Source organism: Talpa europaea (assembly GCF_964194135.1).
Source record: "Talpa europaea genome assembly, chromosome: 2".
Classification (NCBI taxonomy): Eukaryota; Metazoa; Chordata; class Mammalia; order Eulipotyphla; family Talpidae; genus Talpa; species Talpa europaea.
The window spans coordinates 29,963,779-30,035,867 of NC_140068.1; the positions used below are offsets into that span (position 1 = coordinate 29,963,779).

Sequence of the window (72,089 nt, forward strand, 5' to 3'; positions counted from 1 at the left end):
TCCTTACTCACTGGTGTCAATAGCCTCTCCTCATTTCTTCATTAGAAGCATTGAAATCAAATGTGTTTCTTGGGTAACATCTTGGACAATTCAAGTACTTCCCATGATAAACATGCCTGATGGATCTAGCTTTAGGCTCTGGGTTTTCTCTTCCCTTAAAGAACAATTTCTCAAAATGCATTCCTATGCATAATTTCAACAGATTCTCATTGGAGATAGCTAATGAAAGATTGTTATTATTATGTTAATACAAAAAATAAAACTGCACAGGCTATCCTGATGGGGGAGGATGGTCCCTCTAACTTGGGACCCTCTGTTCTTGCCTCTTTCCACATGGGTATTGCAATGATGGCTTCACATTTGGAATACACTGCATTGTTTGACATTGATCTAAGCCATCTGTGACAGTGGTTGTCTCCAGGGCAGGGAGCTGGGTGACTAAGGGACCCATGGGAGACAAAGAGGGAAAGAGCAGAACTTTTCACTGTGCATACCCTTTTGAACTTTTTTGAATTTTATTTTTTTAAAGATTTATTTATTTATGCATACAAGAACTGGGGTACAGGCCAGAGGTGCGGGGGGGTGGTGGTGAGAGGATTCACCAGAGATAGAGTGGGGACCAGAACAGGCAGATTGAATGAAATACACTGCCGAGGGGAGCAGCGGGTGAGTCAGGAGGTCTGCTGTGCCATGTGGGTAGCTCACTGGCCGGGGATCGAACTTGTGCTGCAGTGGCTGCGGATAGCTTCATAGTGCTGCAACTTAACCCCTTGCGCCACCCAGGAGGCCCACTTTTTTGAATTTTAAACCATGTAAATTTATTGCCTATTCACAAAATTTAAATTTAAAAAATTTAAAGAACTGTAGAACTTTCTAGAACACTGAGGAAACATGCAAAAGATGACTGAGGAACTTTAAAAGAGGCCATGTGAACATTTATAGAAAATGGTTAAGGCATGAAAAAATACACAGAAAGAGAAAAATTTTCTATTCCTTTAAGATTGACTATATTCCCTTTATCTCACCTTTCCTCCCATCATTCCCACCCTTACTATAGAAGCTTACTCAGAGAACAGCCGGTTGAAAGTCATATAGTCTTGTCTTTTTATTTTGGTTTTATTTTTTTAAGTACCAGAGTGTGAGATTTTTTTAATAAGTTAACAAAAATTAGCTTGACCAAAATCTTTATAAAGTGTTTCAGTTTTAGAAACACACCTTTTATTCATCTCTATGTTGATGGTTGGTATATATAAGAAGGCAGTAATTGTTGAAGAAGCAAGCCAGGAATGAGAAAGGGAGAAGTCAGAGAGGACAGAAGGATTACAAAGGAGAGCTAAAGAATGCTATCCTGCCCTCCCTATCATTCTCATCATCAAAGTCTTTTTAAGAGGTCATCAAAATGTGGTGACTGAAAATTCTGGATGCTATTAGAAGGCCATTTCAAGGAGATGGGAAACGAGAGCTGGGGTTTCTGAGCATTTTCCTTCAGAGATCACTATCTTAGAAGACAACACAGCAGTCCCAAGACAAAGTTCTGAAATGAGCAACAGGGTTTGTATCATGAATCATTTTTTATTTATGACAAATTCCTTGAGGTTGATCAGTAAAATATCCTTTATGCATATTGCTAGGATTTCAAAATCCTGACACTTCAACAGCTCATTTGTCTTAGAGTAAAAAGCGGCTCCCAGAGACAGGGTTTGTTTGTCCTTGGAAATAAGGACAAACACGAGCTGGCAACCCATGATCTTTATTTTCATCAGCTGGCTCTTCCGCGGGTCTACCCATCAGCAAGGAGAAGAGTGAAATCAATAAAAATCATCTCCCTCATTGCCAGAGGCCAATGTAAGATTGTTTCTTGGCTCTGAAGCAAGTATCTGTCAGTCAAGGTCGGAGAGGTTTCTGCTGCATTTATCTGGGAAATCTCTTTCACAGGGAATGTGGGAAGCCTTTAAGATGACGAAAGTGAGGCTCTAAGAGGGCAATGCTTTGCTCCAGGCATCCTTACCTATGTGGTTCATCCAACTCAGAGGTCATGAACTGAGACCCCAGAACCAAGAGGAAACAGACCATAGCTCAGAGGCAAAGCCACACACACCATTGCCATAGGATCCCTTTGTCAAGGAAGTCAAGCACCTCAGCTACAAGGCACCATTTTGTAAGAAGGTAAAACTTATTGAAGAATATTTATATCACCATAAGGAAATTAACATCAAAGGGAGGGAGTTTCTCTCAGGATCAAGTCCACACTATAGCAAGACTTACCTGTCCTTTATGATCTGGCCTTTATTTCCTCATTAGTTTCATTATCTCTTCTTCATCCAACACATTTAGTTCCAGTCATACAAACTACTTGAATTGTTAACCAAATGTGCTTTTTCAGAAGTTATTCCCTCTGCCTGGAATCCCCCGACCATCCTCATCAGCTGACAACATCTAGCGATTTGTCTACTTAGATGGCATCCTCTCTCAAAAGCCTTCCTCGACATCCTCTCCCACCCTTGCTTTAAAATGTAGGTGTGGTAAGACCAAGAGATCAGAAAACAATTGCCATTGAAAACATAGTTTGCTCCTTGAAATTCCCAAGAGGGCATGTGTCACTATGCAGGGCGCACAGGGAGATGCCGGGGTTGGTCAGAAGGTAGAGGAAAAGGGGAAATGTGGCATAGGCCTTTACTGGGATTCCTGTGGGGCAAAAAAGTGTGAGATAGAGTAAACTGGATTGGGATTGATGAGTCTGAACAATTTCAGCAGACTCTAGAATAGGAGGGATGTCTGGAAGACTGAGGCAGGTGAATAGTGGTCCTGAGTGCAAGAGCTGGAAAGAAGAGGTGGTGCGGGTGTGCAAACTTACTCAGTTTGCCTATCAAAGGCACACTTGCAGGCAAGTCCTTTACTATCTCTAGGAATTGGCTGGCCTTGGGAGGAGCAGTGTCTCTGGGGTCAGCAAGGCACCCAACATAGCAGAAACCCATGGCTAATGTATCCGGCCACTACTAGAAGTGGTTAAGTGCTCCCCTTATACTCACCTTAGGAAAGACTGACCACTATTGTAACTGACTATCTCACTGCATTGACTACCACCTTAGACCCCTCCACTTCTGCCCCAGATTATCAGCTCATTGAGGACAGGAGCTGTGTCTTTCTTCGTTTTTGGCAGTAGTAGCGAACTACACAGAGATCAACTTGATAGTCTTTAGGGTCAAGCCTAGGTGACAGGCCTGCTGCAGGACTGTGTGTCATGTCATCCTCCAGCAGCCTTCTTCATCACATAGTTCTAATCTTGATTCTCTTCTTTCCTTAGGAACTCCTCACTTGGATCATGAAAGATCCTCTTTCTGGGTCAAGAAATCAGACTAGAGGCAAAAACAAAGTTCTGTTGTTTTCAGGCTCTTGATCTGCTTCTCCAAAATTAAAAAACCAGCTAACAAAGGCAAAATCAAAAAATAAATTTTCATTCATTTATTTTGTTCCAAAAGATAAGACTTTGTAGAATTAATGTCAAGGGACCTCATGACATTTCCTGGCAGAATTTCTGGGTGAAGCTTTCAGCCAGTCAGTTTAATCCAAATTAGTAGGAGCTTCAAAAAAGACTTTTAGACGACCCACAGCTGGAAAGAGGTTTTGTCATGAACTCAGCCAAATGCATAAGGATATATAAAAAGGGGGTAAGGGGAAATTGGGATTTTTGGCCAACATTTTTTAATAAATGAAAAAATAATGAAACCCTAGATTTAATTAAAATTTTCCCCATCTTCTGGCTTACCCTGTAATTTTTATGTTGCTGCCCAAATGCTATTATGTAGTTACTTAAATAAGAGAAAGGAAAGGGAAGTATTTTTAATTTTAAAGGATAAGAGGAAAAAATTGAGTTTTTTTCCACATCCTGAGCTCAAACAATAGTGGACTGTGTATTTCTTTAGCAGGTATTCCTGAGAGACCCTGTGCCCACTTCATATGCTCCTCACATTCAGGATGTCTGAACCTAAATGCATCTTCTTTCTATCATCTTCTATTCCAGTCTGGGCCATGCCCTTCACCCTGACATCCCTTATGCTTCATCGCTATACTCAACCAGGACCTGCTCATTTCATCTATTAAATATTCACCAATCAACCCCTACTACCACTACTCTAGTTGGATCCTTACAGCTTGAACTGGATGACTCGAACTGACCACGATTCTAGCTTCAAGTCTATCCCCCACCATTCCAGGACACCCCACCAGAGTCACCGTCAGGTCAAGCCTGATAGTATCTTCCACTGAAAACCCTGCAGGAGATCATCTTCTTCCACTAAGATGAGGAAGAGGGAGTGGCTAGCCCTCCTGCCGTTCTCTCTAGCCTTACTATGTTGATTCCTGGTTCATATTTCACACCTTAGAGATTCTGAAATGCATGGCAATCCCATACATACCATACTCTTTCAATAGCTTTGCATCACCAGTCACCAGCAGGCAAAACTTAGAAGATGTATGACAGGAAAAGCAGAGTTATGCACACAAAATGTACAGGGAACAGTAGCCACCATTAAATAAAATAGAAAATCTGTGCTTTTAAAAACACTTTTTGGGATCTAGAGGAAAATGTAAAGAGAAGGAAAATATTTAGAGATAATAAATTGGTTGGAATATTGCTTTTCCTGCCTCAACATCAACAATAAAGAATATCAGGTTAACCTGTGGTCCAAATTGCCACACAATCCCCTTTTTGGTGCTGGTTTTGGAAAATCTTCCCAGTCTGACACACAAGCTGCTAATCACCAATCATCTCTGAGTACAAAACCGACAATTACAAGACTTAAGTGTTTGACAAAGGACAAAACACTGCACTATTGAGAGCTAATTTTGAAGCCATGTGCTGAGCCTTTTTAAGAAGGCTTGGTAAAGGATTGCCAGGGAAAACAGAACAAATGTAGAGAAAATTTCCAAAACTCAAAAATTCCAGAGGCCTGTGGATGAGAAGGAACATGGAAAGTCTGTCAAATAACCTTGAGTATCAGCTGGAGGCTGAATGGCTTTTGCAATAAAAGGTAAAAGACCATCGTCATATCAAATTGCCCAGAAAGCTAAACATGTGACATAGATTAGCTTCAAGGTCTAGAGTGGAGCTGGAGTCAGTTGATCAGACTGTAGCAGCAAAACTGTAACCTGAGAAAGTGTCTACAGCAGTGACGCACAACCAATAGCTCTGAGATCAGAAGTAATCAATCTTCCAGAAGCAGGCAAGACAACATTCCATGTAATGTAGTATACTTTACCGCAAAATGACTAGGTCAAATTTTGGCAGGAGTCAAAAGTCTGGCATCAAATGCATCAAAAACATGGTCAGTCCTTTACTTTACATCCTGTCTATAGTTGTGGATGTGCTGCCATGTCTGGACAATGATGGAGCTGGGCTACAGTGATAGCAGTCTGGGAGGTACAGGCTCAATCAACAGCTTTATTCTGGTTAATCTCATCAGGAATGACCTAGACAGGTCGATCAGCAGCCACAATCTGTTTCCGCTGTTTGAAATCTCTAGGAAATCTTTAATCTGCTGATCTATAGTTTTCCAAGTAACAAACCAAACCATAAGTTCTTAGCAAGTATAAGGGCTGGTAAAAATATAACAAAGCTCAGCAAGGAGGGTATCAGTTCAAGCTATGAGAACAGCCAGGAGTTCTGCCCACTGACAAGGTCAATCGCACTCATTTCTCAGTTCTACATACCTGGCACTGAGGTTCAGCAGCCATAGCAGCCTACTTAGGGCCAGTGGGATTCAGCTTAGCCAAGCCATCAATGAGAGGCAGCAGGTATTTAGAGGAACCCACTAAATGCAACTTAAATGCATTTTTTTTAAAGATTTATTTATGTATTTATACAAGCACTGGGTACAGTCAGAAGCAGAATTCACCAGAGCCAGAGCAGGGAACAGAGCAGGCAGACGGATGAAGTACACTGCTGAGGGGAGCAGCAGGTGGCAGGAGAGGTCTGCACGCCATGTGGGACCCGCCTGGTGGCCGGGGATCGAACCGGCACTGCAAAGGCTGTGTGCAGCCTTGCAACCCAGGGCTCACCGCTGCGCCACTGGGGAGGCCCCCAAATGCATTTTTAAACCCCCTAAATGCAACCTTTATGAACCAGGGATGCCATTGAATCATTGCTTTTGTTTCAACCAGTTGACTGGGGGGATAATGTTTTCTCCAAAAGAACAGCTCCGCTTATTCAAGTAAATTCTTACTACTGGGTAAGCCAGTTGCATTCTTGCATATGCCAATTCCATCAGACAAGTGAGACGTATTGGGCCCTTCTTATCTTGATAGTCATCAATCTGTTTGATCTACCCCAAAAGAGTTTGTAGCTTGCTTTCAAGGCAGCTCACACACCCCCAAAAGACTGTCTAAGATGCAGAGTTCATTTCCTCCTTAGAAAGATATACAGAAATATGTCTTCTATGGGGAATTGTCTCCCAATGGGTATAAATTGTAGAAAACTGAAATGACACACACACACAAATGTTTAGCTGTTTATGCTGGAAATAGACTTGTGGAGAAATATTGTCATTTGTGATTTACATAAAAAGACATCAGGAATATTTACAGAATTCCAAAGCTCCCCAATAACACCAGTTCTGACACCACCTTAGATAAAATACTGAGGCAGCCCATCAAAGCCCAGCTCCACTATAAGTACCATTTATATTCTTTTTCTTTTAAAGATTTATTTATTCATATAAGCACTAGGGTACAGGCCAGAGGCTCGGGAGGGTAAGAGTTCACCAGAGACAGAGCAAGGAGCAGAACAGGCAGAAGGACCAAAGTACACTGCTGAGGGAAGCAGTGAGCGAGACAGGAGAGTTCTGCCTCGCCATGTGGGACTCTCCCCGGCCGGGCGGCCAGGAATTGAACTGGCGCTGCAGAGGCTGCGGACAGCTTCACAGAGCTGCGCTCAACCCGCTGCGCCACCAGGGAGGCCCCATTTATATTTTCAGTTTTAAATTTCTCCTTAGCTTTTTTTTTCTCTTTTGTTTTTTTGTTTTCCATTTGACTAACTTCACACATAAGCCAAGCTAATCTTCACTGCTGGATGTTAGACAAAATAGAGTTCTTCCGATAAGCCTCAGGAGAGTCATGAAGGTTTGATTGAGAGATTATAAAGACATAGAAGTCAAAGCAGATTCCTTTTAGGCAATTCAGTTTGGCATCATTACAATAAGATCACATTAGTAAGAACATGCAAATTCTAAAACAAAACTATACTAAGCACATCCTGATATTCCAAGAAATAGGGCTAAGTTATATAATGTGGAGCTGAGGTTGGCTTATCTTAACATTCATCTATTAAACCCCATTTTGTTTCATGACCCAGTCTTTTTTAAAAAAATATATTTTTTAACTTTTTTACATCATTGATCATTTTTTAAAGATTTTTTTTTTAAATGAAAGCTTTCTCTTTTTTAAGATTTATTTATTTATTTTTACAAGAACCGGGGGACAGGCCAGATGCGCGGGAGGGAGGGTAAGTGGATTCACCAGAGACAGAGTGGGGAACAGAACAGGCAGACTGACAAAATACACTGCTGAGGGGAGCAGCAGGCGAGACAGAAGAGGACTGCTGCGACATGTGGGACCCTCGCCGGCCGGCCAGGATCAAACCAGCGCTGCAGAAGCTGTGGACAGCTTCAAGGAGCTGCGCTCAACCACCTGCACCACCAGGGGAGGCCCTTATTGTTCATTTTTAAACAATATTTGCTTCCCCCCACCCCCTCAGGTGTAGTCCTCATAGAGTTTCCTTCACCAATGCACTGGTGCACCATCACCTCAGTACCCTGTGCTCCTCCCTCCCTCCCTTTGATCCCTCTCCCTCCTCCTCCTGCAGGGGACCCAGTCTTCTTAAAAGACTGCCATGACAATTTAACTTCCATTCCCCTAAGAGCAAGTCTACAAAGGCTAATGAAGGGATAAGAACCAAATTCAAGGTTGGCTTCAGTTATGTCTAAACGTCAATTTGCTTCTCCCTCCCAGGGAAACGTATGAACATCCTGGGGCAGACTGCTATTAAAGAAGTAAGGTCAGGTTCCCTAGCAAGTTTTTCACCCCAAAGAATAGACATAAATGTGCTATCTCTACGATTCTATGGCTAGATAGAATCACAGCTATGTTTATCATTCCATTATAGTTCTTTACACTCTAGAGCTTATGTTCTCAGACCACAGTTTTCAAGATTTCAGTGTTTCAGTAAAGTACAAACATGATCAGCCTAGCATTGTTGTGTCCATGTGCATGTTCTGGATTAAAGCACTTTTTTTCCTTTGGATTACAGACCACATTACTTGATAAATATCAGAAAAATGGGAGTGGGTTAGTTGGAAGTGAAAGTAGACTTCACTTACTCTATGAATACAAGCCTTCTAAGAAAAAAAGATTCTTGCAAGTGTTTAGTTTCCTAAATAATTTTATAATGGAGCAAAACCATGCTCTTATAAAAAAGCCAAGGTGTAATTTATTCCCTTTTGGTCAAACAGGAAAATCAACAATAAGGTCATCAATTTCTCCAGCAACATCCACCCATTTCCACCCCTTTGCTCCATTAAAGCTTATTTATTTATACCCTGGTTTAACTACAAAGAATTTTTTTTCTTATTAGAGCCATTAACATCAGCTTAATTCTACTGAGCCTTTTCAATGGAGATTTATTAAAATGGTGTAGAAACATCATTTCTCAAAAAAATTCTTCAATTTTCAACACATTTTACTCCATAATTCTTTGGCTTAACAATACTTGACAATATTTCCAGCATAAGATATCAGCGGTTCTCTAGCCTCAAACAACTAAGGCCTTAGATTAAGAACCAGAATTGCTTATATTGGCACCTAGATACACAATCTTAACACTAATTCCCTGATGGTAAAAAAAAGTCAGATCCCTGCTTCTTTAATTGTACTGGGAATAAAACATATTATCCTCAAAAGTTGTTTCTATGTCTCAAAGTTTTAAAGCACATTTTTCATCCAATTATATAAACAGTCACAACACGTGTGGCATGTTAACTCATACTCCACTTCTCCCTACCAAACAAACCTGAAATAAGATTCTCTTCAGCTGTAATCACCATTCTTCTTAAAGATAGAGGGAATCTCCAATTTTGAGTTTTCTCCATAAGGAAATAAGGGCATCACCGACTTATTTCCCAGAGTTTAAAGAGCATGAGAATTTTTTATTGCGCAATCTTTAAAGAATTAGTCTTAAGGAAGTTAACAGCAAGTTGATCCAAACCTGGCAGGAAGTGGCTGAGAAATTTGCAACAGATTTTAAACTTTTTTGTATCTGCTGGATCATTTTGGCCCAACACACCAAAGACAACATACTCCACTATTCCTTACCAACTATCACAGCTAATCCACACCAGAATGGATAGGAAAGAGGTTACTTCTGATGAAACACCACCAAGGTAACTGTCTGGATTTTATGGCTATTTAATATATACCAGACACGAAATTATAGATCTTGTCATATTATAAAAATTAAATAGACCAGCCCACAGACCACCCAGGGTTCACTCACAGATTATACCATGAATTCATCTATAAGACTAGCCTATGTGCAGGCATTTTGTTTGGTGACGTTTCTGCTGGGAAGTCATTAGAAATACATATAATAGTAAAGTGATCCTGGAAATGTCCTTCTGTAACTTATGCAAAAAAATAGTAAGATCCTGATGCCAGAAAATAAAGTTTCTTCTTAGAATAAGAGGACATGCAACTTCTACTCTACAATCAAATTTGGCTGAAAATGAATAGATTTTTTTGTACTTCTGAGCACCAACATTAACTACATAAATCCTCTGAGCTCAGTGATTTTAGGGAAACTGAACTTACTGATAAATATAAGTCTCACAATAATTACTAAGACTTAAAGATTAGATGACTTCAATTAATGGTAATAAATAATTAAGAATATTTTTAAATAATTGAATATTTTTAAAAGTTGGGTAATTTTAAAACACAAAATGGCTAAAATTAAAGTTGCAACTTTTCCACAACTATTTGAACTGCTATTTGTGACAACAAAAAAATGGGCTTAAGCTAAAATTTCATATTCCATATTTAGTCAGCTACAAAGTTTCAAACTCACCCTCATTTAACCTCAAAAAATTTTAAATAAGATGGTTTATAACAGAAATACTGAAAATAAATCATCCTTGAATATTTGTAGATTTTCCCTAGTGTACCACAAATCACATCCAGAAACCCAAACAAAACAATCACTGAAATGTTTGAGACCTGCTGCTGAAATTCAGAGCTGCAGGACAAGAAGGAGAACTAAGTGGAAGGCTGCTCTCTCCCTGCTTGGTCTTCTGGAGGGCCTAAAGCATGCATGCACTCACATTGTGAGTCCATAAAGTCAGCAATAGCACTAAAATAATCATAACAACATAAATAAATAGGTTTTGGTTAGAGGCAGAGGATTAGTTTACTGCTGCCCTGCGGAGGTACATTTGACCACCGAGAGCAGGAAAGCCATTAGCATTCTGAATTAATGGGTACAGTGGTTTTCAAACAAGATATTTTCATGATGGACACAATGTGAACTCAGCAAAGTTTCTCCTTCAAGAAAAATATAGCTTCTATTTCAAAGAACTCTGATTAGGCTTAATACCATTAGGGAACCATCAAGGATTTGTGTTGTTGTTACTGCTTTTAACTATCAGTTACTCTCTAAACCAAAAATTGTGGGTAGTTAACTTGACCGACAGTCAAGGTTTAGGAATGCAGGAGCAAATCCAAGGTACAGACAAGCTACAGATGTGGACAGGCCTCAAGAAATATGGAATCTTTTTAGGTTGTCAGGTCCTAGCCTTTCTCATCATCACCACTATCACTATTATTACTTGTCCAGAATATTTAAATAATTAATTTCTACTATCACATCCCTCCTATTTGAATAGCACTGAAAAATTACACAATTTTAGGAACCCTCAGTAAACTTTATTACAGGCAATGTATATCAGTTACAATCAAAAAAACAAAAAGACACTGTATAAGGGGGAAAAAAAAGCAAATTAACAAATCTACCTAACAAATTCTCAACCACTACTACCCACCCATAGCTACCTGGCAGACATTTGTTTAAAAAGTAATCATTTCCTTTGTAAATTAATTACCAAAAATATAAATGCTTTCAATTTCCATACTTGAAATTATAAACATAAATTAAAAGGTTCAAAAGACCATATAGGACAAAACAGTCTATAAAACAAAGCTAATTTTCAATTTACTTTGTAGCATTTATTTTGTTATATAAAATTATCAAAAACTGTGCAAGTTTTCTCTATCACACATGAAAGTTCATATCCAAATGTCTTTTCCACCAAACATTTATTCTTTCTTCATTATCAAAATCTTCACTTTGACTCATGGCTGGATTTTTCTTCTTTGGCAATTCTTTTTGTTACCCCACTGAAATATTTCTCACGGAAGGAATTATGACCTTGGTATGGCAACAAGTGATCACTTATCAGGTGTGAATACTGGTCCCGGTTCTGGTTGATTGGAAAATACAGAAAATAAAGGTGTTTTGAGTTATTTTTTAAATTAACTTGCAACCAAGTAGTCATTTACTTTAAGTAAAATCTTGCTTTCTGATGTACGTCTGAATTAGAAATATACCACACCATTTTGTATCTGTATCATGTTTGAGCATCCAAAGTATTTTCACCTCATTTGATCCACACAATCCTCTGCACAGAAGAAAACAAATACCTTTATTGGGAAAATGGACTGAGAAAAGATCAAAATAATCATCCCATGTCAGGACTACTTTTGATTCCTTCCTCAACACAAACTGAAATCCCCTATGAACATAAAAGCTACCAAACAAGGAAGTCCACTCCAAAGGTATATTCATCGAATCTTTGCATTTGCATAAGGTCATACAGATCAATGAAACTGGGAATTCATATTCCTTTAATAAAACAAACTGTTCCTGGCAGCTTTAAGTAACCACAGTAGATGAAGACACAGGCTACACAAGTGTCTTTCACACTTGTAGACTTCAGAGATAGGTAAGGGTCAGTGCTCAGATTGATATTTAGTTACTGGAAATATGAATCTGGGTTGAAATGTCCTATCTGAACTTAAACTAAGGGATAAGAAACTAACAGAAAACAATGAAACATCAGTGTCTCATCAAATTTCACCAATCATCTCAAACTATGAAAATAAAAAAACAAATCAGAAATAAAATCTTATTTTCATGCATTTTTACAAGTTGATATTAAATTACGTATGAATTAATGTGATTTTTAGAATAGGTATGGAAACATTAGAAAGTGTTTTCTTAATGCTGATTTTAGTTCAAAATGGTAGGTATAAATGCACCCAAAATATGATACTTAAAACAGTGTTATATTTTTTCTTATTCCCATGTGAGATCTTTATTCTTTTCCTTTATCATTAATAGGATTCCCTCAAACATTAATAAAAACCAAATTGCTCTCTCACATCAATAAATACCTAAGGCTTAACCTTATTCAAAAATTGACATTATATATATATATATTACATCATTGATCTTTTCTAAAAATACTCAAAAACACAGATATCAAACATGCACAGGCTGCCTGATTCATCAAAGATAAAAAAATTTTGTGGCACTAAGTATACTACAGTTCCAAATTCCTTTAAGTACATGAAAAGATGTCAATGGTTACTAATTTCAGTCTGTGGACAATCAATAAAAAAGATATTCTACCTGGTCAACCTGTAAGTATGTAACTAAAGTTAGTACTTACTGGGTATGTATTATGGACCCAAATCTATGCTAAATGCTTTATAAGAACTATCTAATATAAACTCATCAGTGCTAAAAGTACACTATAATCACAATTTTACAGATGAGGAACAGGCTCAAGATAACATAGCTGGTTTGTGATAGTTAAGATTTAAACATAGAGGGCCCCCTGGTGGCACAGCGGTTGAGCACTGGGTTGCGAATCTGCCCGCAGCCTCTGCAGCGCCGGTTCAATCCCCGGCCACCGGAGGAGGGTCCCACATGGCGCACAGACCTCTCCTGCCACCCGCTGCTCCCCTCAGCAGTGTACTTCGGTCCTTCTGCCTGCTCTGCTCCCTGCTCTGGCTCTGGTGAATTCTCTCACCCTCCTGCGCTTCTGACTGTACCCAGTGCTTGTATAAATAAATAAATGAATAAATAAATAAATCTTAAAAAAAAAAGATTTAAACATAGATCTATTTGACTTCCTTTACCCCTACATATTCTTATCAACAACACAATGAAACTTTCTCCAGAAGAACTGTGTCTCCAACTGAAGAAGCAGAGGTAGTTCTGGGAATAAATAGTTGATAGGCTAAGATTTTGATAGCAGAAAGGAACAGAACTCAATCAGAAGTACTATTAACTTAGTTTTAATAACTAAGAGAATGAAAAAATTTCAAAGCAGGAGGGGACAGAAAGAGTCACAGGGATGCATGAGGGACACTATAACCCCAGGAGTACATTCTACTTCAAAGGAGGACTCAAGTCTGATCCACATCTCAACACTCTACCTGGGACAGCAGCAACACAGAACAATGTTCCAGCATTTAACCTTGGCTTGTGCATTTTAACTTCTATCAAGCCTGACAGATGAGTTGTATGAAAAGAAGGGACAGGCCAGCATCTATTTCTCTAGGTGTTCTAAATTCTGTCTTTATAGTAAATAAGACTGTTAAATAACTTGTCCATTTCCTGATCTAATTTGCTTAATGTTAGCAAATGCCTTTACTTGGCTATATACCTTTTTATTATTTTTAAAATTTAATTAGCACTGATTCATAATATATAGGTTTCAGGTGTACATACTTGGTTATATTTTAAAGCTATGTCCAGATTCTGTCATTTCTCCTGCTTCTTTGCTTCTCCTCAAAGCTCACGGAATCATTTTCAAACTAGACCTCAAGATAAGAAACACAGGTCAAATCCCATCTCTTTCTTGTCTCACAACTGTCCAGTCCTAAAATCTTAAGATTCCGCATAGTAATTATTTCAAATCCACTTCTTTTCACTCATAACTCCAGGACTTTAGCTTAAGTCTCCTCATTTCTCCTTTTTCCCTAAATGGGCAGTCACTCTCCCTTCAGTAGTTTCCTCTCCAGTCTATTCTCATGGAGACCAAATTCAACTGATGGTAATACAAATCTAAAATGTCAATGTTTGGCTGAAATCCAAATGAGTTCAAACTTTCCCCAATTCTGGGGCTGTTCCCTTAATGTCTGGGAGTTAGAGTCAACTAGACATCCATTTACTCAATGACGTCTCACTTTGCTGTAGAAGCGGGAAGAGAACATAGCCTGGCAAGGAAGTTGTGCCCAGCTCTGCCCTTCTGTCCTCTCTTCTCTCTGAGATCCCCCCAGGCAATGTGAGCTCACCTCTACATTGCGAAGTGTGTAGGCAATGTCCTGGAGTTGCAGTAGTGAAGAAGACAAGATAGAGCAGAAATGTGTGCTTCCAGCAGGTAAGCTCAGGAGGTAGAGGCATGGTGAGGCGGCAGGGGACTGACGCAGGTTCCGCTGCCAGTGTACCTGGCGAGCCTGAGCGGCCAAGGTCTGCAGCTCACCAGGGAAAGCAGGAGACAAAAGCCAAAGCAAAACGGAAGCTAGGCTTCCTCAAAGACCAGAGAAAAAACTTAACAAAACAGCTTTTATTTAATAGGAAGGATATTAGTAGGGCAAACTGGGGATAAAGAACAGAGAATGAATATAAAGATCAGAGTCAGACACTGAGAATGAACAGCAGGAAACTGGGAAACTCAAAAAGTAATGATTAAAACCTCTAGTAATTACTGGTTAGCAAGAAAATATCTATTACCTACAACAACCTTTATCTGAATAGTGTCTACCCCCAAATTCTCTTAGAATACAGTGAAAGTAAAATTAGCCACTATCAGACCATGTTCAGTGGCACAGGCACCCAGCGGCAAAGTAAAACACACTACTGGAAAAGTTGGGAAACATCATTAACCTTAGAAATAAAACCTCTAAAAATAAAAAAAAATTAAAAAAAAATTATCTCCCAGGAAATAGAGAAGAATCAGTGTAAGATACATGTTTGGGTTCTATGCTGGAATGCCTCCTTCCCTAAGATTGATTGCCCCCTAATTGTGAAATAAGATATCCATTAACAAAAACTCTTGGAGAATCCAAAGCTCCAAATCTCTTGTGCAGTCAGGGATGTGGTAAGAGTCATTACTATGCCTAACAACATTAGTCCTATTTCAGAATAAGCCACACAGACACTCCAGTATCTTCGGCTACCATAAAAAGGTCCACATGAAACATTCAGTAAACCCATGGTCAGTGACAGGCTATCACAACACATCATACATGTAATACCTTAAACCTATGAATTCACATTTAAAATATACCTACGGAACGTATTATTTACAGTATTCATAATGTGTTAGCCCAATGCTGAAGAAAATGGCAAACTCAAAAAAATTTGTTTTGCTTTCCTTTCTACCTCTTGTTCACCCTATCTCTAGTTAAGCTTACCAGGGCTCACTCTTGAGATGATGATATTCAACTCTACATATTTTTCATCACCTTTCATGGCTCTTCTCAATTCACATTCCCTGCTCATTTCAACCAAGAGTATCTGCAGATTTTTTTTTTTTTTCCAACTCAGTATCTCAAAGGCCAAAGTGTCTACTTAAAAGGAAAAAAAGAGTATCCTCAAGCAACACAACCCTTGATCTCCCTCTCTAACTCAAACTTGCCAGGGTCTGACTTTTAGTTTCTCTTAACACTTCCAAGTCTGCCTACCATTATCAGTCTTGATATAATCTACATAACATAACTCTTGAGTTCTGTGAATTTTTAGTAAGCAAGAAGTGCTTAATGCAAAGTAAAAACAAAGAATTTGTCAATGCCAAAAGAGAAGAAACTATGGCAATGTGAGATTACAGATCATCTCTCCTAAATTCCGTACTGGTTAAATTTGGGAACACAGTAATAGTAAAGGAGATTTGAAAACCCATCAAGATTGCTGGTTGATCATTTTTTTCACAACCAGAACTAAGAGTTTCTGTAGGTAAAATCATGGTAGCCACAGATGGCTAATAATGGAAATAAACAGGTTTCAAACTTATCACTTAACCTTGTAGGAAAACAGCAATTTTAAATATTGTAAGAAATATGCAAGTTCTGATTCAAACAACATATATGTTACATATATACACATACAACCATGTGTTTTACATGAGTGAATTATTTAACTTTCTGCATCTTTTCACAGACTGCTATCTAAATTTTACAGATATGGCAAGGGAGACTGACTGAAAGAGTTTTAATAATATAACAAGGATCACACAGCTAATAAGTAGCACTGCCAGAATTGTACCCTAGAGCAAAAGTCAAAGTTCATGTTTTTTCCATCACACTTTTTTTTTTCCCTAGAAATGACATCATACCAATAGCTAAAGAGTTAATTTCCCACAAATAGAGTTTGACATTTAGAGAACATTCCTCACTGAACAGCAACATTATGGTAGCACACATTTCAGATCTACACTTCCAGACAGAACCCCTTTAACCACTGTTCCACCCAGCCAATTTCCTGTCCTATCAGTACTACTAATTCTAAACATAAACCACTCGAGGAATTTTAAGCACAGTAGCCAAAGAAACCAGAGGAAGCCTGACAAAAATCAGCAGTGTACTTTTATGTCTACACTGCCCTCTGCTGGTTGGAGCAGAGCTGACCACACATCTGACAGGAGCTCTCTGTTAACTCAGCTGTTTGTGAGTCCTGCTTGCTGAAGACACCTGGAGTTACACAGATGTTACCAACATAACCAGGAGGGCCACTTTCCTTCAGGAAGCATCAACATTCATTCACACCATTTCACTTTTTAAAGAATGATATGGAAATATACAAACGCATGTTCATCTTGGTGACTCTAAAAATCTATCATCTTCATCTATGTTCAACCTAGAATTACAAATTATTCTCTAGAATTAGAAAAAGTAGATAAAATGAGGTCCTGAATCTAGTTAATTCTTAATTGATGTTAACATCAAAAAGAGCAATCAAAAGAACAAAAAAGACATTAAAAGGAAAATACTTCAACCACTTATATTTTAATCTAAAGGGGAACAAATTTTCAAGAAAGGAAACAAAACTGTTTTCTGGTAACATTTGAAAAATGACACTTTAAATGGAACTAATGACATTCTAGATTATACTGTGAGAATACACATATGGATGGGAGATTCTTAAAAAGCTTAATAAACAACTCAGACTGACCTTAAGAAACTAGAGATTCCTCATTGAAAGCGTCACTTAGGTAAAACTAGCTCTCTAATACTGCCTCCTCCCAGACATCTGCCATTCTTTTTTAAAATTTCCTCCTGATTAAGTAGATGAAAGACACTATGATGATTCAGCTGTTGTATTGTGATTGTTTTAAGTTGCTTCTTATGAGAAATGAGAAATGAGGTCCAGGTATAATATAATTAAAATGTTCCTCCAGCACAAATTTTGAATAATAATGTTAGGGAAATGATGTTACGTGTTTTAACACAAGAACACTTGCAGGTTTTTTTTAAAAGATTTATTTTTATTTTATTTACACAAGAACCAGGGTATAGACCAGATGAGCGGGAGGGTGAGAGGATTCACCAGAGACAGACAGAGCAGGGAACAGAACAGGCAGAGCGACTGAAATACACTGCTGAGGGGAGCAGCTTTCTAGACAGGAGAGGTCTGCTGTGCCATGTAGGCTGCTCTGCGGCTGGCGAGAATCCAACCAGCACTGCAGAGGCTGCGGACAGCCTCATAGCGCTGTGTTCAATCGCCTGCGCTATCAGGGAGGCCCATATTCAATATATTTTTAACCAAAAAAATTTTCAGTTACCCATAACTATCTGTTCCTACTCTTCCTTCAAATGGATGACTTAAATACTGTTAAATTTGGCTGTTTTGACGCTAGAAGGGCCCAAAATAATCATTGAAAAATTACAATTCATTCCATAAATATTTACTGACTGGTGCAAAATTTAGTGACTGGTGTGAATTTAGTGACAGAGACAGACCTTAAACAATATATACCCAAACATATATTTATAAATTGTGATTAATATTTGGATGAAAAGGGTACGAAAGAACATAAGGGGTGAAGAGAATGAACAAAAAAGGCTACCCTATAAAAGGTAACATTTATCTGAAAGACCTAAAAGGATGAATGATACTTACAGAAATAGAGGGGAAGAAAACATGCTAAGGAACACAATGAGAGAAGAAATAAAATGTATATGTGCTGCCGAAGCGAGCACAAGAGAAGAAATAAAATGTGAGATGCCTATGTGACTAGAAAAAAAAACATGTGCAGTCTGAAAACTGAAAGATCAGTGTGGCTAAGGTTTGGTAAACCAAAAGGAAGGGGCCCAAGATGAAACCGGTGAGATGGTCAGGGATAAATCAAAATTTCCACAGAAAGATGACTTGAAAGCAAGGGAGTTTCATTACCTACTTACATCCTGTGAGACACTCCAGTTACCATGTAGGATAGTTAATAGCGGGAGAAACTGCAGAAGCAGGGAAATTAGCTAGGAGACTACTGCAGTAGCTCAGGGTAGAAGCACTGTACCACACATGGCCTTCAGCAAAGGCAGGAAGGGTAAAAATGTATGCAAGAAAACTATGTATGATCCACTCAGTTACCCCAAGCCAGTCTTCTGAAAGTTATCCTAATTCCTCTCTCCCTCAAATCAATTATCCAGTTACCAAGTGCTGCCATGTCTACCTCCCCACAAAAATTCTCAATTTCAGGATTTCCTCTGCAATCTACAATTCCTCCTTAGTTTATAGGCTCTTTACATGACCATGCCAGGAACCTCAACATTGGTATGTCGGACATCTTTCCAAATAACTTGCCTGCATATTAAAGCCAGGGTGACCTTCATAAAACACAAACTTCTGCCACTTTCCTTACTCATGTACTTGCCATCACCAATACAATAAACTGGAGAAGATGTTCAACATTAAGCATCCCTTGGGTTTTCCAGTTCCTCTTTAATTATTCCTCCCCCCAATACTTAGTATCCAGCCATGCTGAAATACATAAGGTTCCTCCACACGCATCACAACACCTCTCATGCCTCTAGAGCTTTGCTTAAAACATTGGCCTCCTCTCTTTACTTAACACTGTCTCGGTGTTCACATGGTACTTCCAAAAGATCATTATAGAAACCAACATGTCATGCTGGAATGAACTGGGTGACCATTTTTCCCGCTGCACATACATATTCTCTAAGTATTGGAACTATGCTTACTACTCAGTTTAGCCTCAATGCCTTAAACACATGGCTCCATAAACACAGGCCATGGCTTTCCCCTCAAAGGTCATATAGTCAAGTTAGGGAAGGAAAACATAAAATATGCAAAGTAAATGAATGTAAAAATCATTAAAAGACAGATTTTTTTCTTATTTCTCATAACACCTTTCCACAATTTCACCTATCCTCAAGACCTTACATTAAGGTGTTTATGCACTCTCAGCAAAATTTACATTCTTCTTTACAAAGAAAACTGGAGTCATCAGGTATAAAATTTCTTCAACTGCTTGGTCCCACCCCACTACTTACTTTGAGTTGGATCCCCCTTAATTCTTTAACCAAATCACTGACACCACTCCCTACCCACATTCTAACTAAAATCAAAGTTCTCTCTCATAGTGTCCTTTCATGGTCAACCTACTTTTAGAGAACTCCCAAACTTCAGTGAAAATATCGATGGATAAATCACCAATTTGTAAAAATTGCTGTTTAGAGATATCCCTTAGGTATTATTTTTGGGATGAAGTTGCTGAACTTATAACCATGCAGAAAAAACCAAATGGCTTCTATTTTAATTATAGGTCAGATTTAAGTTGTCCTTTTATTCACTGACAGTTCCTGATAATGAGATAATGATTTCTTTTACCTCACTAGTATTAACCTGAAGTCATTTGTATTCTCAAAATGACAGTGGTTTATACAAAAGAGCAGTTTCAATGCAAACGCTTGAATACAAATGGCTTATGAAACTTATTCTACGATAAGTGAAAACCAATGATGCTGTCATCATAGTGAAAGCCACCAAATTGGTGATATATTTCATTTTGCCAAGAATGACTGCTGAATTCATAAAATAGATTAAAACTGTGATAATACATTTTTAAATAAGGTGAGAGGAAGAAAGCAAAGAGATGGAAGAGAAAAACAGTGGGTAGATTTTCTTTCTTGTAATTAGCAGGGAGTGAAATATAAATGATAGTGCTGTGTATAATGGGTCTCGGTTCAGCTTCAGGGTAATTACCCATATCCGGCTTTTGTTTAAAAAGCCTGCTCCCCTTATCAAAGCTTCCCACTGTTCTACATCTGGTACTGGACAGTAGCTATAGAAACCACTTGTGCTAACGTTATACAACTATAAACAGCACTAGACCATTTCCAAACCAAGGACAAGCAGGTCAAAAGTCTGGCATCCAATAATATTAAGAGAAACTTCGAGCACAATGGAAACAAGGTCGGCAATCTCAACCCTAAATCAGGTATTTATATATAATTTGCACTTTTTAAAAAAAATCTCATTACTCTGCAAAATATTAAACCTGAAGTCTACTGAAGTCCTTAATATTTATTAAAATCTTCATATCTAGAATCCTGAAAATGAGTGCCATTTAACACCTGAACTTGGACAACTGGCACTCAGCACATAACCTCTTTCTTACTGTAAAAGCACCACAGGGAGGGGGCCTCCCTGGTGGTGCAAGGGGTTAAGACGCAACACTATGAAGCTATCTGCAGCCACTGCAGCATGAGTTCAATCCTCAGGCAGGGAGGTGACCCATATGACGCAGCAGACCTCTCCTGTCTCACCCCCGAGCTGTGTATTTCAGTCAATGTGCCTGTTCTGTTCCCCACTCTGTATCTGGTGAATCCTCTTACACCTGCACCTCTGGCCTGCACCCCAGCTTGTATATGCATAAATAAATCTTTTTAAAAAAACACAATGGATATTCATACTATCATGCCTATACAGAACTGTGAGCATTTTCTAATGTTCTCTAAACCTAAAATCTTTATCTTTACAAAATTCAAAACTTAACCTCATATGTTAAAAGCACACATCGTCTATACACCAGATAAAAATGTAATGACTTGTTACTATATCTAATATGTCACCCAAACTAAGAAGTACCTTATTCACCTTCTTAAACTGTAAAGGATGAATACCAGACCAAAAGATGCACTAGCACACACATACGTACGCTATCTCACTTCAGTATGCAGACAATTCTCGCAGGTGATCTTTTTAAATGGTCACAATCCATTAAAAGAAAAATTAATTAAAAAAACACATGCTTTAGAGATGAATTCCATAGTGATACTATGACAAAGGGAAGCAAAAAGTCACCATAAAAGTGATTTTTGTAGTGATTACACCTGTAGGGGGAGGTGTTTATGATCAGAAATGCTACAAAAGGTGGCGCTTCTGGGATGCTATATTACTCTATAATCTTGACCTTGATGCGGTTACAAAAATGTTCACTTGTAATTATCTATTACACTGTACAGTTATGTTTGGGGCAAAAAAAGTACATGTTAAAATTTCGGGGTTGAATTCCTGGTGGATCATGTGGTTGAAAGAAGTCACAAGTTCCTGTTTTAATTTGAAAAACACTATAAAGATAATTCTAAATAACTATGTGGTAAATAAAAATACCTCCAAAAAAGCAAAGTAGAAAATTTGTCATGCAAAAATTACAAAAGCTCCAAAAGATTATGCTGATTCCTTACATAAATTTTCCATTCTCTAAACCTTAACTCCCAGATCATACTTTCTATTTTGCAACTGACCTTTGCCTAAAGTTCTATAACATCAATATATTAAAGATTGTTTTACTGTGACAGCTTGAAAATACGAGCATTAGGACTAGAGCATAAGACAAATTTTTTTCCCCCGCAAATAAAATAGTCACATCCAAGTAGGACCAAAAGTAAAAGTTGTCTTAAATAATTGCCTTTCTGAAGCTGGTAGAGGATAAACTTGACTTTTCTTCGTCTACCAGAAACAATAATTTAAAACTATCGAAAAATCCAGTTTGTTTAGCAAAACCATTTAGTGGCACAACTGTTAAAAAAAAAAAAAGTGAAACGATAACCCTCTAAGACTTAAACACAAGGAAAAAGTACCATTAACAACCAAAGCAATTTATTCAGAACTAAATAGATGCATGATCCTTAAAATTGAATTCACGCAACATGATAGACAGCATTATCATCAGCTTGTTTTCTCAAACATATCAAGTTAAAAAATAATTCATGATAATGTGAATCATTTCCTTCTGACTAGGTATGCAACATAATTTTTTAAAGAGGTCCTTTTTCCCTCTCTCTGCCTCTGCCCCTCCCTCAAACATACACACACACACACACTTTTATGGTAATGAATTACCCTGTTATATTTTTCACACCAATAAATAAAGTAGCATCTATTTCCCATTGGATGTTATATGACTGAAATATTTCAAATCTGTTGTTGAGTCTTTCACTGTTCTAATCAAAAGGAAAACATCCACTTTCTGGCAAGAGATAGGCAAGGATCAAAATATTTCAGAAAAAAGGTCAACCAGAATCACCCTAATTCAAACAGCTATTAAAAAAAAAAAAAAAAAAAAAAACACCACGAGGGCCTCCCCAGTGGCGCAGGGGCTGAGCGCTGGGTTGCGAAGCTGCCCACAGCCTCTGCAGCGCTGGTTGGATCCCCGGTTGCTCCCCGGCCACCGGAGGAGGGTCCTACATGGTACGCAGACCTCTCCTGCCAAGCCTGCTGCTCCCCTCAGCAGCGTACTTCGGTCCTTCTGCCTGCTCTGCTCCCCAATCTGGCTCTGGTGAATTCTCTCACCCTCCAGCACTTCTGACTGTACCCAGTGCATGTATAAACAAAACAAACAAACAAACAAACAAATAAATAAATAAATAAAACATGCCTCAAAAAAAAAAAATAAATAAATAAAATCCTTTCTAAGGGTCTCCCTGGTGGCACTGGCAGGTGAGCACTGTACCCAGTGCTTGTATAAATAAATAAATAAATCTTTAAAAAAAAAAAAAAAAAAAACCACGAATTCACAAATTCTGAGAAAGGATAACACGTAATGTAAATAGTCACAACCAAGTCAGCAAAACAGCAGTTTATGATAAGCACAATACTATCATTTTAATATGTAAACTACTTATCACAAAGACTAATTTGTTGCACTTCATTATGTCATCTATATGCCATTTTGTTGAACAAGTTATCTCAGTCTCATCTCTTCCTTATTTAAAATATACTGTTATAATGTTAATGATTCTTACTCCCTTCATAGCTTCAAAATCTTTCAGTTCTTCAGTCAAATCGCTCAATTTTGCCACCTTCCTTTCTGATAAATGAAGACTTCATCAGCTTCATATGTTACTGGACTCTCATTCAACCCAAAATAAAATGTTTACAGCCTTTCATCTCCTGCCACTATGACCTCCAAACAGTCCCTATTTTAAATCATCTCAATTATACTGGCTAGCTGCAAAAGTTGACAACTGATTTATACATATATCTTCAAATTAATTTCCATGTAATACCCAGAATTAAAGTTACCTATCCTTTGGTACTTCTGGCATGGTAACATGTCAGAGAAACAAGCCACAAAACAAACAGGGCACATGGTGGCCCATTTAGTGCAATGGCAATTAAATTTTTTTTTTTTATAATTATGCAAGTACTAAAGAGTAGTCTATAAAAATGCACAAACGTTTAAAAGGGGTTTCAAGGAGTTTCTGAAAATGGCGACTTTGGATACTCTTTCATTTGTCCGGTATTAGTAGAATAATTAGTAGAGCACTAGAGAGAGTATAATGTTTTATGTGGCTTCCATTGAAAACGTAACTATTACACTAATATTCTGATCTGTTCTGCACAACTCTGAAGATCAGCGTTTTTATCCAATGACTTTTATATGAGAAAAGTGTTTTACAGGAATAACCACTGTGACCACGACTATATATAGCAGCATGGAAAGGAAAAATGAGTTCTGGTAAAACAAGTCACATTCTACCCTAGCCCTACAAGAAACAAAGAAATACTATTTTTAGAAACTAGTAACATGCCACTCGAGAGTATTTCCCTTTGAATCCTGGCATATTTTAAAGGTAGCAATGTGTTTTAGTTAAGAGGAAAAAGATGTAGAAAAAGGACACAGAATCTCAAGTACAAGAGGAGTTTTGTTCTCAACTTGACCACTTCCTATTTAAACAAACTGGGCCAGACCCAGGCCACTTCCTCATCTCTAAAATGGGCAAAAATAATAAGGTTAAATGGATATGAGAGCTTTGTAAATAATATAAAAGTGTTATCATTCACTTCAATTTCCATCTACGTCAACAGAGAGTAATGACAAAATTTGGCTCTTGTGCATCTTTATAATTTCAACAAGGCTAACAAGACTACTAATGCTCAACAAGCAAGTATAAAAACTCTAACCAATAATATACAGATATAAAACTCTGTAAAATATTCATATTCTTTAGACAATTTTTGCATTTATTACATATGTTTACATTTTAAAAGGAGGGAAAGGGAGAACAGTTTTTAACAAAATATCAAGTAGGTCAAAAGTTATACTTAAGTGAAATCTAACAAGTGACAAATCAAGAATGAAAAGACACAGTGTACAAGTGTAAGAATCTAAAATTAATAGTTTTCCATTGCCAAGATCAACAACACTGAACAAGCTCAAGAATAATTTGTTAGACGCATATGAGAACTGTTTGACGATTTTATGTCATCAATTACATTATAAAAGACTAAGATCTTGATGCAATTATGTACACTCCTCTTTAAACAAACAGAAGGTAGAAGTGAAGGAATTAAGTGAAAACCAAGCATGATTAATTTAACATGACAAAGTATTTTCAATTATAGTAAACTTCATCCTAGTTAAAACTCACTGATTAAATTTGGTATTATAAAGTGAAGACCATTTCAAAATAATCCTTGAGCATTTGTCTTTTTCCTTGTTTTTTAAAATCAATTTGAAAAGGATAAAATAAAATGATAAAGAGCAAGCAACCAAAACAAAATAAAAACACTGCCTTTATAGATTTTAAAATATCTAAGTAATCTTTTTTATAATTTCTACGAAGAAAATTCTCAGAAGCATCCTTGAAACATTATTACTTCTTCTGTCACATTTACTTAGAGAAATATTATAATCTGGAAAAATATACCAGACTATTAAAAATTAAACTCAGAGGAAAGCAAATGTGAAATTGTCCAGAACCGGTCTTAATTTTGCCATTAGAATAGAAATGACTAGTACAGTACTGGTTAATCAACTGAGTATGAAATAGAGGTTAGTTCAGAAGGTTTCTACTGCCTATCTAAATAAAAGCTGGTCATTCAAAATTGGCACCCTGACAGATTATTACTGTGTCAAACAATTTGAAGACTACTCTTTTGGAATTTTTAATTCTGCTTACTATTTTAAATGTTAATGGTAAATCATCATCCTTAGAACAGGATTTAATGTTCAAAAACAACTTAAGTACCTCTCTGGTACAAAATGTGAGCAGTAAAGACCAGTGAGATAGCTTGAAGAGAAGCAAGGTGCTACTATTGATACAAAGCAAAATAACTGCTTACTATTAACATAGTAATCTAAAACGTAAGTTTCAAGAACTTGCTGAATAATTATGACATAAATATGAGTGCTAAGCATGACCTGAAGGATGTACCATTTGAATGTAAACTACAGTATTGGCTTTAAAAATGAATACCAAATATTCTTCTTTTAATTATATCACATATATAATATAAATACATATATCTGTGTATGTTTATGTTGCCAACAGACTACTTAAATACATGTTTCCTGAAATGCACTAATATAAGAGCCTGTTAATGAAAATCTATGCTACACTGAAAATTGAGTCACTAAAAATTTTTGCATAGATAAGTGACATAATGAATGAGGTGTTTTTAGGAAGATAGTTTAGAATATCAGCATAAACCAGGCATAAGGTAGTAAGAGTCTAGAGACAGAAAATGGAAATGAAAAGTACAAAAAAAAAAAAGAAGTTTATAAAATATGTGCAAAAAGAACTGTCAAAAATTAGTTTTCATTACAATACATAAATTGTAATCAGATGAAGGAAATCAAATGTAGAGATGGGTATGATAAAATCTTCAGGCAATTAACACTTCATTCTTTTCTGCTTGCCCTACAGAGCCAAGGACCCTTTTATAAAGCAACATTTTCTCTTTATTACAGTCTGCAAACAAGTAGGTTCTGCTTTGTAGAAAAACAGTAACTAGTAGCAGAGTAGTAGTTAGCAACTAGTATATTGCTAGTTGTTTAAAAGTGCTCTGTTTTATAACTCGGTCAGTGATGAGAATGTCAAATAAACCCTGAGAAGTTAAGGTGAACTCTTTTTATTCTACTCAACCTCTATATCCCTTTCATGCCCTCCAAATGCCACACGTCTTCAATTTTTGCCTCTTACTGAATGGATACATCAGTTTTTAAAAAGCAAGGACTGACATTTATAAAATCTATTATAGAGAAACTAGGAAAATCTACTTCTGATTCTTTCAAAATTTATCTGAAAAATTGTAGGGTAACTTACCTCAAATTTCTTCACTTTTTCCATTGTTATCAAGCGCCTTGATGTGTGACTAGAAAGCTTTTGCTCACAGTTGCTAATGAGTTTCAGGCAAGGGTGGCAGGGCACCATCTCTTCAGTGTATCTAAAGAAAGAACAGCTGTAATGAACACTTGTATGTCCACCCCACACAGGATCATCATGGGGGTTGTCCAGTATTATGGGACTTCTCACTACATCTTACACCATTTCGTTTCACACATCCTAACTATCCACATAACCTACCGATAATCTGTAAAATGGTATTTCAATTAATTGACTGCAAACCCTTAATAGAACTTATAAATCTGTACTATGCCTAAACTATCAGGATAGCATGGTATTCTATTTTAAAGCCCCATTTTTATCACTTTTCCCCTGCAATCAAATCATCTATTTAACACCTAAATCAGCCAGAATAGGCAAATCCATAGATTGATAGATAGATAATAGGTAAAGATTGGTGGTGACTGCTCATGTGTGTGGGGGTTACATTTTGGGGTAACAAAAATGTTCTGGAAAAAGACAATGGTGATATGCAAAATTCTGTGGGTTTTCTAAAAACCATGGAGTTATATACTTTAAAAGAATGACTTTCATAGTATATACAAATTGTATTTCAATTTAAAAAAAAAAAAAACTAAAATGTATATAATCTCACTTTTCCATGTATCAGTTTTGACACTCATTTTTCTGTGAGTTTTTATGCCTCAAGCCAACTATTTCCAAATGTTATCAGCACTTTAACTCTCATTTGAAAAACAGATTTTGCGTTGATTAGAGCATCTACTAAAAACAGTTTAAGGAATAACTATTTCCTGTTTGATAAGTAAGGATGAAAAACATGTTCTCTTCACTGTTAAGGCATTATAAAATTCATTTTACTACAATTAAGATTTATCCCCAAATCCAACTCTGAGGCATACTTCATTAGGTTTCTTTGTCATCATTTTTATTACAAGCACTAACATTTGGATTTCTATTAAAGGACATTTTCACAAAGAAACAAAATTTCTAATCACTTCAAGAGAGTTATCTGTGCGTTATAACAATTAGAAAATGTCACTATATGGATATGTGGAAGCTGTTCAAACTGTTATACTCATGTACTAGGTTACCAACTCCTCTATCATAAAACACACAGTTGAATTTATGCCCTTCCAAATGAGCATTACATAGATCTTCAAGGTCACTTACAAATAGCTGATATTAGACGTAATAAACCCAGAAATATAGTCTACATAATTTTATGTGATAAGTCTCCGAGTAGTAAGCTAAACTATTCCGAGAGCACAAATGAAGGATTAACTGTCCTAAAAAGGGCCTGGGAAAGTGTCAATTAAGGTGTGCTGACAATTAAGCCTCATCTTGAAAATGACCAGAATTTTACCACTTAGCCATAAACCAGGACAAAATGTATTACTTGGTAAAACATCTAAGACAGGGGGAAAAAAGAATGTCTCCCCTTTCTTACTTTTTTAAATTATCCCTTTGGTTATATGCATTTGGAAATCATCCCTTGTCGGAAATTATTAAAATGAAGACATTACTAAAGAATTACACATTGGTCACTTTTTAAGGTCTTTAGAAACACTGAAATAGTTAAAAGATCCTCCAATTTAATTTTTTGTTAAAAGCAAGGAATAAAAGAACTACAAAAGATATTCTTAACCACATATAATTTCTGTTATAATTAAATAATAAACTACAAAACAGTAAATGCCAGAAAGCACAGAAACTAGTGGGAATATTTCAAAAGCACAGAGGAGCCACCTCAAAGAGACTGCCACTGATCAAATCTGAGACAATTTGAGCAACAAGATAATGATAGTAATAAATTATAACCTGATGAATAATGTAAGAATCAATAACTTCATACCAACACAAATTACTAAATTAATGGGGAGAAAACTCTTCCTTACAGTAGAATGACAACTTACAGATGCAGAAGATCAAACAGAAAAGTCATTATAGGGGCTGTTGACAATAGAGTTTTTAATGACAACAGAGTTTTTAATTTCATCTAAGCAGTGCTTAGATGAAAAACAAGACACTGCAACAATCTTGGGACATGTTCCTGTGATAAACTAATCAAAGGGGAAAATGACGGCTCACAGTTGAGAAACCTGACAGAGAATGCTTGGTCAAGATGGTCAGATGATCAACTTTAAGACTGTCAGTGGGGCTGACTTTGTGTGCTGACTCTGTGATGTAATGCACAGTATTATTTTCGTGGTATTCCTACCAAGAAAGCATTTACCTGTTCATAGAAGAAACATCAGATGGATCCAGCTTTAGAGTCAACCTTCCAAACACAAGACATGTACTCTAAAAAACTGTCAAGGATACAAACGGAAAGATTGAGAAAATATTCCAGCCTGGAGGAAAATGACATGATGGGTCACTGCACTCCATTTTCCTGGATGATTGCAATTAATAAAATTTGAATGTGAACTGGATAGTCTTAAAGCTGATCCTCTGATCATGCATTCTCTTGTCAGGTTTCTCCAATATAGTTGCTATCAATGTATTCCAGACCTGGAAGTGGTTTGACAAGTATGTTCTTGTTTTTGAGGAATACAATGAAATATGTGTAAGGGTGATGAGGCATCATATCTGTAACTCCTCAAATAGTTCCCCAAAAAACTAGTGACAATGACTTATGTAGACTAATGGGTATGTGCCAAAGTGAGGTGGGATAAAGGGAAGTGGGACAGGTTAAGTATATGTCTTAATAGCTGGAAAATCTGGATAAGGGTAGACATGGAAGATTTTTGTGCACAATCTTAAATTTTTCTGTAAGTTTGAAATAACTGCAAAATAGATTTTAAAAATCTTAGCCCAGACACTTGAATTAAAAAATACAAGTAAGCTTACCAGTTGTATATGTCTTGGTAAAGGAGGAACCACTTTTTCAAGGAAATATACTCTTTGCTGATATTAATAAAACCCCATCTACAACTGCACATACCAGGTATGTGAGATTTAGCAGGATGTTGAATTAAATGAACACAGTACTGGGAATAAGGAAATAAATTAGCTAACTAGTTTTTAACTGCATATAAGTCATTTCATTTCTCGGAGTTAATTTTCTTTATTTATAAAATGAAGAGATTAAATGAGATTATCACTGGCAATAAAATATAAATGCACTGTTAAAAGGCATGGGCATGACATATTAAAAAAACTAGCAACAACAAATGTTGGCGAGGTTGTGGAGAAAAAGGAACTCTTCTACACTGTTGGTGGGAGTGCAAACTGGTCCAACCACTATGGAGAGCTGTGTGGAGATTTCTGGACCTACTAAACATAGAGCTTCCATATGATCCAGCAATTCCACTCCTAGGTATTTACCCAAAGGACACAGAAACATCAATTCCAAAGAACACCTGCACCCCTATGTTTATAGCAGCACTGTTTACAATAGCTAAGCTTTGGAAACAACCCAAATGCCCAAAAATAGATGACTGGATCAAGAAAATGTGGTACATATATACCATGGAATATTACTCAGCATTCAACAAAGATAAACACATGCAATTTGCAGCAACATGGATGGCACTGGAAGGGATCATGCTCAGCGAAATAAGCCAAAAAGAAAAAGAAAAATACCGGATGGTCTCACTCATAGCAGGAATCTAGAAAACTTAAATAAGGGACCAGGAAAATGAATAACTATAAGAAAGTGAAAATCAAAACCAACAAAAGACTATGAACCAGAGACACTTTTTGGGGGGTGGGGGGCGGGAGGGGAGGGATTGGGGTCAGAATGGGGGGGTTGCAATTGTATGGGGGAATATAAAAATAAAATTTATTATGTAAAAAAATAAATAAATAAAATAAATAAAAGGCATGGGAATGAATATGTAGTCTCATCAGCTGATAAACAAATGTATGATCAAGTTGAGCCATGGCAATTTCTAATACATTTACAAAACAAACAAAAAATGAGCATGGCTTCCAAATGCTGAGGAACCATCTACCACTGTGAAAGGACAAACAAGTTAACACTATTTGAAAATGTTTTTTGCACAATATTCATAGTAAATGAATTTACTAAATTCAATTTTACTAAAATTGAGAACTCTGCTTTGGCTATCAAATAGACTATCCCTGTTTTTAAGAATACACATTAAAATACAGGGGTAAAAGATCAGCACATATACAACTCACTCTCAAAAAGTAAAAGAATTATGTATTTTATAAAAATGTACAGAGAGAACAGATTGATAATTCCTATAAATTCAAGTGATTTTTTTAAAAAAAATTCCTATCGCATATTGAATTGCTAAATTTTGAATTTGGTATTACCTTTTTAAATATAAAGATCCTCTCTTTTTTAATGTTTTGCATCAAGATAAAAGAGCTCTATTTATAATTAGTTATTATTAAATAATAAAACCCAGACAAATAATGCTAAATATTATCAGGGTTTTAAATATATGCATAGTTTTTATTTTGGTCTTGGCTTTTAAAAAAGATGTCTTGCATTTAAAGTAATCATAATTACCAACATACATTAAAGTTAAGTAGCAGGAGACAGAGAATCACTCATTTGATGTTAAAAATTATCTGTCTGTGACCTCACAAAACAGCTACTGAACAGTTATGATATACCATGCATTGAGCTAAATGTGGTACACAACAGGGACTGGCAATTTTTTCTCTAAAGGGCCAAATTGCAAATATTTTAGTATTTGTGGGTCATATGAACTTCTGTCACATACATATTTCTGCCCTATGTTGTTTCTTTCCTTTTTATCAACACTTTAAAAATTGTGAAAGTAAGTCTTAGCACAAATGGTTTCAAAAAGAGGCTAAGGACCATGTTTGGCTCACAAATCATACCTTGCCAACTTTATGTCAAATAAAAAGGTCAAAGCAATTAGATCAATAAAAGGGGTGTATTTTATATATATATATATACAATAAACAAAAGGCTTCATACACATTGATTACAAAGATATATACCCTGAATACAATTAGAGATAAGGAATGAATTAGGTATATACAAACACCACAAGAAAAATGATATCAAAAACAAAATTATTTAATATTACATACTCTGGTGTGTACACTGGTAACCAATAGACCAGCCTTCCACCTAGTACGAGAGTCTCAGCTGCAAAGCTTAACAGGTCAAAAAACATATCACTCAGATGATAACTCAAGGAAACAGGAACGTGACTTTCTGGACTGACAAAGAAAACAAAATATCAAAATCAGTGTAAAACTATAAAACTTAAACTAAGTTCACTGAAAAGAAGCAATGTGCTTAAATCACATACCACTTTTCCATCCCCTTTGGTATTTCCTTCTCTGAACCTGTTCTTCTTGTAGACTCTCTGATACCATAAGGAGCTAGACAGAAAATACATGTAACACAGATTATTAAAAGTCACCTAATCATCAGTGAGGAGCAGATGGACATCATGTGCCTCCAGATGTGACACTCTGAGGAGGATACATCATCATCTATGTAATATTCCATCTGAGAATACATAATGCGAGAAATATTCTATTCAAAACATGGGGGGAGGAGGAGGTTTGCAGGAGCCTATGTTCTTCCAAAAATGTAAAAGTTACAAATCTCAAGAAAGGTTAAGAAAATGTTACAAATCAAAGGAGGTATAGAAGATATTAGGAAATGTAATACCTGACTCTACACTGGATACTAATCTTTAGGGGAACGCGTGCTATAAAACATATTACTGGGTCAACAGACAAAACTGAATGAAAAACTGTAGATTAAAGTATTAAATCAATTTACTAATTTTAATAACCATACTTTCGTTATCTAAGAGACTCTCTAATTCTTAGGAAAACACAGCAAAATAAAGGGGTAAAGGGCCACAATGTATACAACTCACTCTCAATAAGAAAAAAATGACATATCTCATAAAAATATACATACAAAGGGAGAAAAATAAAGCAGACTCCGAATAGAAAATTATCCAACTTTCATAAAGTATATAAATACTGATATTGCAATGCCTTGATAATTTTTCTTTTGTTAGATTTGAAACCATCTAAGTCAAGAAAAAACCGAAGAGGGCTGAGATGGATGGTTTGAGAAATGACTTTGCCACTGCTTACAGATTTACTGCCAAATACTCTAGAAAAGTAAATGCTGTTCTCAGATAGGATGCCTGAAAAGCTAAAGAACTCATGAGCATGAAAAACAAGCTCTCATACACATTTTTGAAGCTCAGCAGGTTCACAAGCCCAGCAGTTCACAGAATCCCAAAGTTCTTATAATTCTAGAGAGGAGATGCCAGTGAAAACAGGGGCTACAAAAACACAAAAGGTTACACATGGAGAAATGAAACACTCTTCTTTGAAATCTGATACCATAATTACAAACGACCTTTTGGCTACAGTCAGTATACTAATAGCCAATTACAGTCAAATATAAAATCAAATTTATATACCTCAAAAATATAAGTTAAAAAATAAAAGGGATGCAAATTAATCTATATAGTTAAAAAAAATTTAATTATATTCTAGTCTACCTTCATAATTTTCTTCTCACTTTGTACAAAAGTCAAGAGTGGAGGAAATACTAAGACAAGTTGATATTTTTTATGTGTTCATAAATTTTGTACTTAATATAAATGACTTTAGGAAAACAATCTTACTCCTATTTTTGTACTGAAAACTTACGATCAGTGATGATTGCATCAAAATATGTGCCCTTCCTCCAAGAAGGTTTAGACGCATCTGAAACCAGGACATCAAGGTAATATTTCTCTAAACCATATTGACGAAGATTTGCCCTAATGTTTTCGTCTGGTCCTCTCCATTTCTGGTTTTTCCTACTAGCCTTTCCTGAAGGGAAATATAAAGGAAAATATCAAAGAAAATACTAAATCAAACAAAGTATTCCTACTTCCTGTCATTTAACTAAAAGTAATGCTTAAATAATCTAAATTTACATTTGCTAAAATGCTTTCATTTAAAACTCTCGTTTTATTATATAATTATTTTTATTTCAACTTATTAAACAGTAACATGGGGAGTGGTTAAAACAGGTATAAGAGATCAATTTTATAGTGGGTGGGTGGGTGGAAATTAGACTTTTGGTGGCAACTTTAACACAACATATACAGATGTCAAAATATAATGCTTTACACCTGAAACTTCTATGTCATAAACCAACACTATTTCAACAATAACAAGAAAAGACTCACTCACTACTTATTATATTCAAAGCATATACTAGAAAAATACGTGTTGAACAGAACCTGGTCCCTTGCCTTCATCAGCAAACACATCCATGTAGATAGTGAAGAATCAGATGAATGGAATAGAAACAAAGAGAGCTAACTTGGGAAATACAGGAGCTGTGACCATGGACAGGGGAAGCAAAATGTAGACATCACTGGTAAAAAATTAAAGGGAAGGTTGAAGGAAGAAGTTCAAAATTTCTATTTTAAGAGACACAAGTGGATGATGACATCATCACTTAAGATCACAGAAACCAAGAAGAGAAACAAACTGAAAAAGAAACATGAGATTCATTTGCGATTTATCAATCCTAATATGCCGGAGATACCTAAAAAACAAATTCAGCAGGTGGTTGCAGGCCAGAATATATACAAACATTTGGGAGACCGCTTTCTATATATGTAAATTTACGTTGAATCCATAAGAATGACATTTTTTTATTATCCTAGGTGGTGTTTACATAAGTGTGTGTTCTATAATTATTCTATTTTTATATACTCTTCTGTTTTATGATCTATTTCACAATAAAAACAAAACAAAAATTAAAAAAAAGTATCATGTTTACATGTAGCATGATAGGAGAAGGGGTTAAAGAAAGATGACTGAAGTAAAGCAACATGTAAGAAAGGTCAAAGAAAACTATAGGGTCATAAGGAGGCTGAGATGAAACAAAGAAATGAAAGTACCACCAATGAGCTCATTGTCTAGAAAATTAAGAGGGGTACTTTACAAAGATCAGCATCTCCAAATACTGTAGACTGTGCTTAGTAAGAGTTTTTGGTGAATATGGAATCTGGGAAAAACTCAGGAAAGAGTGAGAGATCAAGGAAAGGCAGCAAGTAAATACTAGTTTTATATGAAGCATGTTGGCAAAAGGAAGAAGGGAAAAATGGTAGTTAGCAGGCCCATACTAGGTTGGTGGAAAAGGTTTTATATTTATAAAATAGAATAAACTTGGGAATATCTTACAGTAAAAGACTAGAAGTGTAAGAATCAGAGAACAAAATCAACAGCATCTTGGATTAGTTTTTAGGAAACTTTACCCAATCAGAATTCTACCTAGTGAACTGACAGGCAGTTACAACTTTGAAACATAAGTTGCATAAATAAAAATTCAATTAGATTATATAGAACTATTTCCTTAAAACAATCATACTGCTTCTAAAAGCAAACTACACTAATTATTAGCACTTATTTTTTATCTAACAAATTGCAAACAGTATCTTTTTTTCTGGTCAACCCATTTTGGTAAACTTGATAAAATATAACTCATTTTCCTTAGAGTAAATGTCACTGAATTCCTTAGTCAAAACAAGGAAAAATATAGGTCATAAAGTATAACATACCAAATTGCTTCAGCAAGAGACAATAAAATAAATTTTCACCAATATAATAACATGAGGCAAATAAAAAGTTTTCTAATGATTGATTCAAGTTACAGCAATGGAATAACAACACAAATATAATTTCAAAATCATCAATGACACTTGACATTTTTAATACTATTCAGCTACAAAGAAACATTTTTTCAGTATGATTCAATTTATTCAATCATACGTAATCAGTGAAACTTCTAGAATTTGAAATATTTTCCAAATATTTTAAAAGCTAAGCAGATGCTCAAATTTACCCTCAATCTAAGGCAGAATTTTAAAGTTACAGATACAGTAAGTATTTCAAAGATGTTTTTGTCAGTTATAAAATTAAAAAATGTATATGGTATGCAAGGACTAGAAATTAATCCAGTAAAAACTCAATGATTACTGAATAAAAGAAAGAGTCTTTAAATAAAAACACTCTGGTTTTATTAAAACTTATATGTAGATTACAGAATGGTAGTCCCTTTCTGTTATTTATTCTTTCCCAACCCTAAAGTTCATAACTTTATAGTATACCTTCTTTTTTTAATCTCTCCTGCTAAGAACACAAATACTTCTGAAAGGAAGGCTTGTTCTTATTCATCCTTGTGTTACCCTAGCAGATCTCTTTATACATACTAGATGACTTCATAAAAAGCAGATACCCAATGAAATTTATTATAAAAATAAGTAAAATTATAACACAACTGTGCATTTTAACATTTGAAATAGATATATCTAATGCCATTGAAAATTATTTTAAAGGTATAGTTGTTACAAGACCAGAGACCATAACACCGTCTAGAACATCAGTACTCACCCAAACCGTGAACTGTGTTGTAGTCTATGTCTGTCCCATACACATATGCACCAAAATGAGCAGATGCTATCAGAAGGCCACCTGAAAAAAATCATAGGCATGTTCTGTTAACCAGAAAGTCCTAAACTCTTGTTTCTTCCCCTACTTACTACGATTCAGAGTCTTACAAAGTAACTGCAGGCAGAGTACCCTAGAATGACAGTAGTCCTGGCTATAATGTTTATCTAGCAGGTTCCAGGACTGTTTAAATGAACCCCTGAGCAGATGCCACTCCATTGATCACAAATGCACTGGCATCACTGCTTTCAAGAGTACTACTAAGGAAAATACCTTTATTTGGTTAAAATAATATATAAACATTTTTATGTAATTTTGAGAGATCTACACAAAAGCACTCGCTCATTTCTTACAAATAAGCATGGACAGCTGCCACACAAATAGCTAGCAATAAATATATTTGGGCTCAATTCCTCCTAAAGTCACAGAGTTTCAAGTAACTAAAGAGGGTATTAAAATATTAGAACAAGTTATAGTTACTTCTGTAAACAGTGAACCAACTCTAATTTTAAAATATAAAAGTTTTATTAACTATTATCAAATACACATAAGAACAATACAATAACTTTTCTGTTAATATTATAACCAATACAAGAAGAAAAGTTCCAAATCATTCAAAGAAAATTTTGATTGGACTAAGCAATTTGGTGGGTATGGCCAATATACATATGAAGAAAAATCCTAACAGATTTAAAAATTAATGAATTCCCTTAAAATAAAAGGTAATATTTTTTAATTTTGTAAGAAAAAAATTCAATTTAATTTAACTTTTAATAATTATACTTTTTATTAAACTTCACATTTTTTTATTATCCAAATTAAACTTCCCTTAGTGCTTGGTCAAGTCTGAACAGCTGAAACTAAAAATATATTTTTAGATGACAAGATATGTAGACTCAGATAAGGAATAAAAATAAGGGCTATTTCCCTTATATCCTTTGAAATGTAATCTCTAAAATTAAGATGGGTAGTGCCTCCAGAAGGTCAGGATCTATAAACTAATGCTGTTCCTTCCATAGCCATTTAAAACAGAGTCTGATAGCATATACTAAAAATACTTTGCTCATGAAAAATACTGCACCTGACTACTTCCTGTGTAAGTCCATGAAGAAGAGAAATGTAGAACTAAAAGTTCAGCAGAAATAAAAATCTAGGTCCCCTCATAGTAACTGAAAAAACATGTGAGCGATAAGGAAATAAGAACTAAGATCTCTACAAAAGAACAGTCCATCTTTAGGGAAGGTAATGTATGTGATGACTGGGAAGACTCACAAAATCACTTAACCCAAATTATGAGGAATTACTACAATTCTGCCAATTAAGGCAGATACTCACCTAGAAGAACTAGTTGACAAGGGGAACAGAAAAGCTTTGCTGTGCTTCCTTAAACAGAACCTTATCCATTTGGTTAAGGTGAGTTTTGAGAAGAACCAATTTAGAGCACATAGCTGAAAGGAGATGAATAATCTGTTAGATTTCATCTGTTAGTTGAGTTTGTGCCCTCCTTTTATGCTTTTAAAGTTTTAAATAAAATTATTATAGTTTCTCTGAATTGGTTACAGGGTAATAATCACTGTTAATATCTAATTGCTTTTTCAACAAAATTGAAGCATTTTTTGCCTTTAGTTATACGTTTGTTGGCGTTTCCTTGGAGGCTTTCTGGTGGAAGTAGTAATAAAAACAGAGGAGTGAAGTGTTGAGAGAGCAGGTAACATGACTCACCCAATGTTTCAGTACAACATCAAGTGTAAAAATACCACACATGTAACTTAGACTAGCAATTCAGTGTTTTAATTCCTCATTACTTAAATAGCAACCACTTTAAGGTTGGGGTAATACAGTACAGGCAAAAGGACACAATAAGTGGAATTTACAACACAGAAACTAATTTATGATTTCCACCTTTAGAGATTTAAGTGGAAATCTTTGCAAAAGTATGAAAGTGAGAGACTGGACTTTGGTTTTGCTAAGAGAAAAGAAAAAAAAATGATGACACTAGTATATTTTATCCTTTTTTAAAAAGAGCTCAAAACTAGGAGCCTGAGTAAAAGGATATTGCTAGAAAATAGTGATAAATAGACTCAGGAAAAAGACTAGAAAAAGTTGTGGACAAATGGGAAGCAGAGATTATTACACAGACTTACAGAAAGTTATTATCCTTTTCCTAACTTACTTCTTTGCTACCAGTCTTCTACCTAAACCAGGGCAATTTCCCAACACCTGGCTCTTTTGTCCATCATTTTGCAAATTCAAAGATGCTTCAACCCCTTGGGTGTTTGTTTGGTTTTTTATTTCTGCATTTCAAAGGAGCTACATTCTTTTCCTTACACCTATGAGTTACCTCAAGGTAGAAGAGACCAAGCAATACACTCCATGGTGCATTTTCAATGACTAAAGGTGTTGACCCTCCCCAGAGGGGTAAGGGAGAAGGGAGAGCAATAGCTAAATAGCTGTTATTAAATCATACCAAGTACATACAGCAATAGGCAGATATTAGTACATCAGTACCAATTATTTTCATTACAACCAAAGAACTAGAGATTTATAATTTTAATCCTCAATTTCTCTGCTGCCTTAATTTGCCAATAGTTGCAAACTACTAATATCTTGGCAATTAGTAAAAGAAGGTACTAGAAAATGAGTTTGTGGCCAAAGTATTTACCCTCACCACTCAATATTACCCATATCTAACCTTTCTCCAAAAAAGTAAGTTCTTAAACTAATAATTAAAAAACAGTAACCATTACAGTTAATTAAATATCTACAATGTGACAAGCACCTCCTTAGAATTTCAAATACATTTGTCATGTCACTGAATTCTCACAATATAGTACTATAACCATTTTATAAATGATGGACTATTTTAAGAATGTAGCCTAAAGTCACATAATAACTGACAAGGTAAGGAATTAACCCACTTCTTTTCTCCATACTATGCCATCGTTTTGGGGTCAGCACCAATTGAAGTAAATGTACATTTACTTGATTATTTAATTAATAAGAGTTAATAAGAGTTGTATGTCACTCACAAATCTTGTATCATATCATAAGCAGGAAACCTTCATAGGAATTCAACATATCAATACTGACGATTCCTTCAGTCATGCTCATGATAGAACAGCAGTATTTCCTAAATGCTAAGAGCTGACCTAGTAATAAAATATTTTTCTCCCTTTGGAAAATGGAAATACACAACACAAAAAAAGTTTTACTAAAATGAGAATCACTGCAAATGAAAATTTTTTGTAGTGAATGATAACATTCTGCACAACAGTAGCAGATTGTCTAAAAGGAAAAGGAAAGCCATTTAGGCAGGAAATAAGATAACTCTCTTTTCAGTTTCCCAGAAGCGCTCTACCTTACTTACACTATAACCTTCAAAACATCACAGGTCATGAGGATCAGTGGAGAAGGTATCTGGGAAATGCATACATTTTGATTTGTGTTCTTTTAAAATGGAAAAGGGTTGGAAATACTTGAAAAGGAAATAAAGGAAAAAATATCAATTTGTGAAAAAAGCATGGCCAAGGAGGAGGGCACAGGGCTACTTATATCTCCAGCCCTTCAGAAGGTACTACCCATCAATGAGACAAAGGCTCAAGAAAAAGGACAATGTGTACTTAAGAACTGTGCCTATTCACATTTATTAGCTATTACCAGCTTCAAAACAAAAATCACCAAAAACTAGCTAACATGTTAAAAATTATGCGTAAGCTATATACAAACTATGAAAATGTATTTTAGCAGTACCTTTGCAAAGACCTTCCTCTTTTCTATTATATGTGAACTGTGCTAGATATTGCAATTAACTTCCTATTAATTGTCCTATATAAACAGACAAATGATCTGTATCACCCACTCTAAGGAGCTTCCCTAAAGCAAATGAGGGGCAAGTCTCCTTTTCTCTTAGCACACTACAAGTAGTCAATAGCTTGACTGCTGTGGCACTTAGCATTAGTTAGCAAACTAATAATATTTAGTTTATTCAGATCAAGGGAAGATACTTCACTATACTAGAACTCTGTAATTAAATTTTGTGGTCTGGTCTATGTATATATGTGTATGTCAAGTATCTCTGGTAAATCCTCTCACCTCCTCACACCTCTGGCCTATACCCCAGTTCTTGTGTGCATAAACAAATAAAATAAATCTTAAAAAAAAAATTGGAGGGGCGGGGAGTAGGAGAACCAAAAAAATCTACCAAAAAAACAGGGCAAAAGGCATTAAAGATCATTCAATGACCCCTAAAATATTAAAAAACTATTGGAATCCATTCACAATAAGTGAAGTACAAACACTTTGTTGGGATAACATTCACCCAGTAGATTGGAAAAAATCAAAAGTTTGACAATATACGCTACTGGTGAGGTTGTGGAGGACCAGGATTCTCATATTTCTGGCAAGAATACAAAATGGTACAATGGAGAATTTGGCAGCATTGAATAAATCTATTATGCATATACTCTTTAACCCAGCAATTCCACTTACAGGAATTTACCCTAGAGCTCTGTCTCTAACATTAGGAAAGTATATACCACACTAGATTATTCACTGCAAGCATTACTTGTAACTGCAAAACATTCTTGTAACTGCAAAACTTTTCTGTAAGTTTTTCACTATTTCCCGAAAAATGTCAGAAAGTGGAGGGAGGTGCTTAGGATAAAAAGCATAGGAAAAAAGAAATGGATCGTGTGCTGGAGGTGGGATAAATGAAGACCATGTTGGAGTGGAAGAACAGATTCACTTGTGTATTAATGTAACAACAAACCCAGAAAGTCTTCCACAAGCTGGAAATCTTTTAACCTTGTTACTATATCTTCCTAATCACAGTGGGCATATTCCTAAATAAGTTTATGACAGACCCGAATGCAGAGGGAGGCAGTTCCTATCATAGTAACTGAAAGCATGAGCTCTGGAGTTAGACTGCTTGAGTGTGAAATCTCATGAAACTTATATACTATATAACCTTGAACAAGTCACTTAACCTGCCGGTGCCATATTCTCCTCAGGAAGACTTTAAAAAGTACCTCTATGTTAATTAATACAAGAATTAAATAATACAGCAACACTGAGAGTACATAGCACAGTATCTGATGTACTCACTATTCAACAAATGATTCCTCTCTCTGCTTATAAGGTTTTGGACTGGGAAAGATGGCTCCAGGGAACACCAACCACAAGCATAATTCCTACATAGTCTAAATCACAATGGGTTTAGTCAGACAAACAAAATATGACTACTTTTTGGTTATGAGCAAAAGCAGACAAAGGTTGGTTAAAGCAGGAAAATGTTTTCAAAGAGTGAGGTGCAAACTTGGAATTTTAGGCTTCTTACCCTGTGTTAGTTACACAGACATCCCAATCAAGTGTACACAGAACCCAGGTCACAGCAGATTAAAACTTACCCCATTGCTACTTAGTCACTTTCCTTATTTTTACACTTAATTATGAACTTTTTCAAACCAAATCAAATATAAGGCATATTAATTGTTTTTCTCCATCTAAGTATATGGTTATCAATTTAAAAGAGGAATACATTTTTTTAACCTTATAACTCAAATTTTCCAATTAATCAAGTCTTTCTTGCCCCAAGAGTATTTCTATTCAAATAATCAATACAGCTTCACATGTCCACAATGTATAATACTGCCATGTATGGTATGCTTCCCCCTAGTGGTTTACTTGGGGAAAAAAAAAAACCCACAAAATTCTATCAGTATTGCCTCTAAAGAAGCAACATTGTTAACCTCCAATGAAGCTATTACACAACTATGTGATTGTCTCTTAGCCACTATCTAAAGATATTTAAAAGATGATTGTCTATTTAAACTCTCAGCAAAAATATTACAATGGCCTTGACTAATACAAGCAACATCTATTTCTATGCAGGCTTAATTAATAAATAAAAATACCTGTTCCAACAAATGGATCAAAGACAATATCATTTGCTTTCACTTTTCCATGATTGGCCATGATGAATGATAAACCAGCATCCATGCTGGTATTTCCAATGAAGTGTCTCTTTTTGACACTGTATGACTCAATAAGTTCTCTCTGTCCATCTGCAATCTAGATCAGAAATAATTTTCAAATTAGTAAACGTATACAGATTTAAGATAACCATTCACAATAAAACCATTTCCACTTACTACTTCTCTAAACTTGTTCTGTTAGAAAGTATGAATGAGGGCCTCCCCGGTGGCGCAGCGGTTGAGCGCTGGGTTGCGAAGCTGCCCGCGGCCTCTGCGACGCAGTTTCGATCCCCGGCTGCTCCCCGGCCACCGGAGGAGGGTCCCGCATGGCACGCAGACCTCTCCTGCCGCCCGCTGCTCCCCTCAGCAGTGTACTTCGGTCCTTCTGCCTGCTCTGCTCCCCGCTCTGCCTCTGGTGAATTCTCTCACCCTCCCACGCTTCTGACTGTACCCAGTGCATGTATAAACAAACAAACAAACAAATAAATAAATAAAACATGCCTCTATTTAAAAAAAAAAAAAAAAGAAAGTATGAATGAGGAATAGACAAATATATTTTATTTAGTGTTCTGCCATTTCCTTTGACTTTTCAAACCAAATTTCAATTACACAATTTTTCCAGAGTTGGTAATGAGTTAACTTTGCCCATCACTTTTCTCCCCTGAAAAACAACATTCTGTATTGAAAAAGCACAGCTTCTACTCATTCACTCACTGTTATTGCATAGTAATTTAGTTTCTTTTCAGAATGTAAACCTAGATGGGTTAGTGCCACAGATGAGGTCCCTCCACAGCACTTGGTCTTTCACTGCTTTATTTAAAAAAAAAGTTTAGACTTTCTAAGAAATCTTGTGTCAGTGTCCCAGGTGTGTCTATTGTGTCTCATGCACTTTATAGGAACCTCTGGAAAAACACACACATACCCACAGACTTTTCACAGATTAAAAAACATACAGTAGTTCTGACTCCAGCTACTTTAAAGTTCTTTAGTCAAATAGTCAAATATAAAGGCTCAGCATTTCATTTTTAAAGAAACAAACTAAAACAGGTAAAAAGAACTTGCTTACCCATCTACCAAAATAAATATTATGTGGATTCTCAGGGATGCAGTTTGGGTTTAAACCATAATCTTCCAAAATAGAGAATATATGCTGTGGCTTCTTTAAGTTAACTTTTCCTTCAAATGGTAGAAACTCAAGTGCCTAAAAAATAAAAGCAATTCTAATGCCCTTAAAAATACAAAAGGAAAAATAGTGCTTATATAGTAACAAACATATTGTAAGTCTAGACATCAGTATTAAATAAAACAAGAAAAATACTTAGCACAATGTGGTACAAAATAAACACCTAAAAGACACTAAGTATTATCTAGCAATAGTGGCTAGACTATATTAATCTCGCAGGTGTTTTTGGTTTTTGTTAAGTTTACTTACATCTATTCGTTTGACTTTTTCTTCTTGTGTCAGTGTTTTATTAAATGTGTGAATCTTTATTTTATATGTAGAATCTGAATGTAAAAACGGGACCTAAAATAAAAGCAGAAAAAAATCTTTAGGCTTATTTATTCTATAGTATGTGCAACTTTACCTTTATGACACCACGTTGCTCTACGCACCATCTTCTCCACAGGATAGTTTCTAAGAGAATTATATAGCTCCTCCGGAGATTTTCCATGACCCCAAAGTTCAAATATAGACCTAGGAAATAAATGATTGGTACTAACTCAGTGAAAAAATTAGATCAAACAGTAGTATGTAACAACTGTTTCACTGGCTCTTTATGTTCATAGCACTAAAATAATTACTGTCCATTTTCTAAGATATAAATAAGAAATATGCATGCTAGAAACAAACAGAGCTGAATTCCAAATCACACAGGACTGAACTTTACACAGGGGAAAAAATTTAACAAAAGATTTTTCCAAGTTTTCACAACTATGTTTTTATACTAGAACACAATAATGCAGGTAAATCACTTAAATAATTTTAAACAAAAATTGCAAGAAATTCAATTTTTCCAACATCTTCCCCACAAAACAAAGAACAACTAGGTGAAAGTATAAATTAACACTGACAATTAGCAATTACTAGTTATTTTTATAACTGACAAAAACAAAATTCCTGATATGAAAAACATCTTCAAGCTTCCATCAATTTCAAGGACATTTAAGCAATTACGAACAAAATTCTATCACCATCAAACAGTTTAAATTAGCTACCAGGCCTCCCCAGTGGCGCAGCAGTTAAAAGCTGGGCTGTGAAGCTGCCCGCAGCCTCTGCAGCACTGGCTGGATCCCTGGCCACCAGCAAGGGTCCCACATGGCGGCGCACAGACCTCTCCAGCCTCGCCCGCTGCTCCCCTCAGCAGTGTATTTCATCGGTCTGCCTGTTTCTGTTCCCCGCTCTGGCTCTGGTGAATCCTCTCACCCTCCCGCGCTTCTGACTGTACCCAGTGCTCGTATATAAATAAATAAATCTTTAAAAAAAAATTTTTTTTTAAATTAAAAAAATAAAATTAGCTGCCGTGGAACCCGATGATGTATACATTATTAACAAAGTGAGCACACCGAAATTCAAATTAATTTATAAAATGTAATGAATGTTGTAGTAGGATTGAGATTACCGACCTTTGAAAATGAATTCCTCCTTTCATTTTTACTGAATTTATAAAGAGACCTATACAGAACTTACCTATTACTTAAGGAACCAACCTCAACTACACAAAAACATACAAAGAATAAAAAGCAACAACAAAATAATACAAAATAGGTGTCCCAAAAGTTCCTGTGTTTAGCTTTTTTCTTATTCTTAATGTTTAAAAACTGTAAGCTTGGTCAATTCATTCATTCAACAAATATTAATTAAGGATTACTATATGATAGCAATTGTCCTAGGCACTAGAATAGAGGAAGAACAAAGGTCAGTGCTCTTATAAAATTTATATTCAAAGGGAGAAGACAGACCCCTGTAGGCACAAACTTAGGGAAGTACAGATTAAAAACTGCTGGAAAGGGAAAACTTTGAAAAGCAAAAATAAAAAATAGAGCTATTGGGGGGAGTAATATTGCTTACAAAACTGTACATGATTTAGGGGTACAGGTTCATACCTCTCTGCTGTATGCTATCACACCACATCCAATGCCAAAATACCCATAACCCTCCATAGCATAGACCCCTGGACTTCTTCTCCACCCTTTTTCCCTTATCCCATGTCTTCCCCGTTCTGGTGGCCTTTATTCTGCAGTCAGATTTCTAGAAGTTGTTTTGGTTTAGTTTTACCTGTTCCTTTATTTTGGTTCTTCACATTCCATATGAATGAGATCAATTTGCTATCTGTCTTTCTCCTTCTGATTTATTTCACTTAGCATACTCCCCTCCATTTTTATCCATGTTGTCTCAAATGGCAAGATTTCATCTCCTTTTATAGCTAACCAGTATTCCATTGTCTAAAAATATCACATCTTTATCCATTCATTGTTGTTGGGTACTTGTTTCCATAACTTGGCTATTGTAAATAGTGCTGCAATGAATATAGGAATGTACACATCTCTTCGATGTAGTGTTTTTCCATTCCTCAAGTAGAGGAGAATTGAGTAGAATTGTTGATCATATATGGCAGATGTATTTTTATTGTTTTGAGAAGCCTCTATATTGCTTTTTATAGGGGCTAGACCAGTCTACATTCCCACCAACAGGGTTCCTTTTATTCTACCCTTACCAATACTGCTATTTCTGAGTTTGTTTTTAATAAGGCTGATTCTCATGGGAGTGAGGTGGTTATTTCATTGTGATTTTGATTTGCATTTCCCCAATAGGTGATGTTGAACACTTTTTCATGTCTCTGTTGGCTATTTGTATATCTTCTTTGAAACAATGTCTATTTTACTCCTCTGCTCACTTTATGATTGGGGTTGTTTTTTGTTGAGTTGTGTTCGGTTTTTTATGTATCTTGGTTATTACCCCTGGTCAGTTGCATGATAAGCAGATATTTTCTCCCATATATTTTCTCCCATTCAGGAGGATGTTTTTACATTTTAATGATAGCTTCCATTGCTATGCAGAAGCTTTTTCATTTGATGTAGTCCCATATTTTAATTTTTGCTTCCCCCCACCCCTTGCTGTTGGAGTGAAATCCCCAAAGACATCACTGAAGCCAATGTCCTGGAGTGTTTTGCCTGTTTTCTTCTCTGTATTTTATGGTTTCCAGTCTTACATAGAAATCTTTATTCCATTTATTTGAGTTCTCTTTGGTGTATGGTGTGAGAGAGTGGTCTGGTTTCCTTTTTTTCTTTTGCATATGGCTGTCCAGTTTTCCTAATACCCTTTGCTGTAGAGACTCTATTTACTCCACAATGTTAAACATCCTTAAAGTATGGGTTTATTTCTAGGCTCTCAATTATGTTCTTTTGGTCTGTGTATCTTATTTTTATTATATACCATATTGTTTTGACTACTATTGCTTCATAATATAATTTGAACTCTGGGAGTATAATACCTCCATTCCTATTTTTGATCAAGATTACTTTGGCTAGGGGCCTCCCCAGGGGCACAGTGGTTGAGCGCTGGGTTGCAAAGCTGCCCGCAGCCTCTGCAGTGCCGGTTCAATCCCAGGCCACCAGGTGAGGGTCCCACATGGCAAGCAGACCTCTCCTGCCACCCGCTGCTCCCCTCAGCAGTGTACTTCGGTCCTTCTGCCTATTCTGCTCCCTGATCTGGCTCTGGTGAATTCTCTCACCCTCCCGCGCTTCTGACTATACCCAGTGCTTGTACAAATAAATAAATAAATAAATAAATCTTTAAAAAAAAATTGGCTAGTCAGGGTCTTTTGTGTTTGCATACAAATTTCAGTAATAGTTGAAGACCTAACATTTAACATATCTCACAATATAAGAGACTACTGGAAGGCCATTTAATATTGTCACTTATTCTTCACAAGAACCCTTTGAAGTAGCTGTGTTATCACCCATTTAATCAAATAGGCACAATGAGATTAAACAGTCATACAGAAAGAATGAAGCTAGGGTTCAAACTCAATCCATTTGACAACAAAATCCATTTCTTTACCATTATAATACACTGCTTCTTAAAATGCAAAAAAAGAAAACAAGAACCCCTGGCCATTCAGGAAAGGTACATTTCAACAAATCATAATTATCCCCTTAGCAACATAAGAACTAAAGCTTATGATGACCAAAATCAATAAAAATATGACATTCCACATCCTTTTTTTTCAGAAAAAAATTACGTAACAAATTAGTAAATCAATATTCAAAATAGTTAAACTAAAAAGATAAAATAAGCATCAATTATAATTATAACTATCAATTACCAACTGGTATTGGTATACCTTTATTATTTATAGATTTTCACAGTAAATAGTTTTCATATATATGAATGCACTATTATGACACCTATTCTAGATTTAAAAAGTTTGTGTGGGGGTCTCCCTTGGTGGCGCGGCGGTTGGGCATTGGGTTGCAAGGCTGCCCGGGCCTCTGCGGCGCCGGTTCGATCCCCGGCGAGGGTCCCGCATGGCAAGCAGACCTCTCCTGCCGCCCGCTGCTCCCCTCGGCAGTGTGCTTCAGTCCTTCTGCCTGCTCTGCTCCCCTCTCTGGCTCTGGTGAGTTCTCTTAACCTCCCGCACTTCTGATTGTGCCCAGTGCTTGTATAAATAAATTAAAAAATAATAATAATAAATAAATAAATAAATAAAAAGTGTGGACTGCCACATTTTTCAGGGGATGCTATATAAATAAGCATGACTGTCAATTTACTAATATAAAATGATCTAAAATATTTCAAAGATTACAGCAATAAAACAAAACCTTTCAGACAAATAAAAATACTACAATAAACTATCCTTTGAGGGAAACATGGAAATGGAATTGGAAAAGGTATACAAGGAACATCAATGGTTTTTGTAATTATTTCTCTGAAAAAAAAAAAAAGTTGCAAATATCTCAAAATGTTGAGATCTAAGATGGTTGGCACCTAAGTGCTATATTTTCCCCTTTTTTATGGTATGGGCAAAACAATCCATACTACAAATTAATCAATTAAATCAAAGAAATTTTTAATTCCTATCCTAGCAAACAAAAAAATTGAATTTAAATTAGTTTTGACCTTCTAAGTCTTTTCAGTTCTGGAACAACTGGTGCTACAGTTCAAACTATGAAATTTCATTCTTTGAAAAGGAATTCCTCCTTTTCTATCTATTAAATAAACAAAAAGAAGGCCTATACAGTATACTAACCTTACTTAGCTATGAATTTAAATATAAACTCAGCTATGCAAAATATACAGAGAATAAAAGCAACCCAGGAAATTGTCATGTAGCACAATTATCAATCATACCATTAATCAAATATATTTCAGAAGACATGAGCACTGAAGAAAGTGTACAAGTCCTCAGTACTCAAGGAACTATTTTAAACCTAGAAAAACTTAACTTTAGAATTCAAACAACTATTAGAGCCAAATTTTATACAATATCTTAAGCATTGCTAAAGTAATAATTATTCCTTAAAAGTAAAATATCTTAATTATGCTAAAGTAATAATTATTCAAAGTATGTGCTTTTTAGTTATTTCTGCTTTCCAGCCACTTTTATTAAATAAAACTCATTAGCAAGCTTCAGATTAAGAGAGTAGGTTTAATATCACTGCTAGTTTACAACAGGATGACTTTACATATGGGGTTATAATCTATTGGATAACACAGCAATTACCTATCAGTGTTACAAAGCATTGATAACCATATTAATTAAACTAGGTAAGTCTTATTTGCACTGCATTATTAAATAAATTTCTAAGGAAAAGTTTTCAATTACCTGCCAAAAGTTCAGGAGGAATAAAGGGATAATATAAGCTGTTCAATTTTTAAGACACTAGTTAAAAATAGTTTTGTTTTCAAATCTAAAGACAGAAAAATTTATAATGCCAAAATAATGAAATGAAAGAAGAAAAAGCAGAGCCAATAATAAAATAATAAAATCTAGAAAACAATCAGGTAGAGCAAATGATGAAAGTTGTCATTACATTAATTCATACAGGATACGACAATTAGAATTCCTCTAACAGAAAAACACATTTCATGTCAGTTCCTACTTTTTTGTCACCTTACACTCACCAATTTGTCCATCTAACTAAAGCATCTATAAGACAATCAATTTTAGATTTTCCAAACTTCAGTTATAATTAAATAGGGCATCCAACCTATGAAACATAATGTTTACGTTTTATACTATACACCTGCTTAACATGGACGTTTTAAAAATGTTAGTGTTTCTGCCATTTTACCGCTGAGATGCTCTCACCCGGTTTCATCAGATTAACTCTTCTGTTCTCCCACCACCATCTAGTGGCAAACATGGGTAACTGCAAACTAAATTGAGTTCTGTCCCCTTGCCCCTAACTAACCTCTCCCATCTTCTGTCAATACAGCACAAAGACAGACTAAAAAGTTAAGAAAAGTATGTTGTACATGCATGCAAGGGAACATTACAGGTTTCTCTTACTTGGCACACACTGTCCGTTTCATTAAGTTTCTGGCAATGTCTTCAGAGGGAATGCTAAGAATCCAAAAAGGAGACTGAAAGAAATAATAGATAACTTCTAAGTAGTAGTTTTATAGCTACAGATGCTTTCATGTAGATCAATTAAGAGTGATCCCTATTTGCTACTTTCATGTAAGAATACCTGATCTGAGTCTAATCAAAACAAAAATTGTTAAAAGGTATAAAAAAGTAAATTATTTTAATAGGTAACTTGATAGTATAATATAGTACAATATAACAACTTTCATAAATGACTATAAATAAAAATATCAAGTTCAGTGTCATTTAAATTTAAGGTTAATTTTTTATTGTTCTCTTATGCAATTTGACCAAAAGAATTAATGCATATTATGGCCCAAAGTATACTCTCAGTTTTATTTTTGCTAACTATTCCTTATAATATAGCTATAATAGTTTACTTTTAACTTCTTATATATTTCTTTCAATGATCTTTTTGTAGACAGTTGTGGCCAAACTGTCGGGGCGGGGGTTTCTTTAGAAAAACTATGATGAGACATCATAGGTTTTATTATTACATTATCAATTTTTTTTTGTAAATCTAAGGAGAAAAAACCCCAGGTGTATCAGGGAAGTCTCCAAGCCTTTGTCTCAACACCCAAGATTACAGGCACTTTTAAGGTCCACCCATATAGGTCCTTGAAACAACACAACAAAACCCATAAAGACCCTGATCTCAGTTCATCATCCTCTCCCAACTATAGCCATCCTCCTTCAATACATGAAACTCACAAAAGAGTACAAATCCAACAAAAGGGGACTTTCAATTGATTTATCCTTTGCAAGAAATCATCCCTGCTATACCAAGCTTTCTTCTTCCAATATTTATACTCTTTTACAGAAAAATTCAGAAAAATTCAAAATAATCCAAACAGAAAAAACATGGCTATCTTAATATTAACTTTATGGGGAAAATTAATAAGTTCTTCAATTTTCCAAACTTTCCTAATACACTGATAAATCATTAACACAATGCGAAAAGTTGCTAAATTTACAATCTTACATAAGCACATTTTATATTTTAAAATGACTCCCAATGTAAGCCTGAAATTCTAAGTTGTAAATTATAATTCTAATCATACCACTAAAAGATAGCCTTTTTTTCAATGAAGGGACAGACACAAATGATGGTACAACTGTTGAATTGAAAAATAACAATAAATCAATACATCTAAAGGAAATAAATCTAACTTTCCAAAACTAAGTTTTTTCCCAATAAAATTTTTCTTCAATTTCCCCTAGGAACAGATACAAGTAACTACATATGGCCTAACAGAAAACCAGAAATTCAACTTACCTTTCCATATGTTTCCTGACTACTTGTGAACTGTCCTCCAAAAAGTGAAAGCAGAGACTTTATTTCCTATATTGAAAATAGTATAGAAAGAATACATTTAATATAGGGGACTCAAAGTGTGTTAACAGATACAGGTATAACATCATTTTTTTAAAAAGAAGAGTGGGTTTATGCATTCCTGAGCACTTAAATGCAACATCAAATAAATTAAAATTCTGGGTTCTGGCAAAATTTTATGACTGCAACCAGGTACGTAATTTCTGAAAAATTTTAGACAACAGGAGAGTTGTCAAAACTTGATTTAAAAATACTGATTTTGAGGGCCTCCCTGGTGCAAGGAGTTAAGCAGAAGCCATCCGCAGCCTCTGCAACAGGAGTTTGATCCCTGGCTGGCCAGGGAGCTACCCACATGGCACAGCAGACCTGTCCTGTCTCATCTACTGCTCCCCTCAGGTCATTCTGCCTGTTCTGTTCCTCATGCTGTCTTTGGTGAATCCTCTCACACCCCCTGCACCTCTGGCCTTTACCCCAGTAATTGTACGCATAAATAAATCTTTAATAAAAAAATAAAAATACTGATTTGAAAAGGAAAATTACCAAAACAATCAATTAGTACACTTGACAATAAAATGAATAATTAAACAGATAATTTGAGGGTGTTAAAATAAGTAGTTAACTACGGGGCATCACTATGGATTCATCAAGCACAAGTTATAATGAACTACTCTTCCTGGTAAAGTTGCAGAACTAGAAAGGACAAACATAATAGCTACTTCAAAAACATTGTATAGGGCCTCCCCAGTGGCGCAGTGGTTGAGCTCTGGGTTGCGAAGCTGCCCGCAGCCTCTGCAGCGCCGGTTCGATCCCCGGCTGGGAGGGTCCCACATGGCACGCAGACCTCTCCTGCCGCCCGCTGCTCCCCTCAGCAGTGTGCTTTGGTCCTTCTGCCTGCTCTGCTCCCTGCTCTGGCTCTGGTGAATTCTCTCACCCTCCTGCGCTTCTGACTGTACCCAGTGCTTGTATAAATAAATGAATAAAAAAAAAAAACTTAAAAAAAAAACAAAATAAAAACATTGTACAGGCAAAGTTGAAATCTGTTCATGTAGTATGTATATTCTGTGAAGCAATTACTTTGTATTATTAAACACAAGATGACTACATATATTAGGAGTTGTACTAATAACAAAATTTGCCCCCTTCAAATAACACAATATCCCATATTCCCCTCTGTGCAGATGTTAGAGAGGAAGTAACCAAATGAGAGCTAAGTGCCCCAAGGCTGGGGGCCTACAATCCCCTTTATGCTCCCAAATAGGGGAAGGAGCTTTTAACACTAAGCTTATTATGAGCCACAACCACCATTAAACTAGGAAAGTCTTCCAGTTCAAGACTTAAAGAATGGGAGGTTTGATGTAATAACATTTTTTCAGTTCTTCGTTTTGTCTGTATAACTTTTTTTTTTTAATTTCTAGTTATTATAAGGGACTGAATTCAGTTGAATCATATGAATAGAATAAAAACTAGCACAGACTATCAGTAAATCACCTAAGGGAGCCCAAACGTCATTCTGCAAAGTATATGACACAAATCTGAGTAAGAGGCATCACTGGACCCGGGAACTAGAAAGACCACGATTTGGTTTTCAGTTCTTCCAAGGAGTAGCTATTTGGCTTTACACAACAAATTTAACTCCTTCCACTCTCACTTCCAGCATCTGTGATATAGGAATCCTAATGACCTCATAAGGTCTGTAAAGAGACACAGAATCTAGATTTTTTTTAAGGGCATCAAAATGATAATGACCACAACATTGTCCTTGAAATCCAGTCGCTCAAGAAATCAAGCAAGACTGACAGAGTTATAATACCTTAAAAGAAAAACGTTACAGATTACTTAGTCTAGAGTTAGTATTATTTATTCCATATCAAAGCACTGTGAAATCAGGTTTACATTTGAAACAACAGTTTGCTGATTCTGGAATACGGTGTTAAAAATCGACAATGAGCGAAAACACAAAGGCCCAAAGAGTTTAAAATAAAACATGAAGAAGTTTTGGAAGTTGTATGCCATTGCATTAATTCCACTATCCAAAACTTAAGCAGTGACTTAGAATTACAAGTAAATATGACAACCCAAGTTTCAAATTTTAAAGCAAAGTATGTATTAACCTACCCCATCAATCTACTTGGGAAAGGCAAAACAACAGTTATTTTACTTTATGGCAGATTTACTTTGGAGAATCTTTCTACATTAGGAACAAAAAATACACTGCACGCTGGATATTAAAATGTGACATGATCTGAGGCATGCCTGTTACATTAACAGACATGCACTTTTCAATTATTTTCACCACTTATATTTTCATCCATCTAGTTTACTTCAGAACAATTATAAAACCCAAGTGTGTGAACTTTACCTTTAGTATTATCAGGTAGCTATCAACTAAAATTTGCCCTAATCAACCCTATAGAGGTAAAAGCAGACCACACATACATTCCTAATCTCTCATTTTAGTTCATAAAAGGCAGCTACTCTACTCATTACAGCTTTCTTGTCTAGCAGTTCTAATAAAAGTATTGACAGTCGCTTTAATTACCTTGCCCAAAGGGATGCTATTGCACTTAACATTGATTAAACAACTAATATGCACAAGGCACTGAGTTATGTAAAGATAAATACATATTTATCCTCAGGGAGCTTAAGTTGTATTAGAATTAATAAAATATTTAATCTAGTAATTGAAGCATGAAGTGAGAAATAGTAAGTGCTCTTTAAAAAGTAAAAGCAAAAAAAGTATATCAGATTTTAAGGGAGGAAAAGATAACTTCAGTTTCAGAAATTTCACTGGAAACTGACTTAAGCCCAAAAATACAGGGAATATCTATACAGATGAGAGAGGACGTCCACTTCCAGTGATGGCAAAGCAGATAATTCAGATTAAGCCTTCTGCTGAGAACTAGAAAATTTTGACATCTGCTGGAAAGCATATGAGAGTTCATAAATTACCAAACCAAAATCTGCAGAGGACAGATCCGAAGGCGCACTCACTTGTTCTCTGGAACATTTACCAATCCCAAAAGCAGGTGCGAGGGTAGATATCCCTTCTTAATTTTTTCCCCCTTAAATATAGAAATTAAGAAGGGATATCCATCCTCGCAGCTGCTTTTAGGATTGGTAAATGTTCCAGATATTAATGAGCAAGTGGGACAAAAAGAGTATATTAAGTCCTTAAAGTTATTGGCAGGTTTGGGGGAGCTGCCACAAACAGTTCCTTGACTATCACAACTTTGATCAACTTACCCAGAATTGTTGGTTTCTCATCAATGTTATAACAAAGCCACCTTATTTTGTTGTGTCATTTTAGGACCACCATGGGGAAGAAAGGAGACTTGATAAGCCACCCAGTGTAGAATGGGATCTCAAAAGGTGATACACACAAAGAGTAATGGTAGATCAGTACAGAAACAACTTAATGACTGAAAATGAATTCAGTGATTCTAATTGTTAGTGCTCTTGTGTGCTCCTATCTTCTAGAGATTTACATCACCCTAGGGCTCATATTACTTCTTCAAATACTCAAATACAATATCTGGCACATGTATACAAAAAACCCCAACACACACAAAAGAGAACAAAGCAAAAATAAACAATAGAAATGAACTCACAAGACCACCTTTATTAGTCACATAATTTTATTTTAACATATCCGCCACTTTCTATATTTAAGGGGGAAAAAATTAAGAATCTTGGCAGGAGATAAAGAAACAAAAAACAGGAAATTGCAGACCTGAAGAAGAATCAGGTAAAAAAAACCATAAAGTTAACAAGTAAATATGTGTGTAAAATCTAAATGAAAATTGACTATATAAAATCAATAAATTGAAGGCTGGGTTAAGAAAAGACCCAACCCAGGGCCTCCCCGGTGGCGCAGCGGTTGAGCGCTGGGTTGCGAAGCTGCCCGCAGCCTCTGCAGCACCGGTTCGATCCCCGGCTGCTCTCCGGTCACCGGAGGAGGGTCCCACATGGCGCACAGACCTCTCCTGTCGCCCGCTGCTCCCCCAGCAGTGTACTTCGGTCCTTCTGCCTGCTCTGCTCCCCCCACGCTTCTGACTGTACCTAGTGCTTGTATAAATGAATAAATAAATCTTAAAAAAAAAAAAAAAGAAAAGAAAAGACCCAACCCAGACAGAAGATAGCTCAGAAAGCAAAGGCTAAAGCAGGACAATACAGGGCACTGCTTAGGGAATACTGGAAAAGCCAGGTTTGACTACAGTAAGGATAGAGGAAAAAGTGGGAGCAGAGAGCACTGCGCAACAGCAAGCCTTGAGTGACAGAATAAGGAGTTTCAGTCTTGGCAAAATGAGGGCCCAAAGTAAAACAGCACTGAATTTTGAGGACTAGAGAACTAGTCAATAGGGTATAACACTAGGGCACTAGGGTAAAACACTGAGTAAGAATTCAAGAGGGAAGAAACAAGTAAAATTACCAAGTACTAGTGATGTTTAGTAGTAGCAATGTTATGCAGAAGACTCCCAAATATTTATTACGAGTTCAGATGTCTCTATCAAGCTGTATGCATATTCATGTATTTACTGCTTCCTGGTCATCTTTATATAATGTTACACTATAACATCAAATTCAACATAACCAAAATTTGAATCTTACATCTACTTGCATTCTCTATTTTAAAATGGAAACTCCACTCCAGGAGTCATCCTTGACTGATTTCTCTTCTGCCACATTCAACCAATCAAGCAATGATAATTTTATTGCCTAAAAGGTTTTCCATTTTGTACCATCCTCATACCCCTTTGCTCTACTTAAGGCCTCCTTTGTCTAATAACATGACTACAACAGACTCCTTACTATTCTGACTACAGATCACCTCACCTTATGATAGGGTCACATATGATACTTCCATCATAAGTTGAAAATGCCAACTAGGAGCAGCAGAGAGCTACCACTGCCCACCATCAGGGCAGAGTATCTTACTGTGGTTTGTACAGAATGGGTATCACTTTCACGCCATTATAAAGTCAAAAAATTATAATTGGAGACCATCTGTAGTCTTATTATGCTCAAATCCATATTGTTGCCAAAATTTTTTTGATTTTGTCATTTAAAACTCTTCAAGCAAGTTTCAAGTTCCAGGTATTTGAGGTTTTGCAAACTGGCCCCTATCTACCTCTCCTGAGCTCTTCTTGTGACTCCTGGCTAAATATTTGGTAATCTGTTAATAATGAGGTGCTAATTTTAATACTAATAATTCTAATTTACTTACTTCTCTCCTTGGTCTGGCTAACTTCTGCTCAACCTTTATGTTACAGTTCGAGTAACTATAAACTGAAGTTCATACTCTCATTTCCCTGCACATCTTTCTTTAGCTGTTCTTAACAATTATTTCACAATGCAACTTTTCTGCATCTGCTCAGGCCTTAGCCTACCTAAACAGTGCGCTCCCTCAAGGAACTGTCCTTAATGTAACAGGGTGGTCCCCAGGAAAGGGAGAAAGGGGAGGGTTCCATGTTTCCTGCCCTACCCAAAGGAGGGTGGAGCTGAGTAGGGAGAAGCAGCAGCTGCAGAGGAGACTGAGGAAGGAAGGAAGCAGGATGGAGAGCCAGAAGGAGACTGGAGGAGGCACATGGAGCCGAGAGACACGTGAAGACACTGCGCTTGTCTTTTGGGGACTGGTTGACACAGATGTGGGTGAAACCTGTGGGTAGGTGACAATAGCGGTTTTTGTCTTGATTTTGCTCTTTTCCCTCCAGACTTGTCTGGTTGTTTCTGATCCTTTTCTGTGGGTCCCCACTGTAAGATGCTTTAGAGCTGTGGCAGGCTTTGGAGTCTTGCTCTGGGCCAATCCTGCTTGGGTGGACTTTTACCCACGAAGGGACGGGTAACTTTGGGTGCTTGATTTAGAAACTATATTCTTTGTCTTTTCTGCATTGTTTACTAAAGTTCCTTTTCATTAAAGTCTCATATCTTTTGTGTTGATGCGGTGGATGGCAGAACCCATTTAGAGCAGGCAGGTTTGTGGGGTCTAGGAAGCCCCTCTCCCAGCCCTGTAACATATCCCCAGCGTCCGTCACATTGGATAGCAGATATTCTGAAAATGTTTGCTGAATGAATAAACATTTCCCAACTTTCCCCCAACTTCTCCTACCACCCACCACCACCATCACCTCTCCCTCCTCCGACTGAGTTTGACCCGCACATTAGAATCTAAACTAGATGACCCGTCCGGATTCTACGCTGGATGAAGAGATCCTGGAGAGGGAGGGCAGGTCATTTTCACCTCCCTCACTCCGGTACCTGGTACATGAGCAGAGGAACTAATGAACGTGCTTAGCGAGGCAGAAGTCTGTCTTGGACCTACACACCCTCCGCCGACCCCGAACCCGTGCCGAGGGGAATGCGTGATAACCCCGACAAGCGCACACCCTTGGATCCCGGCGAGCTCAAGACCCACAGCTCGCCTCCAGCCGCACACCAATCCCTACCGCGCCTTCTTCTCCCGCCTGAGGTTAGGGGAGGCGTGGCTGGCTCACCGGCAGGCGGAACTCCAGATGCTCCTGCGCCATGAGCAGCAGATACCTGTTCAGCGGGCACGGCAGCGCCATTGCAGCTGCCCACGTTGCGCCTGCGCGCCCCACACGGTGCATCACCCCGTCTGGCCCCCCAGAGCCATTTCCGCTGAGGCGGAACCTGAAGGGCCGGAAACGGAAGCGCGGGGGGGGGGCGCTGGCCGGTGTTGCGCTCTGGCGCAGGCTCCCTCCACTGCAAGGCGCTCGCTCGTTGACAGCCCGGAGTGTGCGTGTCTGTCACCGGCGGCGTTCTCATGTTGTGCTAAGTGGATGGATCCCCTAGTAAGCTTCCCACCTTCGTGTACTTGAAAGTTGCTTTAGAGCTCTTCAAATCCTGGATCCTCAGACCTGGACTGAAATTTCCCCTTTTCCATGCAGACCTCTAGCACCCCTGGCTTTGGAGACTGACTCACCTGGACCATTCCTTCAACATTATTATAGTTTTTGGTATATTCGCAATAGATTTTCAAGGGTACCTGCCTTACAAGTGTGTTGGAAAAGCTCTCGAGTGGCGAGATCATCACCTACGGTTCACAGAAATCGAAACAATGCTCTCTTTAGCGCAAGTACTGAATTATGATTGGGTCGTAATATTTGTTAAACTCACAGAACCCAGTCCTCTGTTCAATGTAAACGTGTTTATTAACACAATATAGTAAGCAAGTGTATATCAAAGCAACATGGAAGTTGCATCTATTGGTCACACTGGCATAGATTTCATTCACAGTTCATAAATGTTAATAATATGCCTATTCTGTGTATACATGTTGTTACTTTTGAGAATACTGAAAATTCTTTGAACTACTGAGACCTAATTTTCATACCACTATAAAACTGCGCAGAGTACAAGAGTAAGTAACCTACATGTTGGGAGTACCATAGGCCAAGAACATAGTTGATGCTTAGCAATAGCAATTTAAGTGTCAGTGTTTGGTTCAAACCTCAGTTCTATTATTTACCATGTGTATGCACTTACTCAAATTTCTTAGCCTCAGTTTTCTTATCTAAAAATGCAATAATACTGCATCACTCACGGGATTGTTACAAGGATTTAGTAGAATAATGCACATAAAGTGTTTAATATAACACTTGGCATATGGTAAGAAGCCAATAAGTGGCATTTGAGGAGGGAATTTTTCTTAAAAACACCATGTAAAAGTTCCTCTTAGCAAGCAATCTGTCACTTTTAGAAAAATATCTTAAAATCCACTGGATGCAAGTGAATTTCTGAGGTGAACAGGTATCTCTGAGCCCCAAGGCTTTAGAGAAAGGGATAAAAGTGCTAACTGAGACAGAAGAGGGAATTATTTACTCTGAAGAGTGCCAAGGTGGCACATAGAACTAATAAAGTGCTATGATGTAGGTGCTTGAAATGCCATGTTCCTAAAACTTGTCAAAATTACCAAACATGTGAGAATTTGAAAGAAGAGCTAATTTTCTTGCCTGAATTAATAAAATGAAGTGTAGAGAAAGAAAATGAGAATATAGGCCTTAGGTGAACCCAGATGGAGTAAAGTCTCACTGTTTTTTCAGAGGAGATCTTTGGAAATAAGGTTTAAAACTAACTCCCCATATCTACAAAAACCAGCACAGGGATATTTGTAGCAGTTCTAATAATAATTGTCAAAACTTGGAAGCAATCTAGATATCCTCTAGTAAGTGAATGAATAAATAAGCTAGGGTATATTCAGACAATGGAATATTATTTGATAATTTTTTAAAAAGATGAACTGTAAGTCACTAAAAAGACAAGGAGACTTAAATACCTACCACTGAGTTGGCAAAAAGCCAATCTGAAAAAGCTGCATGTTATAATATTCCAACTGTGTGACAGTCTGGATAAGGTAAGAATCTGGAGACAATAAAAAAAAAAAAATCAGGGTTGTAAGGGTTTAGAGGGAGAGGGGTGAAAAGGCAAAGCACAGAGGATTTTTAAAACAATGAAAATACTCTGTGTGATATACAATAAAGGATACGTGTGATAATATGTGTAATACCAAGAGTGAATCCTAAGATAAAAGTGTTTATCATGTGTCAATGTAGGCTCATCAAGTATAACAGAAGCACCACTCTGGTAGGGGATGTTGATAATAGGCAAGGCTATCCATGTTTTGGGGTAGAGGGTATACAGGAAGTATCTATACCTTCCTCTTAATTTTGCTGTGAGCCTAAAACTTCTCTTAAATAAAAATACGTCTAAAAAATAGTCGAGAGGCAAAATTTGGTAATAGTTTTCCATATTTATTTAGCTTCCTTTTAGACAAGTACGTACAATTTGAAATAGCTTACTAATGATTTTACAATTCTGCAATTACAAACAAATAGTACCATTGCATACATAAATAATGTTCTCAATACTACATTAAACAGTTTAAGGTTATTAATTAGCTTTTTGTTGAGCTAATATTATAGATAGCTTCAGAGTTACCAAACACTTAAACTACTGATAAGACAGAGTGAATTTTAATTGTAGTAACTTGACTATTAACCTTTATTTTAAAAAAAAAGAACTGTCACTAAAAATGTGAGGGTCTAATGGTTTTCCAGCAAAGAAAAATTTACTGTGAAAGAGCATAAACTAATATAAATTAAATCAGCTAACAGCATTTTTGAAGAGTTCTGTAAGCCATCACAGAATTCCTTAAATACTTCATTTTATTATCATAGTATTGTCAGTTATATCCCTACAAGTTCATGTAATACAACATATTGAAAATTCCTTTTCTGAAGCTGGCCATATTTTAACTGATTTATAGAAACTTGTAATTCTATTCTACATAGGTGCTCAGTAAGCTACTTAATTAACCAATGCTGAAAAACTTGCAATCTAATTTTGAGATCCACTGACTCTCCCAAATTCCTCTTTCCACCTCTAGTGAATAAAATGGAATTCCAATTGTAAATAATGGAAACAGAACTCAAAAAAAAAAAAAACATGTGAATCTCCTGGCTTAAACTTCCACAGTCTGCCTGCCTAACGCTAAGTCTTGAATAAAATTCTATTGCCACTCTCAAAGTGCTTCCCTTTCCACAGCCCCCTTCTGTGGACATTATTTTGCTTAACACACTAAATTATAATCACTGGTGTTGTAAGGCCCTTGTTCTAGCAAATGAAAGCAGATTGTCCGTCCTCACTTCTGTTATTTCCTGACCTTGGCAGTATTTTGTATACTTTAAATGCGCAGCAAATGATTTCTGAATGAATAAATGAACAAACCAAATACTGTTGATTCTAGATGTTGTAATTAAACATTGGAATAAGTATTTCATTAGTTAAAACCATATTTAGCATTGTGCCAAAAAAAGTCATCTCAGCCTATTTCTAACATGAAGACTTTAATCCTTATGTTCATTTACAGTCATGTGCAAGATATATACTGACACAATGTTGGATTAGCTCTCAATACCTATGCTTCAATCACATTCACTATTGTTATTGTAGATTAGCATCAAAAGACAATTCCTAAGGAAATACTTCATGAAATAATAGGCCAACAATTTTAACATTATTTATTGAGAGAACTTATCTAAGCCTATCTATCTCTACTTTCAAGACAGGACTTTTTCATGACAATAGCTAGTTCTCACCACTTTTTAATTCTAGTTTTCCTTTGGTAGAATAATTAAGCCACAAAGTAAGTCTGCCAGTTTTAATATGTTAATATATTAACCATTTTATTTTTTTCCCCCCTATGTATGTTCTTGTAGATAAAATTCCATTACAGTGAATTCTCCTGGATAGCCTCATTGACAGTCACTGGAAATTCACTGTTAGAAATCATATTATATAGCTTTCAGGAGCAATTTATTATAGATGCTAAACTTTAAGACATGAAAGCCAGCATCTGAGATCTCAGCAAAAAGTGACAAGCCTAGAAATTTTTCCATCAATAAGATCAAAGATCACTGTATAGTAAAGTATTCTTTATTTTAAGATTTATGTGCAAAATCAGAACTGTAAAGAAAAAGTTAATTTCTTTTTGTTTTTCATAATAAAAGCTCCAGCAAAATGCTTTATATAATGCTTTATATTATTTATATAATTCTTCATAAATAAATCATTATTATAGTTATTAATCTATCTACTGAGAAATAAAAATATTTGAACTTTAAAAAAATACAGAGCCCTTCTTGATTAACAGAATTTGTTTTAATGGGATTTCATCTATAGGATCTTATACCCTAGACAAATAAACATGAAAACACAGAAGTCAATGACAAAGTAGTTATGTGACTATATTACAGATCTCAGGAAATAGACATTCAGAAAAGATATAAGCAACCCATTAATAACCTCTGATAAAACCCATCAAAACTTACAATTATAATTAGACTTCACAGAAACCAAATATTAGTTTATGTTGAGCCACAATTAGGAAAATCTTCCACTTGTTGACATTTTCATGTTCTTAGTTTTTCAAGCAAATGATCAACCTGTAATATTAAAAAAACGTATTCTAAATATCATAGTCTGTATCAAATAATTCTATTGGCATCCCTATTATAATAAGCTACATACTCTGTTCCTTAAAATATCTTACAAAAAATCTCAATATGATAATTTTATAAACTATAGTAAAAGACTTCCACATAATATGCAAATAGGTATAATTTTATCCACATATTCATTTAAAAGTTTCAAAAGAAAAAGAAGAAAATATTAAATTTTTTCAAAGTAAACTAGACATGGAGGAAAATTAAGTGAATATTACTAGGTGAAAGAAGTCAATTTGAAAAGACTACATATTGTATAATCCCATGTACAATATATTCTGTAAAAGGCAAAACTGTAGAAACATTAAAAATATCAGTGGTTACCATAGACTAAGGGGAGTATAAGATATATGAATAGGCAGAGGACATACTATCCTGTTTGGCATTGTAAGGTTAAATACACGTCATTATGTATTTGTCCAAACATACAGAATACACGACACAGAAATTTCACTTAAAGTGAACCCCAAAGATAAAAGATAAACCAATGAATTTGGGTAATAATGGTGTGCAGTATAGTTTCATGGATTTTAACAATGTACTACTCTGCTATAGGAGGTTGATATTTGAGAGTTGTAAGTGCCTACTGTTGCCAAGAAAAGAACAATTACGGCATAAAGGACAAATATCTTAAATATCTACACATGCTGCTGGTACAACAATGATACTTACTGTAATAAACCAATAGGAATTCATTCTATAAACCAATCTTGATACGAAGCCAAGCTGATCTGCTGGTGCCAGAACATGAAGGTGCAAGTGGGAAATAGAACAGAAAGGTGGCAGGTGGAAACCCATTCTAAAACAGAAAGACATGAGATCATTGAGATGTTAGTTTTATAACAATTGAAGTCAATTTAAATATATTCAAAATATATTACCCATGAGATTGCCATTCATATATCTATTTCATTGTTTATTTAAATACTCCAAAGTATTCATACATTTCCTCTTCTATTCATATTAAAATTCACAGTTACATAATATCTTCAAGGAAAATCTTAATAACGTATTATGCCTTAATATAACCTTTATGAATTCTGAGTCAGCATTTATGTCTTATCACTCCAATCCTTATAGTCCCTTAATTCTCTGCAACCGATCTGGGCACATGTAGAATCAGCATTTCTTTATTCCAAACATACCCAGTAGATGGCATGCTTTCTCTTTTAATAAAGAGATCATTTTTATCCTTACCAACCAGAATTTCAGCAGTGATATTAATCACATTTAAAAAATTTATCAACATTAACTTTCTTGTTTAATACTGAAAACAAATTAGATTATAACTAGTCATAATTTTTTATAACTCAATTACATGGAAATTGCTTTAAATAGTAAAAACCAAAAAAATTTTAATATCATTTAAAAATCAGTTTACAAACTGTTGTATAAGTCTACATATGTTGAGTAGAGCAAGGCACACCTGAAACAATAATCCAAACTTAAAATAATTTCCTGCTCAAGCTAGGAGTGAGTGGGAGTGTGGAAAGCAGCACAGGAGTACTATGTAGCAGCAATGATCCCCGGGACTGACAATGTGGAGACAGTTATACAGCACATACTGAAAAGCTTCCACTGCTAACAAGAAAAGGAGACTAGGTTTCCCTCTATGAAACAGGATGCATATAATGTAGTCAAGTAATTAAAAATCAAGAAGCATCTCAAGGGTTCACTCAATCATTTCATTGTAAAGATGGGGAAATGAAGATTCAAAAAGTTTATGACTTCTCAAGGTCATGAAGTTAGGCAGATGTAAAGCTGGTATTGAGAATCAGGGTTCTTGACTCCTAGTCAATGTTCATTTTCCTAACAAGCACTCATATGACTAGGAAGGGATGTGTTGGTTTTGACCATAGTCTCAAACACCATCTTTTTTTCCATTTTATTATCACCCTTGGAGAGTGATTTTAAACAGTTTTAAGAGAATTTTCACACACATAATCTCATTTGAGCCTACCCGATCGAGTAATATTTTAGCGAGGCTGAGTGACTTGTCTACAGTGACTCCGTCAGTATAAACATACAGCAAATTGTATTGATAGCATCAGAATTCAGGTCTTTTCTGAATTCCACTTAGAATGTTAGTAGTAATCTCTACTATACTTGCCTTGGTACTGCCTTGGTCACACAAGGCACTGTCCGATATCTTTTAAAAAGAAAAAAACTTTTTTCAGATTAATTCAAACAACTGACAAATGGAATTTGTCAAATTTTGGGGAATGCCCGAATTCAGTTCAGTAGGAAATGAAGTAAACTTAATTTTATCTAGAAGTACATTTTTAAGTCATATAAAGTAACATTTTTTCTAAGGGAATTCTATTTTAGGGACACAGTTTTATAGGAATGCACATATTGGACAAAGAAAGTAGATTCCAGACTATTTTATATTTCAAAGATTTATTTATTTATTTATGCAAGAACTGGGTACAGTCAGAAGCACGGGAGAGTGAGAGAATTCACCAGAACCAGAGAGGGGAACAGAACAGGAAGACCGACAAAATACACTGCTGAGGGGAGCAGTGAGCTCAGCAGGAGAGATCTGTCGTGCCATGTAGGACTTTTGCTGGCAGCCAGGGATCAAACAGGCACTGCAGAGGCTGCAGGCAGCTTCGCAGCCCAGCGCTCAACCGCTGCGCCACCAGGGGAGGCCCAACTCCAGACTATTTTACCTACCAACTGCTTGGACATATTTTTCTAAACTTAGTGGTGATTAATGGAAGATGTTGGGTCATGAAACAAAGTTTTGTTTATTAAATTTATACTATCACAGAACTGTATGCTCACTTTCAGGAAAAGTGCATTTAAACCATGACCTTTACCACCTCTGATTTTACATTCCATGAGGAACTACCATCTCAGAACCAATAATGTGTACATACCTCACATTTTCAAAGTTGGTGAAATTATTCCTTTCAAGAATGGTTTTTCCAACAGTTACCATGCTCTCAACTATAAAACAAGAAATTACATAATACTATGAGACATCACATTCAATAAATTTCTATTAATCCTACCTTTCAGGGTCCTAGAAAACAGCTATATCACTGGGTAAACATTTGAAGACTCATTCAATAGCTCTAAGTTACTGAGACATTTGCTTCTCAACAACTGAAGTGAAGGTTCAAATAAGCCCCAGTATAACACCATACCACAAAATGTCTCACACAAGCTGATTTTGAACAGGTGCTGAGGGATGTTATAAAGTGACTATTTAGGACATCTGCTCCTACTGAGGTCTAATTCTAATCCTAAAGAGACCAAGTAATTAAACAGAAATTGTTTGAATTAAGCAGACCAACAGGACAAGTTTGAATTTGTTTTTGAGTTCAAATTGCTGCTGGCCTTGAGTAGCCAAACATTTGTTAATTGTACCGGCTTCCAAACTCCATCTGCTTTAGCATCTTTCTTTTCTCAGTGCTTTATGGCTGTCAAATTGGAATATGCCTCCCCATTAGAAAAACTGTGTAAGTTGTGATCTTCAAAACACAACTGTCAAACAGTAAACATCTTTGTTTCTGAATGTTGTAACCACGGGTTTGAAAAGGGAAGAAGTGATAAAAATCTACAGAGAACTGTTACAATGAGGTTTATAAAAGGCTGCTAATGTTTACTTTTCCAAGACAGCTTGAGTTGGCAGCCTAGCAGACAACAATGACAAGCCAATACCATAGCTTAAAAAAAAAAAAAAAACTCCCAAGTTAGTTCAAGTCAGAAAAGCAATAATTTTAACAGTATTACAAAATTATAACATATATAGGTACAACATGCATGACAACAATAACACAAAGTGTTCCAATGTCTCTCACATTTTATATGAAGCAATATAATAATTATAAGTAGGCTATAATAATTTCAGGATGTACACTGTAATCTCTCTAGAAAAAACACTTAAAAAAGGTAATGCAACAAGCAATAAGGCAACAAATAAGCCAAAGTAGAATACAAAAAAATATATTCATGAAAGTTCAGGGGGAAAAAATGGGACAAATAGACAGCAAATGGCAAAATGGCAGGCCTAATATTACTTATGTCAACAGTCACCTTCAATGTTACTGTAACTATCTAAACACTTCAATTGAAAGATTTTCATACCGTTTGGGGGGGGAAAGTGAGATTAAATTGCATTGCCATCTTCAAGTCTTTAAATACAAACACTCATTTTAACTGAAAGTAAAGGACAGAAAAAATAAGCAGTGCTAACAAGTAGTAGTAAGAAATCCTGAGTGGTCACACAACATAGACTAAAAAAGTATTTCCATATATAGAGTCTATAACACTAAAAAATGGAACATTTAATGGAGAAGATATGGCAATAATAATTATGTATTCATAATTATGTATTCACTTAAACACAAATCAAAAATATATAAAGCAAAATCTATTGTTTTGTTGATATCTACTTTTCATATATTGTCCTTTATACTTATTATGGTCTGATTTGCTCACTGTCTTACAGTAGAAACTTAAGACATTGGTCTCAAACCCTTTCTAATATAAGCTTTTTTCAAAAAAAGATTTATTCATTTGTGATACAAGAACTGGGGTACAGGCCAGAGGTGTGTGTGTGTGGTGGGGCCGGGCGGGGGGGCGGGTGGTGGTGGTGAGAAGATCTACCAGAGACAGAGTGAGGAACAGAACAGGCATACTTACTGAAATACACTGCTGAGGGGAACAGCAGATAAGACAGGAGAGGTCTGCTATGCCACATGGATTAGCTCCCTGGCCAGGGATTGAACTCATGTTGCACAGCTTATGGCAGTGGCTGGTTATAGCTTGAGAGCACTGTGTCTTTAACCCCTTTGCCACCAGGGAGGCCCCCTCTAATATAAGCATTTAAGACTAAAATTTCTCTAGGAATTGCTTCAAGCACATTTCACAAATTTTGTTATACTAAACTTTTGTTACTAATACTAAATATTTTCTATGGTTGAATTATTTATTTACAGTTAGTGTGTTAATTTTAAAATAGTGCTATTCCAGATTTTATTATTTTCTAATTTAATTCTATTATTATTGGAGAACATACTTTATACTATTTTGACACTTAAAACGTAATGAGCCTTATTTTATTGCCCAGAAAATGCTTTATCTTGGTGAAACATGTGCTCTTAAAATAATCATTAGAGAGGGTTCTGTAAATGTCAGTGATAGTCAAAGGACCTGACAATGTTATTGAGCTCTTCCATTTGCTTATTTTCCCAGTTTTATAGACTGTACAAAATTATTAACTATAAACTTTTAAACTTTTACTATGGAAATATTCAAATATATTCAAAAATAAATCCCAAAATACCACTGCGCTGCTTCAAAATCAACGTTATAAAAAGCTTTTAACATGAAAGAAATACTTGAAAAAGAAAAATAAGCAAGAACACATTTCTTCCTCAAGAAAAAAAAAGTGTAAAAGGAAATACTTAAGGCTACAGTGGCTACTTCTTGCCTGTACTATTGCACGGACATAGATTGCCATCTGCTGACAGAACTTCATGAGTAAGAAACTGCAATATTTAAGGGAGAGGAGAGGCTTAAAAACTGGTAATTCAGTAGCCTGAACAGATATGAACTATATATAAAAGTTTTCCAAGAAAGATATATATATATATATATATATATATATATATATATATATTTTTTTTTACCTTCAAAAAGTCAGGCACAATTTACCTACCTTAAAAAGATACCATTAGTTCGGTGTTAACCGAACTAATCCCAGGCTCTGGTGACAGAGGCTATCAAAGCAGATTTGAATTGAACTTAGAAATGTCTTGGTAAGTGATAGCTGACAAGTCACTGAAGATACACGTAGGAAAATAGAGGATAATCCTGCAAGACACGAGATTTGGAATTTCCTTTTTGGAGGCTAAAGTTCATCACCAAAATTTTGTAATTAAACTTTGGTGCTAATTCACCTACATAAGAAACTATAAGGTGATCACCAACGTGGTCTCAGAGACCACAGGCAATATAAGCTTATATGCTATATTACAACTTATTTCTTTACAACTTTTCATTTTACCATTTGAGTTAAGAAAAGGTACAATTTAAAAAAACATAAAGAGGTATTATCTTTCAGAATTTTAAAGATTAAATAACATGATGCCTGGAATTTGCCTCAAATTCAATGAGAAAATATATGAAACAAGACTAGCCACGAGTTAATGAAGTTGGGTAATGAATAAAAGGAGACTATACTGCTTTATTTTTATATATATTTGACATTTCCATAATGAAAGTTTCAAAAAGTCATAATCCTCCTTTTTCTGTAGCACCTGGTTATACTTTTTCTTTCTAATTATCATTCTAATCATCATAATTGTGATTAGCCAATGCTAATGCAAAATGAATAAACATGAAGAATAGTGACACCATCTTACTCAGTTTTACTTGATCTTTTCTTAGCTCTTTGCAGTTTTCAATATGCTTCTTTGGCACCACCAGATAATGATGAGGTGCTGCTGGTTTGATATCTCTGAAGCAAACAAGGTCTTCATTCTAAAGGAAAAAAATATTTGTTAGTAAATTAAAAACAAATTTCCTAATGCAGGTCTTATATTACTTAAACATCGCAAATCACAGTCTGATAGGAATTTGGTACTTAAGTAAGTCCCACTGGGCAATTTTGTGATTATGCACTAAGTTCATAAAAATAAGTTTTAGCTTCCTTCATGAGTTGCTCATTTATTCCAGAGAGTAAAAAGACTTCTATAAAGCCAATTTCAGGAAAACAATTACAAAGTTCAACAAAAATTTCATTTAACAATAATCCCTGATTATTTTTTTATTTTATTACATCTTTCTCCATTTCTACCTTGAGGTTCGTTCACTCTTATATGTCCTTTCAAGGACTGTAATATAGAATCATAGCAAGAATGAAAAATTCTTTTTCGTATGCACAATTTTTCCTAAGTGGCATTTTCTGCAATTATAACAAAAACACCATCCAGCATCTACATATCCAAGGTTACATTTTAAAATATTTTTATAGCAATTATATACAAATGTTTTGTCTTTATGTCCACTTGCTATTTGATAGCATTCAAAAGACTTTGAAATACTGTAACAAATCCATTTATTCTGAGTTGTAAGCCCAATCTCTTACATGTATGGCATCAGTTTTCTGGTTTACACACTATTCACCATACATTATAGTAATATAAGGTACAAAAAAAAAAAAAAAAAAGGAAGGGAATCTTTCAACCTACTAACATTTGGCATTGCTCTTTTCAAGAAGAACCATCTATAGTACTTAAATAACCTTATTCAGTATCTTGCATGAAAAAATTGTCAAAATTAAATGAAATTAAGTGCAGGTCCCCACCAAAAAATCCCCAGAATACACTATTACTCATTAGCTCTCCATTCTAGAACCAAAAATGAATTTGAATGAGGGCCTCATATCCATAGCAGTAATCATGGTTTCAATGAGAATGGTGGGATGCAACTGTATATATTGCACATGAACTTCCTTATCAGTAAGCACAAAGTGACAAGTGGACCTCCAGTGAAACCACACTTCAGAGAATCAGACTTTTTGTTACTTTAAACAATCAGCAGTGGCAGGATTGAAATGGAAGGCCGGAAAAACAAGGTAGTGTGTGTCCCTTTCCTATCTCAAAACTCTATAAACTGCTCACAATACAACTTTATTGTAATACTGTTTAAATACTGCCTTTGTTGCTGTCCTCACATACCTTCTGTCTAAAAAGCTGTTAAAATATAAAAAAAAAAAAAAATTGACAATCCACAACAATTTTAATGGCTTTCTGTCTAATAGTAACTTTAAACATTGACATCTATGGAATGTTTTAAACAGAAATCAGATCAAGGACAAGGACACAACGTTTTTGATTGTTTGAAGTTTTCATTATTTCTTTAATGCTTTCAGCTCAGAAATCATTAGTATTGGGGGTCAATCTAGTAGATTCAATGGCCTATTCAGGGATTCTATAGCCATAAACCCTGACCTTTCTCCTACTGTACTTGCACTTGCGTAACACCCATATGACCTTGGGGACAGTAGGTGACAGAATTGCCCACCTTCTCTGAAACCAGACTTGGGCTGCTTCTGTTGAGGGGGAGGGGGTTGCGTTTAGAGCTTAGCAGGTGTCAAGCTGAAAGTCTTCAACCTCAACTGACAGTCATCACCATACAACCCTTCTGTTTCCTGATCCTCTCTCCTGGCCTCCAGGGGAACTACTATGGACTTTGATTTCAAAGAGACTGTGCTCCTTCATCTCCTTCAAGGCTTCATTTAAATGCCACCTTCTGCATGCAATTTTTTTCTGACAAAAATTTTAACATGACATCTTCTCCCTCTTCTGTTTTCACCATCTAGTAAGCTATATATTTTGTTTATTATGTTGCTTTTTACCTATTTCCTGTGAGTAGAAGGTAAGTTCCACCAGAGCAGGGAATTTACATTTACTGCTATATTCAGAAGGAATTAATTTTTAACAAGTTAAAAAGACAACTACTACCAAAAAAAAAAAAAAATCTTTGGAGCAGATTCTCTCACAAGGTGGTTCTTTACAGGCAAGTAGAACTGGGAGAAGAAATTTGTGAACCAGAGATCTACTTTAACATACCTGGCTAAAATTTTACTGCCCTGAAAGTCAGCCCAACTGTCAACACTTCCAAGCACTGCACCCTTCCAGGGAGCTCGGATGCTATTAAGTGCTCAGTCTCAGACCCACGCCTCCCTACTTAACTTCATTCAACCTGACAAACAAGTCTTTCGCAAGCGCCAAAGTCTATTTTCTATTAGTTTTTCCTTCGGGGTCTGTCTGAGTGCACAGAATGTAAAAACAAGAGTCTGAAAAGGCGCAGGCGTGGGGAGGGGGATACTAAGGGGTGCATGAATTCCTTTAATGAAAATAGAGGCTATAAATGCCATCTGCTGCCAAGTCCCTCGCACCTGCCGAGAGGGGACGAACAATTTGGCTCTATCACTACATATTCTCCCCGAGGGGCGGCGAAGATACGCTGGTCACGCTCCCCCGCCGGAGAGCAGCTCCGGGGGGTGCCCAAGCCCGGGGCGGGCGCGCCGCCGCCCACCTCACAGTGCAGGAGCTCGGTGGCGGGCTCCTGCCGCGCCGCGATCCGGCAGAACACGCACGAGCCCTTGTAGTCCTCGCGCCCCGGCGACTTGGAGGCGGTCTCGGCGGCGTCCGGCGTGAACAGCGGAGGCCTCGCAGCCGCCGCCGACTGCGCGCCATCATCGCGCGCCGGGTCCTCGGCCATCGCGCCCGCCCTCCGCGGCCGGGGCCGGGCGGCTCCGGGTCGACGCGGCCTGCGCGAGGCCCGCCTCCTGCACCTCCTCGGCGCTACCTCGGCGCGTCGCCCCTCGCCAGGCGCCGGCCCTGACAGGGAGCTGACGCCCCGCTCGGGTCCCCGCCTACGCTAGAGGGAGGGCGCGCTCGACGCTGCTGGCCTCAAAGCGGCAGCCGTCGGGGGGCGCGCGACTGCGTAAATGGGCGCCCGCGAGAGGGGCAGGCTGCGGAGTCGCCCCGCCCCGCCCGGCGTCCTTTCGGTGAGGACGCACGACGTCCACCGCGACGCAGGCGCGTACCGCGCGTGGCGTGACGTGACGCTTAGCGCGCCCTGACTCCGGAGAGCTGGAGCGCCCTGTACGTGCGTTGCCCGCAGCTCGTGGTATAGGGAACCCGACAGCGCAATGCGCTGTAGTTAAAGCCGTAAAGCTTTGGGGTGCACCTCTGGCCTGTACCCCAGCTCTTGTATGCATAAATAAATAAAAATCTTAAAAAAAAAAAATTAGGGCCTCCCTGGTGGCGCAGCGGTTGAGCGCTGGGTTGCGAAGCTGCCCGCGGCCTCTGCGGCGCCGGTTCGATCCCCGGCTGCTCCCCGGCCACCAGAGGAGGGTCCCACATGGCGCGCAGACCTCTCCTGCTGCCCGCTGCTCCCCTCAGCAGTGTACTTCGGTCCTTCTGCCTGCTCTGCTCCCCGCTCTGGCTCTGGTGAATTCTCTCACCCTCCCGCGCTTCTGACTGTA

At 36.4% G+C, this 72,089-nt stretch overlaps 2 protein-coding genes across 2 annotated transcripts; both read right to left on the reverse strand.

The window, feature by feature from the left end:
* Nucleotides 1–11,384: 11,384 nt before the first annotated feature.
* On the reverse strand, nt 11,385–57,619 carry TRMT11 (tRNA methyltransferase 11 homolog; the record flags this gene model as incomplete). Its single annotated transcript, XM_084258140.1, has 13 exons — nt 11,385–11,522; nt 26,683–26,803; nt 31,762–31,893; nt 31,986–32,058; nt 33,361–33,525; nt 36,103–36,183; nt 42,072–42,228; nt 43,198–43,332; nt 43,564–43,656; nt 43,746–43,827; nt 49,646–49,719; nt 51,000–51,065; nt 57,548–57,619. The coding sequence occupies 13 exons, from the start codon at nt 57,617–57,619 to the stop codon at nt 11,385–11,387; spliced, it is 1,389 nt and encodes a 462-aa protein (XP_084114266.1).
* A 4,365-nt stretch (nt 57,620–61,984) lies between these two features.
* Nucleotides 61,985–71,320, reverse strand: HINT3 (histidine triad nucleotide binding protein 3; the record flags this gene model as incomplete). Its single annotated transcript, XM_084258142.1, has 5 exons — nt 61,985–62,017; nt 62,750–62,876; nt 64,960–65,029; nt 68,455–68,572; nt 71,135–71,320. 5 exons carry the CDS (start codon nt 71,318–71,320, stop codon nt 61,985–61,987), a joined length of 534 nt encoding a protein of 177 aa, XP_084114268.1.
* Nucleotides 71,321–72,089: the final 769 nt, after the last annotated feature.